Source organism: Pestalotiopsis fici (genome assembly GCF_000516985.1).
Source record: "Pestalotiopsis fici W106-1 unplaced genomic scaffold PFICI_Scf_3, whole genome shotgun sequence".
NCBI lineage: Eukaryota > Fungi > Ascomycota > Sordariomycetes > Amphisphaeriales > Sporocadaceae > Pestalotiopsis > Pestalotiopsis fici.
Genome location: NW_006917093.1, coordinates 1,629,985 through 1,690,932, shown reverse-complemented (window position 1 = coordinate 1,690,932; position 60,948 = coordinate 1,629,985). Strand labels below are relative to the sequence as shown.

Sequence of the window (60,948 nt, the reverse complement as noted above, 5' to 3'; positions counted from 1 at the left end):
AGTACATTGTGAATGACTACCGAGCTCTTGTGATGGTCTTGCATTTTGTGCTATCCATCAAACAGTGTCGCACACCTCCAATATTGGCCATGCACCGCGGGTACTGACTGCCTTGCTTTCGAGATTCCAATTCATAGTAAGCAAATAATATTCCTCCTCATGGAACTGGTGAGAGGTGAATGTCTTGTTTCGTTCACCCACAGTGTCAATCACTCAAAGAAGTATAAAGTCTTGAAAGTGTTTTACTCATTTGTTGTGTATTATGGTTTATCCCGCGAGCAAATTTCAGCTTCAAGCGGGTGGGACTGTCTGCATATATCCGTAGCCCCTTCGGAACTCGTCATCTCGTGGCCAGATTCATCATCAATGGCTATTTTTAACTCCTCGCAAGCAAACTCGCGCTTATGCAATACGAACCGCGTAAATGAAGTACCCATTTCACAAAAAAAACCCCTCGACTGTAACTCACTCCCCTTACCAGTCAATGGGGTTCTTGATCTCCTCACCACGATTCGTCTTGGGCACAGGTGCGGCCTTGGCAGCCAGCTTACCACCCTGGCCCTTCCTCTTCAAGTAGGCACGACCATCAACCCACGGAGTGCGGGCAGTGGCCTTCTGCTCGTAGTCAATGATCTTGTCCTCGAGCTGCATGGTCAGACCAATATCGTCCAGGCCGTTGACCAAGCAGTGCTTGCGGAACTCCTCAACATCAAACTGGCAGATGTCGTTGCCGTCAGCGTCACGGATGACCTGGTTGGGCAGGTCAACCTCAATCTCCCTGCCGGTGTCGGCCTCCTTGGCAATCTTGTCCATGTCATCCTTGTTGGGGATTATGACTGGCAGCATACCGTTCTTGAAGGTGTTGTTGAAGAAGATGTCGGCAAACGAGGGTGCAATGACACACTTGATGCCAAAGTCGAGAAGAGCCCAAGGGGCGTGCTCACGGGACGAGCCACAGCCAAAGTTGGGTCCAGTGCAGACCAGAGTCTTGGCTTGGGTGAAGGGCTCCTGGTTCAGGACGAAGCTGGGGTCGGGAGTGCCGTCCTCCAGGTATCTCCAGCCGTGGAAAGCAGCAGATCCAAGACCAGTACGCTTGATAGTCTTCAAGAACTGCTTGGGGATGATGGCGTCGGTGTCGACATTGGATCGGTGCAGGGGTGCTGCAATACCCTTGTGAACCAGGAACTTGGGGAGGCCTTGGCTACCCTTGGCCTCATCAACGACGTGGTTTGTGCTGGTGGTGTCCTCGGGCTGGTCACCAATCTTCTCCTTTGCAGTCTCGTCAATCTCAACGCTTTCGTCAACGTGAGGTTTCGACGAGGGCGAGTTGGGCTTGAAAGCCTCAATGTGCGGGCTGGTCTTGTACTCGGTCAGAGCGCGGACATCTGTAAGCTTGCCAACAATACCAGCGGCGGCTGCCATGACAGGAGACATCAAGTGCGTTCGGCCCTGAGCACCCTGGCGACCCTCAAAGTTTCGGTTGCTGGTACTGGCGCATCGCTCACGAGGCGACAGAATATCGGGGTTCATTCCCAGGCACATACTGCAACCCGCTTCTCTCCACTCGAAACCAGCGTCGGTGAAGATCTTGTCGAGACCCTCGGCCTCGGCCTGTTCCTTGACCAATCCAGATCCAGGGACAATCATGGCGGCCTTGACGTTGTCGGCCTTCTTCTTGCCCTTCACAACAGCAGCAGCAGCCCGGAGATCCTCAATTCGGGAGTTTGTGCATGAACCGATAAAGACCTTGTCAATGGGAATGTCCTGCATTCTTGTTCCGGCGGTGAGGCCCATGTACTCCAACATTCTTCGGCCAGTGTTCTTCTTGGCCTCAGTGTCAAAGGTCTCGGGGTCGGGCACAACACCAGTGATGGGAACAACGTCCTCGGGGCTGGTGCCCCAGGTCACGGTAGGGATAATGTCGACAGCATCGATCTGGACATCAATGTCGTACTTGGCATTTTCGTCGGACTGGAGACCCTTCCAGTAGGTAATGGCACGGTCCCACTCAGCAGAGGGGTATGCAGGGGCAAGAGGCTTGCCCTTGAGGTATTCAAAGGTGACCTCATCGGGTGCGACCAGACCAGCTCTGGCACCAGCCTCAATGGACATGTTGCAGATGGACATGCGAGCTTCCATACTCAAGCCGCGAATGACAGAACCGCAGAACTCAATGACACATCCAGTACCACCAGCAGTTCCGATCAATCCAATGGCGTGGAGGACAACATCCTTGGAGCTGACACCGGGGGCAAGCTCGCCATTAACCTCTATCCTCATGTTCTTGTTTCTCTTGGTAATGAGACATTGTGTAGCCAAGACGTGCTCGACCTCACTCGTTCCGATACCGTGGGCGAGACAGCCGAAAGCGCCGTGTGTCGACGTGTGAGAGTCACCGCAAACGAGGGTGGTGCCGGGCAGAGTGAAGCCCTGCTCGGGTCCAATAACGTGGACGATACCCTGACGCTTGTCGCCAAGGCCAAAGTATGTGATGCCAAAGTCTCTCACGTTCTCCTCAAGGGTCATGCACTGGAGACGAGAGTCCTCTTCCTCGACAAAAGTGGCAATATCCTTCATGCCCTTTCGGGACTTGGTGGGGACATTCTATACTCTGGTGTTAGATGCAAAGCCCATCAACAAGTACAAGTGAAAATCGGGCATGGTATAATACATACGTGATCGGTTGTGGCAAGAGTGCAGTCAGGTCTTCTGACTTGTCTGCCTGCGTTCTTCAGGCCTTCAAAAGCTTGCTGGAGTGGAATGTTAGCAAATCAGTCCGTTGACTACGTCATAGGTTGAATCCCCAACGGCGCAACCCCAAGCCATTTTTCCCACCGGGGCAAAACGAGCACGCGACCAAGAGGGAAATAGGCAACAGAAATGATATGCGATAGCAGAATGACTCGCAAGCAGAAAAATCATTTCACGAGTTCAATAACTGCCAGCACTATAATAGAAGAAGACAAAGGAGTGCTCCTTACAGGTGATGTGACTTCGTGGACAAGATGTCTGTCTGTAGAACAAGCGGGTCAGCAAAAGGTGGCATGGTAAAGTGAATAAAACCCCAAGCAAAGGTTTGACCTACCAATGTACAAAAGAATGGTGCCATCCAACTTCTCATCGACAATGTGATCAGCGAGGATCTTGTCGTAGAGAGTCTGAGGCCCTCCTGCGGTTGACGGCATGATGGGCAACTAATAGAAGTTGTTGTGCGACTTTGCAAGTATTTCTTGGCTCTCTCGGAACGGGACGGGGGGTGGGATTTGGTCCTCGGTTCCCTATCTGTCGGTTCCGATGTATTGGGATTTCTTTATTAACGCTTCTTTGGAGGGGTTCGCCAGATTGCCGCCAAGAGAAGGAAGAGAGGAAGGAGGGAAAAAGCAGTTGAGAGTTCACGACGGAACAGAGAGTCTAGAAATTGTGGAGATGGGAAAGAAAATAGGTGAAGTCAGAGACAGGACGACCTTCTTCTTTTGAATACACAGTCAAGCCACGAGAAGGCGAGAAAAAAAGCAACACACTGGCCGAAAGAGGAACCCAGGAGGCACCGAGATGGCCTCAACCATAGAGCGACGGGCTCCGACGTCGGCGCTAGCTTCCTAATGTACGCCTGCTCATTGGGCAATCGGGGACCCCTCCTACTTAGTTCACAAAGCTCGAGCCGTTGGTCCTAGTCCAATGCATTCCGGCCGGTTCTCACGTTCTGTGATCTGATCATCAATCCTGCCCGACGGATAGCCAAAAGCCCTGCTGCTGCAGCCTTTATCCTATAAATCCATCTTTTCCGGGGGCCGATCGCTGTGCCTCTTTCTCCCCCCCACCGAGGTTATCGCGAGAACCACCTCGGATGTATGTGTGTGTGTGAGTGAGATCTCAGAGCGGGAAATACTTTTGGGGAGAGCCGCAATCAGCGCCCAAAGCCAAGACAATCCCAGATCGTCTTGCTTGCAGGACAGACAGGGGTGGTGGGCATTGGAGGGGCTCGAGGGGGAGGATCAATAGGCAGATTTCAGGGCATGGGGAAAAGACCCCACCAACCAGCTCCGTATCGGCAGATGGCGACTAGTAGGAGGCCTTGCAATTGTAAGCCCCAAGAGACACATGTGCATGTTTTTGTGTTTCCTTTCTGGCATCTACTACGTATCAGGCCCATGCCGACGCTCTTGATGGCGATAGTACATGGACTGGCTAGGGATACATTCGTATACTTGTGGTAACTCGGGGGCAAAAAGTTCCCGAAGGAACGTTGCCAACCTGCAGGTTGATTGATTTTGCATACTACTACTTATTTCCCCAGGATTAACTGGTCTCAATCATGATAAGGCAGGAAGATCGCTTCCGAATAGCTCTCCCCTCCCCAGTTTCCCAAGACCTGAGACATCTAGGGGAAGGGAAACCGATCTTGCTCTTTCACCACCAGAGCGCTATAACGAGAGTCTTCCTCTTACAGGTTTCTCTCTTCATCTCCTTCCTACCACACCCCCTTTTTTCTTTTCCCCAATTGTCTTGATGACTGATGATGGAATTTTTCATGCGGATCTACTACGTACTCACATTCAGCAAACCCGTCCAGTGTCTTTCCCTCCTTTCAGCGGAGCGGCTACTTGTGGATAGTTGCGGGGCCGAAAATGAAAAAAAAAAAAAAAAAAAAAAAGAAGAGAGAGAAGCAGTCCAGCCCACACATTGACAATTTCACTTGATGATTTTTGCCTCTCTTCATCTCTCGGATTTCCCACGCGGCGCAATGTACTCTCTTGTACTTGACAGTCTGCAACTAAGTACTAGTAATAAAGCTTGGTATGGGACATGAAATAGTAGCCTTGCCTTCCTGTCGCCGACTATGCCTCTCATGACATGTACACGCGCGTGGAGACCACGACTGACTATATAACCTGCATACCATGACACGGACTGCTATTCAACATGGTGAAATGAATGATTTTGGCTACTCAAGTCGTCTTGCACTATTGGCGATCCTCGAGAATGCACATGATTCCTTTTTATCTTCTTCTTCTCTGGGGGTGGACGGCGAGCATGTCTCTCTTACAAGCGAAGAAAGACAATGGTGAGCACTTGAAATTGCTGGTTGTACTCTATTTTATGCTCCTATATCGGACATGACGTCAGGGTGCTGCTGCTCCTGCCGGAATGTTCACAACTCTGTGGTGGTTAGTAGACGAGACACCACAAAAAACATGTTTCATTTAATTAAACCAAGCGAAAAACAATGCATCCACCATTACGACCATGCGACACGCAGCAGACCACAAGAGAAACGAAAGAGAGAAGGAGCGGAAAAGATGATTGTCTCCAGTCCCCCTGCCGGTTGCCCTCCGACCCTATCTTTATGTGGGGACCCGGTTCAGCCGACGGAACCCACTCCGGTGAGGCCCCGGCTTCAATACGGTCTCCCAGGAACCGGTCCTCCCAAGTGCGCCGTTACCGGAGAGTGGAAATAAGGAAATGGTGAACCGAATCCCCCAAAAAAAATATCAATACATCATCATACAAGGAGCCACATTAACAATCTCAGGCCATACCAGACCATTACTGCGCCAGTAGCACAGAATAGCCCTGCAGACAAGAAGACCACCAAGTCGCCAAATGTGCTCACTTGCTTGTGTCTCCTTCTCCATAGACCGCTCTGCTGCTCAAATGCTGGGCGAGAAAAGTTCCACCATGCAAAGCCCGCCGCCAATAGATTATCCATGATCGCTAGACATAATTTATAAGGCATGGTGATCGCGTCCGTCTTACCATTATTGCTATTTGGGTGCAAAGACTTGGAATGAGCGTCGATGTCTGCGCTGACGGCGCTTGCGGATCTTGTCAGTGGGTGTTGTTGTTGTTGTGGTGGCGGTGTCTTTTTCGATACGCCCGTCTGAACCCATAGAGTCTTGAACGATGGTATGAGCAGGCTGGCATGTGGGCTTCGAGTTTGAGCTGATGCTGGCGGTGACTGCCCCCCTGTCGCTCCGGCCCGGGACTTCCACATTGCTGTGCGTGCTGCGGCCTGGACCGCGGCCTCCTGCAGGTTGCCGTTCGACGATTGGTACGGACCGGCTTTCTGGGCCCCTTTGGGGCTGTGACACCCCCGGGTTATCTTTGGTGAGCACTCTCGGAGATAGGACTTGCGTGGCGTCTTGTCTCGGCTTGACGCTATACCGATCTTTGGAGTCTCGAGATGCTGCTCGAGACTCTGCAAGCCTCTCGATGGTGTAGCTTGAGGGAAGGTCGCCGCCATCTGGTCTTGTACGGCGGCCTGCGCCATGCAACTTCGTCCGTGGGCATGCATCGACGTCATAACCTGCTGAGCGGCGCTGGCTCCCTCCGTCTGTTCCTCGGGACAATCGTGTGGGCTTTGCGCCGTCAGTCGACTCACAAGACTGTGATCGCAACCAGTAGTGGTGATGGTGGGTATGGAGACATACTTTACGTGTCTCATCAGGGGGCCGGTCTCTATTTTCTCTCCTGTTTCTCCTATGTCTTCGAGACCCGCTTCGATCTGGCGTATTTGTGACGGGGCCGTCGTCTGAGGGACTATTGTATCCTCCTCTGACGACCTTTCTGTGCTTTCTGATACTCCCATATGACTGCCCAGTTTCATCATCACTTGCTCTGTCCCCAAGCTCTCGGTCAACTCGGTATCCCACTGGCTTGGGCCCAACCTTGGGAGGTCGGAGGGCTGCTTCATGTGCTCTTTCGACTTCGACAGGGATGAGGTCGCTGTAGCTCCGCTTGTGCTGCGGGTAGAGGTCGCCAGGCTTTTGCTCAGATCTGATAGGTATGCAGATGTTGTGCTGCTTTGGCCCGAGGACTCGATTGATCCCATCGTCTCTGGGGTGTCCGGAGGTGGATACATCTCCAGTATCTCGCCATCTGGTGGAATCTTGGTCATGGTGTCCCCTTCTTCCCGAGGAATGATGTCCAGGTGACAATCTGGTATCTTGAGATCGATGAAGTGTCTCAGGTCGCTCAGAGTGCTGAGCGACTGTGATCTCGCCTGCTCCATTCCTTCCATGTTTGATAGATCCATCGTGTGACGGGTGGCGGTCAGACGTTCCAATACTTGGGACCGCCGCCAGCCTACCCATAAAAAAGGATTCTTGCTATCACGGTTTACCTCATGTTGATGTTTAAATCCGTCATCTGGAGATGTCACTACCGGACTGGCGAACGTGACATGGTTAGCTTCCCGTTCTGCTGGTGTATGAATAGTCGTATCTTCCGAGTAACTCCTGCCGCCCTCCTTTGTCGTGTCTTCCATCTTCAGTGGGCTACCTTTTCTAGAAATCCGGAGGCTTCTTGCACGTCCATAGAAGCTAGGTTCCTCAGCCGTCTCGTCTGTACCTATAGCAGTTCACTCGTGAGTAAATGGGCAGTCTATTTTCTGTGGCAGACTGTCCACTTACTACTAATCAACGACTGAGCGATAGGACTCAGAGTTGGTTCCATGGCAGAAGACCAATGCCTGCCGTGGCGAGTCCACTTGACCGTCCCGTCGTCCAGCTTGAGCTCGTTCTTCCTCCTCTCAATCTTGGCCAGCTTCGCTTGGGCTTTTTCCAACTTCATCTTCTCTCGCTCCGCTGACTCCCTGTCCTTGGCCCTGCTGTACGCCTTCTTGGCATTCTTGACGTTTTGTGCCAACTCGTTCAATTTTTCGTCGGCCGATGGCGACGTGGTGTCTGAGCTGAGCGTGTCGGTGGGCGTTAAGGCGTTCCAATCCCCAGTCTGGGGGTCGTATCCGGCTACGGGCAGGAAGTCGCCGCTGGCTTTGAGTTGGCGGCGCTGCTTTCGCGTCCTCTCTTTTGAATCCAGGAGGGCTTGTACCTGAGCAGCAGTCATACTCTCGACCTTCTGCTCTGGCTTTTCAGGCCTGTTCCTGTCTCCCCTGAGCTTCTTGAGTCTGAGGCTGCCAGTCCGGCGATGACCTTGCATCAAAAGCTCAGCACGTCGGTGGGGAGACAGATCTTCAGCAATGTTCCATTGCGTGAGCTCCTCGGGTTTGATGCCGAGATCAATGTAGGCAGATTCTCCACTGTCGTCTTCATCCCGATGGGTATTGCCCTGCTCAGGGCGATTGCTGGGCAGAAGCCGGGAAAAGAGCCCAACGAGTGAACCAGATCCTTTCCGAGTCATGTTGACCACTAAATACCGACGGAGAAGAGAAGAAATAATTGAAAAAAACGAACGGGTTTGCCGGGTGAAGGACGAAATTGAGCTGGAGTTTACCGGGCTAACATAATAATTATTAAAGTGCCTGCGACACCTCCAAGATCTTTGGGACTGACGAGGTCTCAGAGCTGCGTTGCAATGAAACACGCTTCATCATTTTAGCTTTGCCCTGCGGCTGGAAGGCGCCTCGGGCGCCATGTCTCATGACGCGGGATGCTCCTGGGCGACGACAATGTGCTGTATAAATAACCTTAGGGGTGAATCAATTCAAAGCCAGTCGTTCCTGCCGCAAAGCCACATCCACCCGTGTGGGTTGTGGTGGAGGTGCGGGAAAGTGAGAAAAGCAACATCCCATATGCATATTTGACGCCACTCACAATGGGCTCGGAAGGCATGAATCATGACAACAAAAGCTGTTGATAGCAGAGGGCCCCTCGACCTAGGTGGAACTTGTCATACTCCATCTTATCTGTTGCTGAAATGTTGTTGACGTTATAACTTGAGAGCTTGTGTACGATTTCGACGTGAATCACGAAATGTTTGGTGAGCATTTGCAGTATAAAGAATTTGATGGGCGTGATGGGAACTTGGAGAAGTCTGGTAAGGCAATAAAATTTGTATTCAGATACTGGAGAATATCAATCTCCCTTTGTGGTAGGTATAGCACAGCCCAGAGTACTCCCAAACGCCGGAAAATGCCATCAGGAACGACTTGTTGTACATGTTACAGCTCAGTAAAGACCAGCAATGATTCCGACACCAATTCATTTGCTCGACTTTTGAACAATTCACCGCCACATGGAAGGATATCTTTCCTTGGGCTGATCTCGGCCGCCCTTTAAGCCGGTCTGAAAGGATGGCGGGAGGTTACCTGTGCTTTTCCTGGCGCTCTTAAGAGGACTACTGTCCCTGCCCTGCAAAGCGCGGTATTGCTCCAGTCGTGCCATCTCATTGTTGTTACGTGGCGTCCGGTGTTGCAAGTCACCTAGACTTGGCGCCTTCTTCAACGGTGAGCTAGGATGAGAATACACTCCTAGGTATCCCCCAGTACCCTGAGATTGATTTTGCGTCTGTGTCATATTCGTCGACATGTTCACCATGGGTGAACCCGTGCGAGAAACTGAATTGGAGAACCCAGAAGTGCTTTGCCTCAAGGCCGACGGGCGAGCCACGCTCCCTGATGCCATGGCATCTGCATGTCTGGCAACCGGAGGAGTAAATAGTCCTGGACTGCCTGTACTTCTCGCGTTGGGTCGGAATAGTGCTGAACCGTCTGGGTCGATATGTTGCGCGTAATTCGGGTTTGGGTTTGGCCTGAAGCCACGACGTAGGACCGTGGTAGGGGTTCCAACAGCTACGTACTCTTGGTCGTTGCCATCATCATCTTGAGAAATTTGTGTCGAAGCATCCCTGACCATGGGATACAAGAGCGGGTGAACAAATTTGGTATCATACTCGTGCATGACCTCCTTCTGGATAACAGAGGTGTCCTTGTTCTGTTGGGAGAACTTTGATTGAAGCAAGTACATTTGGATCGAGATGATGGCCTGGAGTACAAGCCATTTGAAAGCCACGATGCTCGGCCAATCGGATTGAGTGACAGGTAGGAACATCAGGGAGACCAATATGTGCCCAGGACCGAACCAGCACAAGATGGATAACGACACAGGCAGTGGGTCCCACACAGGAAGTTCCCAAACGTCTCTTGTACGGTCTGGATGCGCCCTCGTCTCGGCGCTTTCGGAGCTCACGAGATCCGAAAAGAAACGCAAGGGCGAAGAGGCTGCGGGCGAGGACTGAACCCTTACGCGTTGCACCGACGAGGAGCCTTCGTACTTCTTTTCGACATCGGCCTCGAAAAATCTATACTTTCGTGTTCGGTTCATTGTATAGATGGCGTTCAAGGTAGAAAGGCCAGCAAGAATCCAGACAAAAGTACTGACCTAGTTGACGGGTATCAATACCAAAGTCTTCGCCAGGCATATCGGCAGGAAAGGCAGAAATACTCACAAGAAAAGTAAAGAACCCCGAGTCGTTGTCGTCGCCGAATACATCGTCCACAGTTGTCTTCCTCACAGAATTAGCGCGAGCAATCCCGAAGATGAGATTCATGGCGATGCCAATTTGTAGCCCGACGCTCCTCGAGTTCCAGTCGCGCGTCTCAATCTCCTCGGAAAGCCACAACAGGAAGTCCATGGGATTGAGCCAAGCCTGAAGGCGCTCGGCAAGCGGCTTGCGTCGCACGATTCGCGGCATCGCTGCGAGGTTGCCCGGTTTACGGCTGCGCAGATGTTCCAAATGGGTTGGCGATGTCGTTTGGTTGCGAAAACAGGGGACCGGGGGTTCGAGAACCGAACAAAGGTGCCTAGATCAAGCAATCAAGTGAATGATGTCTGATCTTTTTCTGATACGGGCTGTGTGTTTTTGGAAAGACCAGGAAGATGTGAACCTCTACCTCGACCTGCGCTTGCCCTTGCGCAACTGAGTCGCAAAGGGTGTGACTGGAAGGGTGACCGACAAAATATGTGATGGTTGTCCTCTTGGTTCGCTGCTTCCGGCAACGTGGAGACCTCGATTGTTTATTCTCTAGTAAAAATTGTCTGGTTGCGGTTGCTATCAGCAGCGAGCTTGGGGCAGGCAGTAAGGTACCTAGCTCCAAGAGCTCTTGCGGCCAATGAGGCACCGAGACTCGCCCAGCTTACCTCCCCAAAAGCCCAAGGGGACAGTGGGGTTTCTCTTATGATGGTGCTGAAATAGGTGGGGGAAGCCACTGTGCTTTTTTACCTTGGGCAGGCGGTCAGAGCTCTGTGCGACAAGCCCCAGCTGCCCAGAGGTCAAGCCCGCGCAGGTTGGTTGGGATTCCAGATGTCCCTAGAGTCGCCTGTGCAGTGACGTTTCCCAGTCCCCAAGCTCGCTGCCAATCGCTAGCATTAGGTACATACCTACCTGTTCAAACACCACTACATCAACGACCTGCCTACCCACACCACATCCCACCACGACGACAGGCCGCATAGTCCATCTCGTCTTCGGAACCGCTCGTTCAAAGTCCTCCCGACTGCTCTTGAACGGGCCATCCCCCTCGCCATGGCTTCGCAAGCAGACTACAAGGACAGGCAGTTCCTAGCCGTTATCGGTGACGAGGTAACGAATGCTCCATGAGCGTTGCCGCACGTTGCAAGCCCATCCTCTAACTACTGCTCGATAGGACTCGGTGACGGGACTGCTGCTAGCTGGCATAGGTGTATGTCCGATCCCAAGTCGAATTTTTCTTCGTTGGATAAACAAAAGGCTCACATATATGAAATAGCATGTGACGAACCCGCCCGACTCGCAGAAGAACTTCCTTGTCGTTGACAACAAGACCGAGACCTCGGCTATCGAGGCTGCCTTTGACTCCTTCACAAAAGAGCGCAAGGATATTGGCATAGTCCTGATCAACCAGCACGTGCGTAACGAGATGCCGTAGATGGACAAGACGGTCGTGACCCGTGGCGCTAACATAGGTGTAGATTGCGGACAAGATCAGGCACCGCATCGATACTTACACGGCCGCCTTTCCTACAGTCCTCGAAATCCCAAGCAAAGAGCATCCCTATGACCCAGAGAAGGACAGTGTGCTGCGGAGAGTCAGACGTTTGTTCGGAGAGTAGACACGATATATACTGGCATGATTGGGTCAATACAACCCCGGTCACAGACATGATCACCTGTACACAAAGCATAAAGATACCATGAGGTTTACTTGAGATGATTGATGCTGGACTCTTAAAAACACGTTTTGAGGAATAATTGTATTATGACGCAAGGCTCATGCTATTCCAAGGCGTGCCACCTTCCATGCATTACAGCACATTAATGACTCGGGAAAAATGCAACAGTAAAACAATCAAGACAAGGAAGTACAACACGGCTGGTAATCAGCTCAGCATCCCCATGACATTCTCGTCTAGTTTGTGACCACCAGATGGGTTCAAACACTCATGAATCTTGACTTCACCTACAGCTCCAGCTCAATATCCTTCTTGGAGCCACCGAAAGTGACTTGAGCCTCGAGGCAAGCGATGGGCTTGTCGTCGTAGTTGATAACCTCGGCGTGAACCGTGTACTTTCCTGGGGGAACCTCCTTGGGGATATCGACTGCCTTTTCAACGCTGAGGATACCCTTCTTGATGGGGCACTTGAGATCTGCCTTCTCAGTCTGCTCGCAGAGGTCGGCCTTGGTGTTGATCAGACGGATAAGGCCGTACTTGACGACAAGGTTGATGTATGCGCCCTCCTCGATATCCTCAAAGACGGTACCGGCAGCACGAATCTTCAACTCGGCACCACTGTAATTGTGTATTAGTATGAACGCTCTCAACTGATGGGAGGGCCATCCTTCGCTTCACCCCGCGCCTATCTCCACCCTACATGGGTCTGGCATCGTGTTGCTGAGAGGGAGAGGGAGTGGCAGCGACAGAGAAGAAAACAAAGGTAGGAAGTAACATACGCCTCTGGAGGGTTGGGCAGCAGATCAACGCTCGTGATCTTGACGATATCGTCCGGGTGGCTCGCAGCACAGTAGGTCAGAGGGTTCTTGCCAGGGACCTTCTTGTCATCGTCTAGCGTCACGATGTCCTGGGTGTTATCGAACCAGCCAGGCAGGGCCGAGGCGACGCCGACGATGGCAGCGGCGCAAGCAACGTTGAACCGCATGATGAGTGTTTCTGGTTTGTGGTGTTTGGTCCCGAGCTGTAAATGACAAAAGGCGGAATCAGTCCGACGCAAGTTTGTCGTTGAACGGTTTGTGTTTGTTGTGGTCGGTGGCGGTTATCGATGGGGGTGGTTGGTCTGGTCTTTGCGTGGATCAGTGATTGAGCTGGGTACAAGGTTACTACTACTGATGCGAATGCGGCGCCAGAAAAGAATGATATTTGAAGATCCCAGTGAGAGGTGTGTATGTATCGATGCCGATTGATCAAAGAAGAAGAAATTCAGGGTGCTACAATAATTTCGGCTTGTGTTTGTCCAGAAGCCTCGAGACTTGATCTCACAGTCGAGCCTTTCAATCAGTGCCAACTGGAATCTGTAGGCAGGAACCTGTTGAAGCTATGGGCTGGAGCTGTGCATGTGTATGGGGAAGTTGAAACCAGGGTCACTGACACTTCAGGCTTCCGCCCAAGCAAGGTTCACACGTAATTCGCTCACCTTGGTACTTTCTCTTTGCCCAGAGGTGCAAGGACTCTGAACGAGCAATTTTGATGATGATAATGATTCAACAAACAAGAGAAGTTGTAGTGGTCGCACAGGAATGAGCAGAGCAGAGCTGCAAGCAGGTATGTATCGTCAATCGTTTACTTGCTGGAGGCGAGGCGGTGCTAGCGTTCACCGATAACACTTTAGCGAAGGTGATGGCATCGTAGCTTGCGGAGCGAATCAGAGCCCGCTAAACAGTCCCATGACGTCCTCGCTAGCGCCATTATGTGACCCCCCCAGGCTCTACTCCGTAATCCCCAACTGCACCAAGGCCTCCAGCTGCTAGGCGAAACTCGAAAGGCAAAGGAGACGCGCAGCGCCCTGGGCTTGGTTGCAGAAGTTGCGCCACCTTTTCGTCTGTCTCAATTGGCTGAATCACTCATCGATCACCTGCTTGTTGTTCGCCAATCCACTGATCATCGTTTTTTATATCCTCGGAAAGACTAGGATTGAAGCATTTGAAGATGCATCCAAAGAGGCGACCAAGACGACGATGCATGTAAATGACTGATTGACAACGTGGCTTCTCCATAATACACCAAACGCTGCAATATACTTGATTGATATTGATTGAACGGAGGGGAAGAGCTGAATATAGTGTTAATTATCCACCGCGAGAATCGCTGTCCATATTTCTCTAGTGATATATGGTGCTCTTTAGTTACGATTAACTACTGGACATGTTTACATACACACTAGTATATATAGCAGGTTTATTTTCCATCGTAGAAGTCGTACGTGTTCAGGCTATGTCGGTAGTATAGGATTACAATATTAAGCTAACCGCCCCTTGCCTCCGGGTATCAATGTCCAATCAATCTACTCCAACCATTGCTGTTTCCAAACAGCGTCATTTCATAAGTTGTACTTTAAGAACTTTTCATCAAGTCTTGAATGGCATTCGCCTACGCATAACAGCGCAGCGCTTCTCCCCAATTATTGTTGTGACTTTGAGTTTCACAACTACTTTAGTAATAGACCTTTTCCTCCCACAATGGAGGTCGAGCACCCTCGGAATCCCATTCCAACTTGTTCTTGTCATTGAGAGTACAGCCTTCGTCTGTGATGGGGATGACCCGGCTAGTGTCCCGAACCTCCTGCTTGGAAATGCCAGCAGGGTCTTCAGGAATCCACAACAGTGGAGTAGGGCTGACCACGGAGGGAGGGTAGTATGCGTCCAGCTCGACCTCATCCGTGTAGAGATTGTCGTAATCGACTCGGTCCTCGGGAACAAGCTTCCTCATCGTGGCAAAGTCCTGGTGAACCCAAGGCTTCAAGAACTTGTTCACGATACTAGGTTTCTTCTCAGCCGCCACAGGGGTACCCTTTTCAGTTGTGCCATTGCCGTTCTTAAGATCACTGTTGACAGCACCAAGCTCCATTCGGAAAGACTTCTCCTCAACTTCGAGCGTACGCGGCAAATTGTACAAAAGTGGGTTGAGGGCACTGTTGATGGTTATGTGGAAAAGAACTGTGAAGATGAGGAAGATGATCATGATGACCATTGGACCGATGACGACGGAAGCAGCGAATAAACCGATCATGCAAATCTCTGCAATGTAGACTCCAACAAAGAGTTGCTTGAGGGCGCGGGGGTAGATCAATCCACGTGTGTCAATCCTGGTATCTGTGACAAACAGGACGTTGTAGCGCCAAGCCAAGTAGAATAGTCCAAGACTGATAGTGGCGAAGCCCAGAACCAAAGGAGCAATCGCCGCATAAGTGATCACTGTCATGGTTAGCTGATAGTTCAAGCTCGCTACAAGAAAGAATAACTCACTGATGACGGCAATGTTGGTGTAGACAGGCAAGACACTTCCCCATGAGATGGCACTGAGGTTGGCCCACTTCACAAACATTGCACGGGGAGTTCCGGTCAAGAACTTGTAGAGGAGAGTGAAGATGAAGAAACCCACAACCTGAGTCATGACTGACGTGCCGATGGTGAGACCTTGGACCAGGAAATAGTTGATGTAGAAATTGGAGGCCTTGGGCAGGTTCTCAGAGAGCAGGCTGGTGACTTTCGAGGGATCCTCGACAATCTTGACACCAACAGCAGAAGCCGCAGAGGTCATTGTCGTGATCAGGAAGACCTGGATAACCTGGAAGGCAAAGTATGCATTCTGTGTAAAGAGCTCGACGCGGGACAGCGAGGGCTCGCCCGAAAGCTTAGCACACACTGTATCATCAAGTCAGTCATCTTAAATTACTTTCCATAGACGAGTCAACAACTTACATCTCATAATAACCGGTACCAAAGACATGAGAATCGAGAGCGCCACGGATGGCAACAAACCGGTGATAACGCCCATGATTTGTTCTGGGATTGCATTGAGCCAATGGAGCCAGGTAAACTTTTCCATCAAGTAGTTTATGTTGGAGATGACACCAACAATGGCAACAGGAATGGCCCAGAAGATGATGAGTGCAGAGATGAAGCCCAGGACTGCAAAACGACGAACGACACGCTGCCACCAGGACACCTTCAAGGCCTTCCAGACGACCTCACCGGGCGTGATGCCAATGTACTTGGGCGACATTTGCAGGGCTTGGTGGTGAGCGAGCACTTGGTTGGCATCTTCGGCCTGAGACTGGAGGTGGAATTCAATGAAAACACCAGGTATCTTCTTGTAAGTGCCGGACTTGAAAGTCTTCTGAGCGCGGTCCACCTCAGGGATGAGTCTCTCCAGCTCAGTTCGGCACCAGTTGATGGTGTCAACCTTTTTGCCAACCAGACCCAGGAAGCCCAGACGGTGAGAGGGTCGCTTCTTTGCAGGAATCCATCGAGCCGCCAGGCTGCCTGACTCTGCATCAGCAGCGGCTGTCTCAGCACTCTCGTGGGATCCACCCTTCTTGATAGCCTTGAGGCGTTCACCATTTGCCGTCTTGATCAACTTGACTTCAGCCTTCTCGAGCTTCATGGCAATCTTGTTGCGTTCCTTAACAAGTTCATCAACTTCTTCCGTGTCGCCAGTGATCCAGATGTGCTTGACAGCATCTCCAAAAACCTTGCGCAAGATCGCTTCGTCCAGATAGGCCTCGGGAACAGAGGTGAAGAGTACGGTTCGGGAGGAGATACGATTGGCGTAGTAAGGCGACAGCAGGAATGCCTGGCGCAGGTTGATGTAGAAAATAGATTCTCTCAAGATCATGTACATGACGAAGCCATAGTACACCCAGGCACAGAAGGCGTGAGCATAGAAGCGATTCTTCTGGTCAGACGAGACGTTCGAGTATGACAGGATGTCCAGCTCTGACTGGCCGCCGCCGCCGGTTGCGTTGACCGGGAAGAGGATAGGCCAGAGAAAGCAGCAGCCGAAGAAGGCAATGACCGTGATGATGCGCAGGAAGCGCAAGAAAAGGTAAGAATCGAGGGACTGGTGTTGCAGAGCATATCGATCCGGTATTTTCCAAAATTCGCCTATCCAATTGAACCAGCCCGAGCTGAGGTGAGGAGTTCGCTCACTTCATAGTAATATTCATGTCAGTTCCTCGTGCCTACTTCATTTATCCGTGGTGCTTCATAGGGCAAAAGCGGACATACCTTTCACGCAAGCTTCCTATATAAGTACGCGGCGCATACCAACGTCGGTTGCTTCGACGCAAAATCAAGAAGATGACCAGGTAAACGGCAGCTAGAACCGCAGTCGGCACCAGAGTCGAAATCAAACCTAATATTTTGTAAGCAAGGACATGTATAATGATTTATATGAACGACCAAGCATTGTTGGAATTGGACATCATATTGCTTACTTGACAACGAGACTGGCGTCGTATCACGAGATGACCCCACGTTTGACATGTTTGCGTTTCTAGAGACCTGAGTTGCCCTCCTCGGCCCTGACTAGTAAAACACACCGGCGTGGGTGGTGATGTAAGGAAACGTGATATAGGGAGAAGTTTGCTGAATGGCTTCTGCAGGGCTAACGGCAAACTTATGAATCCAACTTAGGGACCTCCAAAGCTTGACTTTTGAGAGCCGCGTGCCCGACCAGGAATGTGGAGGTCGCTGAACAACAACTTTTTGCGCCGAGAAATCTGCGTTGGGTGGGTTGCAAAGAGGAATTATTTAAATGAGCTGGACGATGGCGCGTGGAGGTACGACTGCAATGGGATAGGCGCGCCACGTCGTGCCACTGATGCACTGTGCTTTGCTTTCCTTTTCCACCCCCCTTGAAATGGTCAATGTACCCTTTACCTGCAGAAAGTATCACAGCACAGGCACAATCAAGCTGAGTGCTCCGGCAAGTGGGCAAGCAAAAGCACAGGTGGGCTGCCTCTGGTGCGGTAACGGGCAACGGCGTCGATATTATACTTTTCGTCTGTTTGACCCAGAGTAAGGGGATGGGGGATAGAGGGGAGGGAAAAAAAAAAAGTGCTGCAGTTAAACCTTGTGATGAAAAAAAGCTTGGGGGGAAATGGAAACAGACGGTCTGCGCCCCCAATTGTCCAGGCCTCTCTGATTGCCGAGCGGCTGAGACCCAAGATCAAGGATCATAAACAGGATGCTCGATGAAGAAGAACGACCAAGAGCCTATGACGCCGATTTGCAGCGTCTCCCTCCCCTGGACAGACTGATTATGCAGTTGTCCCTCCTGGTTGCTCTCCCTCCCCCAGGATCAAGATCGGAAGGGCAGGTCACCCACTTCTAGCGCCCTGCTCCAGCTCAAAATGGCTTGAATGGTCCTTGTTGGCGAGCAGAAACTGCTGGTTGATTGGGAGCTTCACCGTTCTAGAATGAGCTAAGCAGGGATGTGGATCAGGGCCCGTCCACTATGTAATATTGCCAGGACCACTATTGATCGCCCGTTTGATCAAATAGATCGTAAACGCAGATGGACGGCGCAGTTTTCAAAGTACGTATTTAATTGTTTCGTTCAATTCGGTGTAGTATAAGTGAGGTCGTCGCCATGAGATGGCGCGAGGATATGATGCGCGCAACAGCTTCAATTGGTAGGGCAAGTGAGAGATCCGTCAGAATGAATGGCTGGGCAAGTGGATTCTTCCCAGATGATCGCATGTCACCTATGATATAGTCGTCTACCTCATACTAGTTGCAGCAGTGAGCTGCAACTCTCTGGGCCACACAGACCAGTGACATCAGTCCCTTATCTAACGTTGGATCTACCTACAGAATATCTTGCTTTTTTCACACTACTGAGCCAGACCGACAGAAGTCTTCTCAATGATCTTTAGCAGATGGTCGTCGCGCTCCATCACACAAGTTAACCGATCTTTAAAGTCTATTTTGCTGGCCTGTCTGCACCAAGCTGGGTAATTCGGCTTTGCAGGGTATTCGGCTTCACAGGCTCCCGTGATTGGATCTACCCCAGTCCATCGGGCCATAGACCACATAGCTGTGCTTTGGCTTGTCTCATTGGGAGGAAATTCGATGGTGTCACTTTAGCTGGCGATCTCCTTTTGATGGTGTTTCTGTGCCAACACCCATTTAGGATAAGACAAGACGGATATCCACGTAATGAGCAGCAAAGTCATTGCCATCATTGGGGAAACAGCTCAATGGCATTCCGTACTATTGTAAAAGAAATGCATCGGTCATCAATGATGTTGTTGTTGTTGTCCAGAATCCGATGTCTTCAATCTTGTCATGCGCTCATCGTTGTTTGTGCTCTTCAAAGCTCCCCGAGTTCGATGGAGAGGAAGCTCTCGATTCATGTGGTACGGCATTTCGCCAGGGCGGGTGACACGTTTTTCTGAAACTGTGAAACTCAATCAATGTGTAGCTGCGCCAATGCAGCAAACCACAGACCAACCAAGGCACATGCCGACTAATTAAAGGTAAAAAACGGGCAACAACTACCGCGCGTCCACTGTGCATACAGTGACGGCCCACTTGTAGTACTACCACCACCATCCATTGATGGGAGCTCATTGAAGCCAAGCGCATTAAACTGCAGGCCGTCTCGTTGAAATTCAAGTCAAGAAATCACCAAAATATTCCAAAATTCAAAGAGGGTGTGCTTTATGGCTTGCATATCAGCTGGTGTTGTATGATACAGCCGGATAGACTTGAGATTGATGAAATCGAACCACTACTGGTCACCAAAGACCTGGGATCGCGGCTTGACAGGCCTCCGTCAAGGTCTAGAACATCATTTCTAGGACTCTCCCTCATTCTCACATGCGGGGACTGGCGTTTTCCTGGGTCCATGTCCGCACCCCCCTTATCGTGCGCCGCGCGGAATAATCTATATAGTATTCCGTACACACCTATCAAGACCTTCGGCGTCACCGTTGAAAGGCCTCCGATTTCTTAGCTGCCGGCATGTCGCGTCGCACAAACTGCACACAGCCGAGAGGGAGATACGCTGCGTGAAGACAGCGCGTTTGCTTGCTCGAGATCACAAGGGCAAGATGACAGGATTTGCTCAATCAATTCCAATTTTGAGGCATGGAAATCGTTGGTCTTCTTTTGGCTAGGACAGTGGGCTGAGACAAGAGACAAAACAGCATGTGTGTCTGGAATGCCACAGCGCTTCCAATTGACGTATCCGGCGCCATGCTACAAAAATGGCCCGCTCGACATGACTCAGTTGGTGCAGGACTCATTGTGTGGGCATCACTTCAGCTTGCTAGGCTCAGTGCCCAGCTGTGTGTTTAAACAGGACGGCGATCTTGATTCAATGAAGTGGGATAATGATGGCATCAGTTGATGTCCGCTGCAAAGAAAAAAGACGCTCAGCATCACAGTCAACAGACTTGGGACCTCAGAAAGGAAACATGGGCTGAGATTTGGGTCAATATGCACATGGTGCTTTGTACGAACGCGGCTAGAATCTCATTCCAACAAAGATGAAGTATGCATGCTCTGGTTCTTTGTTGCGGGACGTGTCTCCCTTCCAAAAGTGAAGATGGAATGGATGAGAATCAGCTATTGCATTCCTGTCACAGGGAGAGACGTCTTTATCCCTTGTTCCGCTCCAGAGAACACACAAAGATGCTCGCCATCTTTCAAAAATTTTCCGCCACTTCCTCCAACGAAGCAGAAAACCTCCAATCCTTTAGCTCATCGATCGTGTGCGAAGTGATAACGAGAAACACCCGTCGAAATGGCAACGAATGACCAAAGCAAGGTAGTCGATCCGTACAAGACGAAGCTTGGCTATGTCGAGGCCACCGACTGGGCAATCCCCTACTGGGCGTCTTACTTGGAGGAGAACAAGCATGGCCACTATGAAATGTTTGCTCATGTCAACTGTGGCTACCTCTCAACTCCTGGGCGTCCGCCTACGCTCGAGGCACTCAAGAGGCATGCGCAGTCGCTTGCTCACCTCATTTCCACCATTGCTCCATCCTCTGGGCCTGGGGAGATCGACAATGTCAACTCGGGTGCATCAGGTGCAAGGGAATTCACCCAGCACGAAGCCTTTGATTGGCTCAACAACCTGGAAGAGGCCTATTCCTCCGATGACCCAGCACACCACCGTCCATTGAACAGTCTGTCCAATCAGGCCAGGGCCAACAGCGACATCAAGGGTGTCGAATTCCACTGCCCTCTGGATGTACCAGCAACACAAAAGTCCGTCAAGGCTGAGGATGCAGCCAAGGAAACTGCCTATCAGGCTGAGCGCAAGACCAGACCGTTTGCGCGGCACTGGAACCTTTTGAGACATGCCAATGACTGCCTGGAGATTCTCGACCATGAGTTCTCTGCAACCGGTGGACTGCTTTCAATTCTTCCCACTGAGCATGAAGTCGAGGCTGAGCAGCTTGATATGGCCAAGAATACCCTGATTGGCCAGTGGCTTACCTTTACCCAGGCGCTCACAAACCGTATGCACAACCTTGAGATCAACTACAGCAATTGCCTCGATGCACTCAAGGGAGAAGCGTTCATTCCGTCGCAGCACCTCAGCCACGAGGGTCCAGATGGACGTTCTGGAAGAGAGATTGTTTTCCCTCAAGACCGCTGGGTTCTTGCAAATGCTGGAGACGATGTACAGGAATGGGTTCACCAAATTTTGGACAAGATTCAGCAGGCCGAGGACCACACAATGGTGGCCAACCGCGCAGTTGGCATAGTTGGAGACGGAATATGGGATACTGCCACGGAGGCCGAGCGCGGTCTTGTGTCCACGGACCTCGTCACACGTTACTATCGCATTAGAGGCAGTGCCAGTGACCGCGGCCCCATCTTTGTTCTGCCTGGATTTGCCGACCGCCCTCATGTGAAATACACGCGCATGATGGAAGATCGACCGACTGTAGTAGGGCTTGTTGCACCGCAGGAGCCCAAAATTATCCCTTCAGCAAGCGCTCTTCATGACACCTACCTGGCCAAGATGGCCGATTTGGCGGCCAAAGACAAGGATGATTGCAAGGCTGTGAGGGATGAGAACGAAAAACTGAAGAATGATCTCAAGATCCAGCAAGAAAAGGTCTCTGAAGAGATGCAAAAGAACAGCTCATTGACTACCGCAACGACTGACGACCAGACCAAAGTCGCCGCGGAGCTTGAGAGTCTTAAGAAGCAGCTTGCCGACTCACAGAAGTTGGCGGAGGATAGAGAGACTCAACGGCAGGCGGCCCAGACCTTGTATGATGACCTGTTGTCGAATCGCTACTCGGGCTTACCCGGAACCACTGGGGGGGCTTTTGTGGTTCCACGCGACATTGACGGCCATCCTAAGGAGCAGGCACTGATAGCCTTGTTGAAGTCGCTCAAGAAGTCGTCCCGTGACAACGAGGTTCTGAGAGATACCATTGAAACTCTTCAAGGGGAAATTAGAAAGAACACTGCTGCTACAAAGACTACCGCTCCAACAAGCTAGAGCATCTGGTATTATCTAGGTGCTGATCGGAGTTGTTCATGTTTGTTGTGCTTGTGAGGAGGGAGAGGGTATGATATTGAAACATGAAGCCGGGATTTGTTATTTTGTCGCAGAGATAGCTAAGACTTGGGTACGTCTAGGTTGGAGTACGTTGCCGAGAAGTCTTTGATGCCAACAAGTGCGACTGGAATTTCGTCCCATATCCAAAGATAAAGATAACGAATTGCCTAACAAGGTACCTTCTGTGCATTGTATGTATTTTTGCAATTGTGCGAATAAATATCCATCGTCGGTGGCCCGCTTTATCATAAGTGAGGCTTCCAACACTGAACTGCCCACCTTGCTGGGGCTCATATAGTTATTGCCTTGGAACTTGTGTAAGCGACCTGCCAAGGATTCCAGGGTCGTTGGACTTACGCGTTCGGGGAATTTTATTGGCTGCAGACGTGCTAGACATGCTCACAGTTAGGTGGTTGGGACCCCTGTTTGCCTATTTCCAGTCCTACTCGGATCTTACCGAGCAGCCAGTTGCCGTGACAACACTCCCCACCCCACCTGTTCTTGTCTCCCCGACCTCCCAAGTTTGTGCACACATGATATGGTAAATCTGTCTGTCTGTCTCTCTGCCTTGGTTTGCTTCCTCTTGGTAAAAGTTCTTGCTGATCTTTTAGGTCTTGTCGACTTGCCTGTCAGTTCTGCTTTCTTGTTTGTCGAATGCAACCTCGAGAATAGCGCAGACATTTTCGTTATCAAACAGCTTCCAGCCATCTGCTTTTGTCGACCACAATTTGCGACCGTGTGTTCCGAGTAGATCCACCAGATCGGACGGGGCCCAGTCTCTTTTTTTACCATTTTCTTATTGCTACCCAGTCAGTCAGACGATCGATCGGCTATAGCCCATCTATCATCGTGTTCATTGTCCATCCTTTGCCCCGTGCGCTCAACGTTGCTAAGAGCAAGCCCCATATTGACATCCGCCAACTCAACCGTTCGCCCCGCCAAACATTGATTCGATCGATTAACCTGCGGCTCTAATGCAGACGAATTAATGGTATTGTTGCGGCCTAACTGATTCCTTGTTTGCTTCTTACAAGGTTTTCTTCTTGTCCTGTTATTCGTGGCCATTGTCTTCGTCGTCGCTGTCGTCGTCTCAACCTTTCACGTCAACACTGCGCGCGCGCTGCAGTGCATACGAGTCGGATCATGCTGGCGGGCTAAACACCAAATGCTCCTCTCCCTCGGGATGGCATCGCCTGTCGCTCGCCGCCTCTCGCGGTCGACCTCTTCATCGCTACCCGCTGCAAAACAACTCTTGTTCGGACTGGTTGCACTGTGGTCCTTGACACAGGTCGGCCTCGCGCAAAGTCTCCCATACGTCCCGACAACTATTCTACTGCCAAACACCAACAGCGTCCCTCTTCAGCAAAATGTCAGCTGCGACGTCGCCTATATCTTTTCGCCCACAGATGATTCCGTCTCACTGTTGGCTCTCAACATCTCAAGCACCATCAAGTCATCGGATCTGACATTCGATATATTATCCTCCGAGCTGCCATTCCTCGCCAGCGGCAATGCCTCTTTTACTCCCAGCATAGCAAATAATGGAACACTCATTGTATATGCCGGCAATTGCTCCTCGTCCAGCGATGCCGGTGTGTGGACAATGGACCCACCACTGGACGGTTCAAAGGGCAACTGGACACAGAGCGCACTGGGATCAAGTAACTCCGGTCCTGGTTATCTCGGCGCAGGGCTAAGTTTCTCAACAACGCTGGAGCCCGTCATGGGCCCCATGGACGTTTATATCTATGGTGGCATGTGCCCTGGCAATGTCACTGATGAGACACTCGCACAAAGCGAGGCAACATACTCTAATCAAATGCTGCGCCTCTCGCCCTCGGACTCGAATACTGCCGATTATGCAGTGCACTCCTTGACAAACAAAGGTGCACCAATAGCCGAAGCAGGATTCACCTTTACCGGACTGTCTCCGTCGATATCGAACAGATCCGGCACCGTGACGCAGCAAGCCAACTATGTTGTTCTGGGCGGCCACACGGAGTCTGCTTTTGTCAACATCAGTACCGCAGCTATCTGGAGCTTGCCGGAAGAAAGCTGGGGTTATGTGAGTATAGGCACGGCAAATTCATCAGGCTCCACAGAACTGGCCATTAAAAGCACTTCAACGACTATGGACCCACGATCTGGTCATACCGCCGTGCTGAACGAAGATGGAAGCGCCCTAGTAATCCTGGGCGGGTGGGTCGGGAATACCCAGACAGCTGCATCACCACAATTGGCTATTCTCGACCTCGGCCTTGGGTACGGAGGAAATGGAGATTGGCAATGGACAATCCCCGAGGACCAGCCATCTGGTTCGGGAATCTACGGCCATGGTGCAGCACTGCTGCCAGGAAACGTCATGATGGTCTATGGAGGCTACCAAATATCATCCTCCGGGAGCAACTCCAAAAGGCAAACGTCGACGACCCAGCCTTCCTTTTTGAATCTTACGAGTATGTCTTGGTCAGAAGATTATACGAACCCGACATATGCAGCCAGTGCAGGGGATGATACGTCCGATGACGATGACGAAGACGCTGCAAGGCAATTAGGTCTAGGTCTTGGTCTAGGCTTGGGCTTCGGTGCCATTATACTCGCGATCCTGGCATATTTTCTCTTCCGTTGGCGACATGTTCGCAAGTATTCTTCCCGGGAGGATATCATTCGATCGTTAGCCCAGGATACCAACCACTACCTTCAGGATGAACCCATGATGGAGCACGATGGTCAAGACACAAGCTGGTACCTCGGTGGCCATGATCCATACATGACTGGCGGCAGGTCACTAGGTTACCAAAGCCTACAAGGTGGTCGCGGAAGCATAGATGCAGCTGGTTTCTCCTACACTCCAGCGCCGATGTTGCGCAAGCCAGTGCCCCCTAGAACTTCGCGGGGGCACTACATGCCGGCTCCAGTCAGTGGCTATGACTCCCCTATGGGTCATCGTCCGACGCGATCTGGTGGGATACATCCCATATACGAAGCTGACGAGGAAACACAAACTGTGGAAGAGCCTATCACCCCTGCTAGGGACACAGCCAGGGACAGCGTGCACTCAGACCCATTCTTGACACCCGTAGCGGACAGACCTCTTTCCTTTCCTCAAGCAAGTCACGTATCACAAAGTCCAGGGAATGAAAGCCGACCGCAAACGGATCCTGATGTGCAGGACTGGATGTCGGACGTGGACGCAGCGGATGCACTATTAACAGGACGAATGACGACACACAGTGCTGGTGGCGCAGGTAGAACATCGCCAGTGCGACGAAACACGGTCAAGTCAATCATGTCGGTGCGCTCGGGATACAACGGGGACGAGGATGCGCGCACAAACAGCAACTTATCCGATTCCAGCCGTGGCGTGTCCCGATCTGGCTCTCAGCGTTCACATCTACGTCTCGGTTTCGGCGTTAGTCCTGCAACCGCAGCAGCAGAAGAGAGGAGTGGAACTAGCAGCTCTGATAGCAGTCAACCATCATACCACACTGCCAAGTCTATTCCGACCTTGCAAGCTGAAGGACCATCGTTGCTCCTAGGTAGACACGAATATGACGAGGACGACGCTCCAGGAAGTCCGAGCAAGAATAAGCCACGACTCAGTCGAGGATGGTTGGGCAGTCTCCGGCGCGTTTTCAGCGGCTCAACGCCGTCATCAGCATCTCCTGGAAGTTACCTTGACACTCCAATGCGTGACAGCATGGCTGGAGCCTCAGATTATGACCCACAGTCCGGGGGTCTCGGGACCATCGCCGCTGGCGGACTGTTCAGAAGAAAAGGAGGTCGTGGTGCATGGGAAGCTGGAGATGCAGGAAACGACGATGACCTTCCACTTGGTAGACGAGGCATGGGCGATGGAGATGACGAATGGGACATTGAAAAGGCTGTCGAAAAGCGACTCGTTCAGGTCATGTTCACGGTGCCTAGAGAGCCCCTGCGCATAGTCAATGGCGAGCCGGATATCGAGAGCGGCGAGAGTGTCGTTGTCATTGACCCAGACACCGATGAGAGGGTTGAGATGGACGAGAAGAGGAGGTACGAGCTCAGGGATGAGCCGAGAACGACGACAGAAATGGCTGAATCGAGCTACATATCAGAGAGACAGCCCCCTCATGGCGAAGAGGTCGAAGAGGAGGATGTGATTTTGGACAAGGGAAAACAGCGGGACAATGTAGATTCGGCTCTGGGCTCCGAGATTGGACCTCCGACTTATATACCAACACATCGAGACACTGTCGACTCGGGTCTGGGTACAGATTCTGACGTACCTCTGGAGCGGACAATGACCCGGGAGCTGGAGGGTCTCCTTCCCTCCTCAAAGGCGGAGGCGCGGCCCGACTCCTTCTCGTCCCTGGAGGATCCTTTCTTCAGCTCACCTAGCATCCGGCAACGCTCGCGTGATTCGCAGCATAGCGACGCGCCGATCCTTTCAGCACAGGCTGTACAACTAAAACGCCCTGAACGCGCCATGACACGCGTTCTGGCAATGGTGGAAAGCATCGAGAGCCGGAGCCGGAGTGCAAGTCCGGACCGACCGTGAAAACTTGGGATTATTGGCGTGTTGGAATGATGAGAGTGAGGTTATATATACCATGCTGAAGGGGTGTTTATTGGAATGCTATTTTTCTCGCACCATGGGTCAAAGCAAGGAGCAATTGTATATATATATAGGGTCACAAGGGGTTATTGGGTGGCGTTTACGGGGACGGTGGCCTATATCTGCTCCCGTTTTGCTAGGTAGAGCTGCAGTTTTTGTATTTTGCCAAAGGCTCGGAGTTTATGGGCTTGGGTATGCTTTGTATTGGAAATACGTATCTACAATGACCCCATTACCCTTTGTTTTTGTGGCCAATGAGGCTATTCTGGGTAGAGTTTGAATAGGAATGAAACCGAATTAGAATACACCAGGGACAGCAGCTGATTGTGAGGCCAAATCCGACTCTGAAGAGCCTCGAGGCTTCTAGTATATGATGAGCCTTTTAGAAAAATCTTTCCAATAGCCGATGGATCTTTTGAAATCGTGTATCGAAACGAGAACACTTCCTCAACATGTTCTCCACCACCATTCCATCGCGGACTCCGATATTTGAGATTCTGTCACGAACCACATTACATGTTGCTTTGCTTACTTTGGTTACAGTTGACTTTCATATTTCATACACAGTAAGTCCTTGCATTTCGGAAACTTTCCTTTTAATGGGGGGAGTAAACAAGAAAAATAGGGTCTCCTCGAGAGGATACCCTTTGAGCCACCCCCCACATGGCGCGCGGTCTCTCTTGTCCTTCTTTTTCTTCCCGGTGCCATGGAGCCAGAGAAAAGAGATCGACGTCAGGGAATGTGGTAGCGGCGAATGTTTGCCGATCACCAATTTCCCCCGTCGGTTACAGGTCTGACCGGAAGGGCCGTGACCAATGAATTCATTCTCTCTTTCTCTGTGCGTCTCTTTTTTCTAATTTTACCCACCAGGAAAGAAAGAAAAAAGGTCTTGTACTCCTGAGAGCAAAAAAAAAAGATTTGACAAGGCGAAAGGAAGGGTATCTTTTCATCTAGTTTGCAAGTGGGAAAACGGTGCCAGGGGGAAACAAACATTTGAAGGATTTAATTATGCACAGGGGTCTTTTTCAATTTTGTCTCGATTGGGACCACGAGGCGGAAGAAAAGATCCCATTTCACCCCAACTTGCCCACACACACACACACGTGTAATTGTTCCCGGGCATTATTTCGTCGTGCATATAGCATACCCAGCACAAATAAGATGATGGGAAGAGTCGGTAGGATTCAGCCAGCACAAGACATGGCCAATGGACATGCTGATTTTGGGACCAACCAGCCCAAGGCGCGTGCAATTTTGGGCCCGCGCCGCTCGCGTCCCAACGGTGGGCGCGTTCCTCTTCTCGCTCTTTAAGTCACTAGTCAGGGGTAAAAAGAGAGTACATAATAAAAATGGACTTTGGACAAGCACGGAATATTCCTAACCATCGAGATCCCTACGTCAGATCTTCTCCCTTGAATTTGGATTCGGCCTTTTATTTCTCCCATACTGTGTCGCGAGGGGGGAAGCAAAGTGTTATTATGACACGAATACGGAATAATTGCTGAAAGTATAGACGGGTGGTGACTACCGCATCAGGCACGTCGAAAAAAAAAACCGGCTGAAATACTCTTATCTACCGGCAGGCCAAGACGCGGTTCTTCTTCTTAGGGATCAATCCTAGCCTGCGTGATCTGGAGGAGGAGGAGGAGGAGGAGGAGAGAGAGAAAGAATTGAGATCCTTTCTTGTTCTTAGTAAGATCGAGAAAAATATTCCGAAGATCTGCACCCTGCCGATCGCTCAGGATGCCACGTTGCCCCGTAGCCTTGTCTATGCTTCATGCAATGAGATCTTGTTCACGGATTCGGGCCATTTCGCCAACGAGCACGCGGCAGTATGTGCTGTGGCTTTCGCAGAATTTTGTACACAGTAGTGATTATAAACTTGCAGGGCATCGATTGTCTAACAGTATAACAGGGGGTCGCCTTTACAAACTGACTGCCCGAGCAGACGCCGGCAGTTTTTCTGGAGTTGTTGTCGGCTGCAAATGTGACACGTCGAAGTGATTTTGCAGCGATTTACGCGGATAGGATAGCTGCAAATACTCCCACGTTGACATATTCAAGTTAAGCTTAACGAACCTACCATGAAGCAAGGGAAGAACTAATTTTGAGGGTTTGACGGTGTGCGCGGGGATCTGCTTGCAAGTCTCGAGTCAGGCGTGTATTGACTCTTGCAACGTTTCAGAATCAAACAGTGGATTCTTGCGGTTCACTGGCAGTCAAAGTCGTTTGGTATCCAACAGAATGTACCGATACTGGTACCAGGACTGGTGTGCTCCAATGGTAAAGTGCGGTTCTAACCAATAGTCAAATACCTGTCGGCCTTGAGCATGCACTTTGAGAGGAGTATAGCAACCATATCCTTGCCTTGGTTTTCTGATGCCAATGTGCCTATAAATCGGTCCGGTGCATAAATAAATAACAGACTTTTCGACTTTCACTGTCTGCCGGTTGCACGGCGTACGGCGAAATAAATGCCATGCCTGTTTGTTAGATCGGCCCTGATACTGTCTTGGCTCGGATAGGCAGTGTATCGCGAGCCGGGACACTGACTTTAACAGGAATGTGACTCGAGGAGGGATAAGCGAGCGTCATCGATTTTGCGACACGTCTAGTCAAATGCCACTTTGATCCTGGTGGTCCTCGATGAGAATGCTCCGTAAGATAAGCGCGATGATGCATCGCAGTACTCGCGATTTCAGGAACAAGTTTAGAAAAAGGTCCGAAGAGGTTGACGATGATGAGGAATTGGAGATTTAGCTTCACTCGCTTTGGCTGACGTGTAATATGCGGCACCTAAAATCTTCATGAGGATTCGCATTTCTCCAGATCAATCAGCGGCAGACCAGTCACTTAGTCGAGTTTGGGTGGGTTTGCGGGGGAGCTCTGTCTTGCTGACACTATGACAGGGCATGACGGATGCTCAATGCAAATTGCCGTGCGTAGTGGCACCGAAATGTGACAACTCGGTATACAATGTGTGGCGGTAACATCCTGCTGCTTTGAATGATTCTGTGCAACGCCGACTATTCGCCCGTGGCGTCGCTATGGCGAGAGCTGCACATTAGTCACGTAGCCGACTTCAAAGGACCGTTGCGGCAAGGATTGTCTCATGAAGAAATCCAATCCAGTGTGTTGTAGCCTGCTTTCTTAGACAGTGCTGTGGTGAGGATAATAGTGATACGAGCCAGAAGGATCCTATATCAAAGGAGTTGTACTACTTGCATCCAGATGTATCGCAATCCAAATCTGTGCAAGGGGACTCCGATGCAGTGCTCTGAAGAGTAGGAAGAAGTGTGGATGGTGGGAGGGCGCAAATCGATTGCTGTGTGATATTGCGTTGGCCAATATTCAAAGCCATGGACGTCCCTATAATCAATCTATCCTACAGCCAAGGCGTTGCTTACGGTACGCGCGGCGGGCGCGTGAAGCGTCCGCCTTGCTCTTTCATGAGCTAGGTATCCTGCACAGGATCAGCACCAAATAAGATCGTGACTAGGATTGATCCCACTGGTGTTCGCGGTACTGACCCCGTGCGTCCGTATTGTTTGGAGGGTGTGCTGGACCCTTGATGAAAGATACGAGCCATTGAGCAATCAGACCTTGGAGCCAGATCATGAGCAGTGCTCTCAAATGTATGGGAGTGTATCGGAAATGCAGCATGCCAGCTACGAACCACATCTTTTGTCCCTGATAATGAGCGGGGTGGCTTGGGAGGGTGTGATACTGTGGGGTCGCCGATGCGGTAGCTTGGAAATATATGAACAATATGGTACGCCCTCTCTTGAGCCAGAGACATGGCTGAGGACAAGGTGTTTCGTATGAGTGGTCATTTTAATCCTCAGTACTTCCCTCAGCAAAGATAAGCTCTTGTCCATAAGAAAACGGCAGTGTTTGTAGTACTGGTGGTCGTGACTCCGTGATTTGTATTGCGTACACCAACGGCAATCATCTCTTGATGGGCCAGTTGAGTTTCACAACGGAGCTGGTGTAGCTGCGCAACTTGGTCAAGACCGTCTGGAATGCCTGTAAATCGGGTCGCAGTTACCAATAACGAGCGTGTGAACAATCATCAGAACGTAAGAGTCGGGCATCACCCGCTGCGATGGTAAGCATTTGTTATACGCTCCGTAACTATCATTGAGAGGCGGGCGGATATGATTGGGTGTGAAGAGAGTATAGCAAGCAGCAATGAGCTCTGTCGTACAGTGCCTACGGTTGATCGTGACTTCACTGTCAACTGCCTAGGTGTTCAGTCGCTTGGTATAGTATGAAGAATGCATTCCTTTGCAACCCCCAAGCACGAGTTGTATGACTAAGCCAGGCCGGGAGCGATACATTCAAAGTATGGGCTTTCGGGGACTCGTGATACTCCGAGGGAGGCAGCAACCGAGATCCGACGGTGGGCGATGGGAGGACGGGGCGTGTTTGGTGTAGTAGCACATGTGTGATAGTTGATGCAAGCTGCTGGCTCCGTGACCTCCCGGAGGCGATGATTGCTGAGAGAAAACGAGAAAAAATCCCGAGGCAGTCTGTAACACAATTGCCCGCCCGCCTTGACACACTCCACGATGCATTTACACAGTACGTGACAGTTGGTATTGAGTGCTCTTATGCGCTTGGCAGAATTGAGGAGGTTGGGTTGGTGTGGACGGACGGGTAACAATCTCTGCGCCTTGTCGTCGACTAATAAGTGAACTAAAAGCGTGCATCTTGCTTAGCCTATACTGTGCGTGTGGTGGTCTTTTTCGACAGATCGAGCCGTAACAGGTGACACGGGAAGAATGTAATATTTATTTATATTTTCCTGAGCGGCGTAAATGTATCTTTTGTGCGAACCAGAAATTATTGTCTTTCACGAGCCTTTACGTGGCTGATTCTGATACTGTACTTACTTCTTTCCTCCTCCCTTCCAACGACACAGCAAGCAGTTGAGTGGCAGCAAACTGGCTCGGCAATAGCAAGCGCACGACGCTTACATGGTAACATCGCTGCTGCCTCTTCTGCCACCTCCTAACCAAAGGGTTTTTCTTCCTGCTATTAATTTATTTTTTCGCCGCTTCTAAAATGGGCTTCTTTTGGTGACGTTATCTTTCCGGTGACGGCCCCGCCTGCCCGCTGGAATAACACCCGCTAAATACGGAGGCTTAGGGCGCCGTGATACCCTGTCCCTTGTCACAACCCATGTTTGCCATGGGCAATGCGCACAGAATGGCCCGTCTCTTGCGAACCAAGAACAAGTCATCGGACGAGTCGTCACATCATCTCAAGCTCTGTTCCTTGTGAAATATGATGCAGGCATGTCGTGAAGTGTTAGTAAGCGGGGTATGGTCAGCAGTATATTTTGCCTACACTGTGTATACAGATTTCGGGCTGTCTTGGCCGTCTATTTGATCTATCGATCTTTTTTCCCCAGTAGTAGATGGATTTTGTCCGAGGAATTTGAGCGCAAACCTTATGAGTTTTACACGGCTGAAGCTAGGAATTGCAGTAGCTAGCGTATCTCAGACCGGCCAAGCCGGCCAAGAGCAGGTAGTACCTCTCTGAATACAGAAAACAACGAATCGATCTAGGTTTGCCAACGAGATCGTTGGCTTGGTCGTCCCGGTTTTTATTCAGTCGGCTCACCACCGCAGTGGTTCGTTACGAGCCGGCAACGCCTCTAAGCATGCGCTAGCAGCGACACAGCTTAGCGGGACTTGCTGGATAGTGCGGCAGTCTTTCGTTTCCAGCGCTGTGTTGGGTTATCCCTAAGGCAATTTGCAAGCCAGCGGCTCATCTCGGTCGATCGTGATTGGAGCCCACGAATCTTTGCCAAAAGGGGCAACGATCTTGCATATGCCCCTGGTCGATAGTCGTGGTCGGTTGTCCAAGATAGGTACGTGCCTAGGTGTACCAGAGTCAACGTACGGTATGCACACATCTCTGCACAAGTTATCCGTAAAAAGTGTGTCCTTCCATGTGCCCTGGCCAGCCAGAAGACGCGTTTTTTCCCCCTGGGCGGGCAAGCGGGCAAAGAAAAACTTGGTAATACACTACGTAGGTGGTGTTGCACATTATTCATCAGAGACCTGGTAGAACATGATGAAGAGAAGGGAAAAAGAGAAGAGAGAAATGAATGATGTTTGCTGATGCACTATTCCTTTGCTCCTTTTGGATGCCCGCTAATAACATTAAACATGCCTCAATGGTAGTGCCAAGCGCCTATTCTTTTCAGTTGGGCTCCGTCGAGGAAGAAGCGAGAAGAATTATCCCCATGTTCCGTCCATTCCATCAATTTGGTTTGCGCGTGTTATTTTTTCCCCTTCACTCTCTTTCCCTTCTCCTCGCCCTACCATCCCACCCACCCCCTTGTCTTGTCTCAACCCACACGCTCGCTCGTTGCCTTCTTTCCCTTCCCGGCGGGTGACTCCTGGTGAATGATTGATTGATCGTTGTTTTTTTTTTCGCGGTCTGCCGTCGTTGCAACACACTGCTACGGACAATCCAGAGACACCTTGTTCACCCAGCTTCATTCATTTCTACACACTCTCTCTTTCTGCAGTGTCTTCCACTCCCCGGTTGCCCCTAGCGTTCGTTCCCCTACACCTCATGTAGGTTTTGGGAGGCGTTTTCGGACATTGTCGTCGCCGTTGTCGTTCGACAGGAAAGAAGCTTTTCTGCTACTGCTACAGCCTACGTAGCAGCTACCTACTCTACTACCTACATACCACATTCGCTTGTCGCGCAAACGTTCTTGTCGTCTGATTCCTGGGTTCATATCCATATCCTTTACTTTACCACATTCGTTACTCCTTACCTCCGGTATCCTACAAGCCGCCTCAGGCTTCAGCAATTACCCCCACACACCACTGCAAGCTTCAACTCTCTTCTCGTGTTTGTGCTACTAGCTCACCTTCATTCTCTTGTCACCCTCCTTGGCCTACTCCACCCCATTGCAGGCGAGACACAGACAGACGGAGCAGTTTTGGGCAGACTACAGCAAGACAGACGGCCGTACGCGCACTTCGGCCAAGTACTCTCGACCTCCCCATCTACAAACCCCTCAAGAGAGGTCAATTGATTCCAGGGATATCGGCAATAGTAGTAGAAGATACCAAGCATCCCATTCTACCTACAATCATCGTCCCCCCGACCTTGCCAGCTTTTCGGCCCTTCGATCTGCCCGCCCTAGCACCCTGCTGGTTACCCCCAGACTCTCCAGTTCGGCTGCAACCCAAGTCACCCAACCAGCCAAGATCCGTACAGTGTACTTTAGCCCAGCGCTTTCGCTACTGTACCATTTTCTTGATACGATCCCGGCAAATTTAGGCGCCTTGTTACCCATATCGGGCCTCCACTCTTTCTTCCTTTCCTCTCTGTTTCTACTCTTCTCTTCTCAATCCTTCCTTGGCCTGTTGTTATTCGTCTATTCGTTTCGTTTGTCGACGACAACAACAACAACAACGACCTGGACCTCTGCTCCGACTGCCTTCTCGACCAATCCCCCCAAGGCATTCAAATTTAATCGCAGAGCCTGCAACTAGTTGTACCTGGTCGCAGCCAAGGACATTCGACGGAAAAAAAATAGGACACAGCACAGCAAACCTCGCACCGTCAGTTTCGTGCTCAATCTTTATCCTCTCCCAGTGTGTCATACAACGTGGAGACGAGTCAACAAACACACCAGAGTCAACTGTCGACCGCCGATCGACACCAGCTGACCTCTTGTTGATCTCGCACCCGAGGACTTTTTTCTTCTTGTAGCAGCAAGCCAAGCATCTGCTACTGACCGCTCGATTTGTGTCAATTCGACCGTGCCAACCAGGCTTGCTCGCGCTGGTCTTTTTTTATTATTATTTTGGTGCAGCCAGGACCATGAGCATTCTCTCCAAAACTTGGATGTAGAGTAATTTCGACGCATTTTGCATGGTCAATTGCATCTCAATTACCTGTTACGTCCGTGTCTTTGCGGCAATTTTACTTTCAAGAAGATCCAGTTGTAAGTATCTGCGAATATCTTCGATGCGTCTCCGGTATACCCGCACAGCACCGACTCTTTCCCTCCGCCTGCAAAATATCACCACGTAGTAGCAAACGGGTTTTGGTGAAGACACTATACAAGATATACAACATTTGACTGACACCAACGAGTAGTGATCGCACGAGAAAGTTGAAGTTGCAAACATGGCTTTACGACAATGTCGGCCTCTCATGGCCGCCCTCGGCTTTCTAAGTCTAGTATCTTTGGTATCAGCTGTGGACATGACATACTGTGCCAGCTTGAACACAGCGGATGGATCTGCCAGTATGTTTCCGGCTCGGTGAAGCAATTCTTATCGTACTCCGAAGCTGACCCGGACTCTGTAGACTCGAGTACCTATCAATCCGACGGTCTATGCACTGAGTTTTGCAGTGGATATGCCTTCGCCGTCTTGCAATATAAGGACTGCTGGTGCAGCAACTACGTCCCCGCTTCAAGCGATCAAGTCGACACGTCCGAATGCGACACTGATTGTCCAGGATATCCATCAGATACCTGTGGAGGTGATGGGCTCTATGGCTACATTGGACTGAGCAGCAATCCCTCTGGAACTAAAGGGGGTGATAGTACGACGGCTGCTGCAACGACTACACAGGTACGTTTTCCCAGTTTTACTCTTTCTCGGCACTGACGCCCCCTGATCTGGGTTGGCGTTGGTGAAATATTTTCTTCTTCAATTCGTGGTCAGCTGGCCGGCAAGTATCTTACTACTGTGAATACTTGATTTTTAACAGTCTCTGGAATCAGGGCACAATTGTGACTCAGACGGTACAAAATACTGTCACGGTCGATCCTACTACTTCTTCTACTACTCAAACATCTACAGATACTCATGTATGCCCAAAGTCTTTTTTTCAAGCTTTCCTTTTTTTTTTCATCTTATATATAATGGAGTGTCAGTTTTCATCGGTGTTGCGTCTCATTTTTCTCATTACACAATCTACCTCACTTCCGATTTTTTCTTTCTTTTTTTTCTTTTTTTCCTATGCCTACAGCCTGTACTTTTCCATACTGGTTGACTAACCAAACCAATGTACAGGCATCAACTGATAGCACAACAACCGAACCTACAACTACTGCAGCAGGAGAATCATCATCTACTTTGATTTCGACAATCACTCAAGGAGGTAGCGTGATGACTGTGACTGTCATGCCGACTGGAGGTGCCTCAGCAAGCTCGAGCACGGCCGAGGTTAGCACTAGTCAGAAGGGTCTATCGACTGGTGCAGCTGTGGGTACTGCTGTCGGCGTCTTAGGATTTGTCGGCATTATCTTGGCGGCCGGTTTCTTTTTCTGGTTCCGCCGAAAGAGACGTGAGCAAGAGGAGGGTTCCATGCTACAGCACCAGAACAGCTTCCGCGGCAGCTCTGCCGGCATCATGAGCACACCTAGAACCGAAATGGCCTCAGTTTGGAACGACGAAGCACAGTCTGTAGGACGAAGGAGCAGCCGCTTGATGCCTCACGATCCTCGGATGGACCCATACGCTGCCAATATCTATGGTCGTTTCGACAACAAGAGCCGAGAAAGTATCAACACTCTACGCGACGATCAAGATTACTCGAGGAGGGTGCTGAGAACTACCAATCCGGATCTGCCAGGCGACAACTGAACATAAGTTAGCGACTCCTGGTTTGGAGTTTGCGTATGTTTTTATTGGACCTGTTTGACGACTTAAACGAATCTTTTACATCGCATAGGCCTGGCATTGGTTGATTACACTTGCATTTCGGAGATACCAGAGCGGCGTTTTCCAGGAAGCTGGACCACAAACTAGAATGAACTCGACATTGCGATGCGGATGTAGGCTCTCAAGACGGCGATCTGGAGATGACGACTATCTCGATCACCTGGCCGTATATTAGGAGTGAGAGCCACCGATCTTTTGCAACACACAGGGAGTTGGATCGCCCAGAAGAATTGAGGGCATATTTGAGGGACGAACACTACGACCACAAGCGAGACGCGCCGTTCCCACGAACGGACAGCGGAAGCGAATTTTGTGTACATATAAGTGCTGACAGCGCACAATTCTAGAAACTGGGACTGTCGACCACTCAGTTGCGACTGAGAACTACACGGTAATATAACAGCAGTACATACAATCATAATAAAGGATTGAATACACGAAGAAACAAAATCCATGGTTCGTCGGTTGCAACGGCCGACCACGGGACGCTGACGTCTTGCATGTCCCATGTTTTATTTTTATTTCATCCTTTGTACTGTTCCGCAGCGTCAGTATTTTTCTGTGTTTATATTTGTGTGTTTTATTTTGCCTAGAGCATGTTTATTTGTATCTGCTACGTTTTAGTAATTTGCACGGTACTCGGAAACCAGGGGCCCGGGCAACTTGGATAAAGTTTAATGAAGATTTACGCTGGTTACATCATTCCGCATTCTTCAAGACGGCCGTCAAATGCTTGGCGAGAGAAAAGCGAGTTCCAGGGACCAATCGTTTCCCTACCTGAGTCAAGAAACGTGCCTCGGCTGCCTGACCATTTCCTAATCCAACCCCTGGACACGTTTTAGTTCTTTGTGATTTCTCGAAATCGTGTGACTGTTGAAAAAAAAAAAAAAAAAAGGCGCGATGCAACTGATTTGATTTGCAGATATTCGACAGACAGGTCATTACTCTCTGTAGCATCTAGTGAATCGGGAGTGCAATGTTGAGTGGCCGTTGGCTGGTTACTATCGAATCTAGACTTGGCGTTCGGCTCCCGTGATTAGTGCCAAAGCCATTTTCAAGATCCCCCTCCTGCCTGCCTACTGTGCACTTTCCTCTCCTTTGACTCCATTATAGCCAAGAGTACATACCGACTTCATGATTCTCTAGTCGCCCAATAACGCAGAGGTCATGTAGGTCCAGAACTTCCTTTGTATGTCGATGTGCCCCAACTCATCTTGGAGTTTCGAAGAGAAACATGGTTGCTCACCCTCAGCCGGAGACAAAATGAAATAAAAATAAAACCAGAGGAGCGGGAATCATTGTCTCGAGCCCCTATCGGAATTGAGTTCCCTTAGCCCGGTCCTTGTGCAGCTTACCATAATAAAAGTATAATATGATTTGTGTTTTAGAATTTTCGGAAAAATCATGTTTGGTCCTTTTTCATTTTCCCCTCTCTCACATTGACACGTGTGAAAAAAAAAAAAAAAAAAAAAAACGCACAAGTTCCGTTGACGGCACGATGTATTTTAGCTCAGCCTTATCAGTCGAGCTTTGTTTTCCCCCAAGCTAAAGCGTTAGGGATCTGGGACGGGAAGAAATTCTCTAAGAAATGGATTTATTTTATTCTCTTTTTGGTAGGGAGGGTTCTTTTTAGACTTTTGGATTTCCTCACACGTTGTGGCCGAGGAGCGAGAGGACGAATGTGTGAATCATCATCATTACTCTTGAACCTCTTCCTCCATTGACCTTATTTTCGGCAGCTCGAATGGGGGAAAATTGATAATGATGACAGGAGATCTGTTCCATATCAATGTATATATTCTGCAGTGGCATCAAGTTTAATTTGTGCATGTTCGGCAAAAGGAAAAATATTGGTTTGCGGCGAGTCGGTGTGCAAGGGATATCGTATGCGATGATGAACATTTTCCATTGCCAAGACTCCATGTCGAATGCGAGTTGATATTGCAGCTGGAAAACCATCGTCATATCACAAAAGAGAAACTTGAATCAAGACTTCATGCTTCTGTTATACATGGACGTGGGTATGATAAAGCGCCAAACAACGGTTTGGAGCTGTCGGGTTTGGGCGACTCGCTTTGACAAGATAATGTGATGCAATCAAGTATCACCCACCCAAGCTGTCAAACATATTTGGTATATTATGTCGGTTACTTGGCTGGATATCCCGTGAATCGGCAACTCTTTGCAACGATGGGTGATGCTATGTTGATATCTTGATCACTTACGTGTCAATAGGCATCGCTAGCTTCAAATAGATATATTTGCTCATATCGAACATTTAGAGACCGCTTCAGAGGCGGGGACCGGTATTATAATTGTCATGTTCAGCTCAGATTTGGGAAATATGAGGCAATCTGCGCGCGTATAATATTCAAGTATTTTAATTTTGGTATCTATGTCATGCTTTTGTCGGTGCAATGGTACAGCATATGGCGCCTCGAAGACCATGTCAATCATCACCGTCATGAGATCTCTTACCTTGACTCTTTTGCATGACATATTGACGTGGTCAAGTATCCCTCAAGGTCTCATGTGAAGCACAAGCCAGCAAAGTATTCCTTGTCATTCAACAGAAGCTTTATGAATATAGAGAACGAATCATAATCCGACGTGAAGCCATCCTATCGATTTCTTCAATCTCCACAAATCACTCACGTCCAATCGGGAGTAAACCATAAGATAACATGGAGGAAAACATCTCATAAGAGGTGGCTTCGTTTGGTAAGTTGGAATCCGTATTTGCTAGATTGTGTTACCAGCAGACTCGACAACCATACTGCATTTGGGCTATTTTCATTGATTATTGTCACTAATGCCATGAACATGCTCTATTTAGCTGCTTGAAGTACTGAGAATAAATTATAACACGAATATATTTATCTTTCAATTCTTTTCATGCTCATCGCAGTTGAAACACTATATATCGGTATCAATGCCATGAAATCCATTTGTACAAACCACGCCTCTGTTGGATACATCTCCCAAGGCGACGTCAACTTCTCTCTTCAGGATGATCAAGACCATGGGCACAGAGTCTTGGAATTTAAGACTCTCCATACTCTGGTTAGCAGACAGTTCTACAAAGATCATTTGCAATGTACTGGTGTACCTGGACCAATCCGAAAGATGCAGACTGATATTCCATACCACACGACCGTGCCCTGGATACGATTCCAGGCCGCCGTATAAAAGTCATCTAGGATTATATATAACTTGTGTAACTGATATCTAGTACATCCAACGCTGCGGTTAGCCCAAAAGACTGGAAAGAGATTAATTTGATCGAGGCTGAGGGCGTGACGCAAGCAACAGCACAGCTTATGGGTCCTGGCATCACCTGACAGTAAGCACCAACTAACTGCGCCAGCCACGATGAGAAGAGACGGCGTACATGCAAGTTTGATATACGACATGATTTGTGTACTGTGCCCGGCGAAAGTCAAGCGTTACATGCAGCCGACTATGCAAAAAGAGACTCGGTTTGCATTGTTTTATACGGGACTGCAAGGGGTGGCGCTGTCCATATTTTCATATATAACCGAGCAAGACCCAGAAGGGCTGTGGGTCGCTCATCAAACAAGACTTGCTGCTTCCCAGACACCTTCTAATAGTGATGTTCAAAACAGAGTTTGATATAGACCCAGGACGTGGGAACCGGTTGTGATGAGGATGTATTTGTTTTGTTTGTTAGCTGGCCCATGCATTCATCCAAAGAAGAAGAATGTTAGCCAAAGCGATTGAATTGTAATGTTTCAAATGAAGATATCAACCCAACCATTTACTGGCGTCTAAGCTTTTGCTCGGCAAATGCTTGGGATCCGCATAAACAAATTATGGAGTTCACAGCCGATCCATCCAAGACATTTGGCTTTCTTCAGCCTGGCTTGCCTGGCTATGCTATGCTGTGCTGAGCTGCTCTTTTTAGATATTGCACTACAAGGTGCGTACAGCAACGGAAACAGCAAAGCTGGGTAGTCCTTGGCTGGCTGTCGGTTAGGAGTCCATATTTTAAAGGCTTCAATGCTCCACAGCTGCAGCAATGCGCCACCGCCTACTAGTCAACTACTATTGACTTGTGTGTGTAAATACGCGATTTCGAATACGTGATATGGAGCAGCGCAAATATCTATCGTGGGACACATGGAAATATCCAAAAAGAAAAAGAAAAAAAGATGTAGAGCCTCGAACGAGAGGAAGTAACAGGTGGGAATTACGGAGCACATGTTGGACTTGCTCGGTGGACGTTTGTAAAAATCGAGGTATATGTTAGAGAAAATGACATGATACCGACGGGACCGAATGATGTTTTTATCGAGACCATTTGTAAATGTTTTCTTTCTTTCTTGTAGTTGAAGAGTCAATCATATTCGAGGATCTAACCCAGAGCGCGCAAAATTCCTCCTCCTTGGCAGAGAGCCCCCCCGGTAGAGATCTGCTGGTTTCCGAGTGGGCCAAACGGGTCCTGACATAATTTGACAGGCAATGTCTAGACCGAGCGTAGACGACAATAGAGAGGCTGAGGGGCATTGGACTGCTGCTCGGTGATGGTGAATTCTTTGGAAATGGGTAATTCTGGAGACGACCAACTTCCACAGGTCGTAAATCAAATAGGCAATTAGGATCCATACATTACACTAGGTTAGTGGTGTGTAATTCTCTCTTTGTTTCGTGGGTCTTGAGAGATGTGTCAAAAGTGTCAATCAATGCATCAAGTTAGCGTAATTGGTGCTATTGCTTCTTCTTCTTCTTCTTTCTTTCTTTCTATTTTCCTCTTTTCAATGTGACTACTTGGTATTATTGCCTGGAGACTGACCATCTTCTCTGCATACATGCAAACATCATAAACAGGTATTGGTGGTGGTGTATATTACAAGCACGCAGGTACCACAGACTACCTACGTACGGGAGGTAGCCCTGTCAAGATTTCTCAAAATCCACTCCACCATCGTTTCGTCACTGCTGCTCAGCCTCGGAGGGGGAGGGGGGCAAAGGACGAACCCCTGTCGGGTCCCCTAATGTTAAAAAGAGAGACAGAGAAAAGATGCATGTGGAGGGGGTTACTTGAGAAACTAGGCGCTAGGATTGGGCGTCTTATGTCCAAGTTCTAGTTGGATCGACCACCGAGGGAGGGGCGGCAATGGCTGAATCTAACGGTCATTGGGCGGCCATAGCGGGAACGATTAGGAGATCTGATTGTAATGCAGCCACTCAGGCTTGTCAAAGTCGTTACCTGCGTGATGACTCTCTCTCTCTCTGCTTCTGCACCTCAGACGGGCAGAAAGAAGCACGGGTCAGTTGCATGTGTGCACCAAGCAATGTATGTACGTTGTTTGTCAGTCAGTCAACCCTGTCCCCATGCTTTTCCATGCAAGTACATTCATTATCTAGAAGGAAAGCCTTGAGCAGCACAACGTTGCTGTATGTGCTGCTGCTGCTGCTGCCCCCCCCCTGGTTTTCGGTTAGTAACTACTTTACTCGTGGTGTAATGTATCTATCTAACCTACATTGTACCTACTTACATTTATATTACCCACGTAGCGACGGGTATGTAATAAAATTTCAGTACTGCTTTCCTCTAATGATATTGATTTTCAATTCACTTTATTAGCGATCCCGACTGCACAGCCTACCGGATTTTGCCATCGTACACGGAGATGCGACAGCATCACACAAGACGAGAGACAGGAAGAGAAAAGTACACACAGAGAGACACGACGAGAGAGATACTCTCGTCCATTCAGTCAATCAAGCAGTGCAGGCAAGTTTATTATTGGCATCCACTCGTTTTGAATCTCAAAGCCCAGCCAAAAAGAAGTAGCAACAGCTTTTTATGCCAAGCAAAGTCCAGTCCGCCTTTTTTTCCCTGGTGATCGACAAACCAACCCGCCGCCACTTCTTTCTTATTCCTGCTTTTCTCGCTCCCTCCCCTGGCCACAAGACTGAAAGAGAGAGGGAGAGTGACCTGACAACTCATCACCGACAATATACTCCATCTTTTCTCTTCTTCTTCTTCTTATTTTATCAGGTACAAGTTGCCAAAGAAAAAAAGAGAAAGAAATAGACTGCAAGATATAATAATAATAATAATAAAAGAAGAAGAAAAGTCCAAACTCGGGTCGATCCGGCAAAGCGAAACACGTCTTGTTCACTCTTTTTTTTTTCTCACATCATTATAATTGCTTGGCCTCTTCGCCGGCCCCCGGGCCCACGGCCCCTTAGCTCGCCTACCTTGTAGTCTCTCGCGCACCTCAGCTGACGCAGCTTCACTTGGCAACCCCGTTCAAATCCCATGCGACCGTTTGATTACCGCAAAAGTCGGCCCTTGTTTCGCATCTCCTCTGCCACCATCTTCGTCTCCCATCACTTCTACCACTGATAATCAATCTTTCCTTTCTTCACTTTTGTTCGCATACAACTCATGATTGCGCCGGGAGCACTTTCATTTCGACGAGAAGCGGTGTCGTACCAGACGCATAAGTCGTCGTCGCCCTTGAACAAACGTCACCCAGCTTCAGTTTCACCCTAGCCGCCGCCGCCGCCGCCGCCGCCGCCAGACTGACGATGACTACTGCTACTACTACTACTGCGACGACAACGACGACTGCGACGACCAATTCTTTCCGCCGGCATTGTTGCAAGAGTTTCGCGACAACACCCCCCCAACCAATAGTGACGTTTACTGGCCAACAATAACAAACCCGACTGCCACCCGCAAAGCACACGAGTACATCAAAGAAGAGACGACACGGCACACGAGACGGGCGAGAGCCATTGCCGTCATTCCTGCCCAACATGAATTTAACATGCAACTCCACGTTGGAGGAGATGCGAAGTACGTTGAAAATCTCAAAACAACCACAAGCGCTGGAGCCACCAAATCTCCAATCCCCTCCAATGCCCAGCTTCTGCCCCAGATCCTCCCGTCTTGTCGCTCGCTGGTACCTGCATGCCCAGAAACTTTTAGAGCCATGGCGCCAAGTATAAGCATTGTCAATCGTCAGTGATCGCTGACCGTAATCACAACCACAGTTGGGTCTGAGACCAAGATAGCCGGCCCCTTCACCTTTCATCAACTGGCCTTGATCATAGCCGGCGGGTGCGCCGCCATTGCCATCATCACCAGCTTCTACTTGATGTGGAGGCATGCGACCAACTACACCAAGCCTCGAGAACAAAAACACATCATCCGCATCTTGTTCATGGTTCCCATCTACTCGGCCTCCGCTTTCCTCTGCATATGGTACTACTGGCATGCCGTCTACTTTCAGGTTCTCAGCGACTGTTATGAAGCCTTTGCCATCTCGTCCTTCTTCGCCCTCATGTGCCACTACATGGCCCCCGACCTACACGAGCAGAAGGAGTATTTTAGAAACATGCACCCCGTGAAACCCTGGGTATGGCCCGTCACCTGGATGAACAAGTGCTGTGGCGGCGAGCGTGGGCCTTGGAGAACCCCCAAGAGCGGCCTGACGTGGTTCAACATTATTTGGATAGGCATTTACCACTACTGTTTCATCAGGGTAGCCATGACCATCACCGCCGTCGTTACCCAGTACTTTGACCGTTATTGCGAAAGCTCCAACAGTCCAGTCTTTGCGCACATCTGGGTGAGCAACACCATGGACCTCCATCAATAATAAATCTCGGAAACATGATGCTAATCAAGATACATACTAGGTCTTGGTGATTGAGTCCGTGGCGGTAACGATCGCCATGTTTTGCGTCATACAGTTTTATATCCAGCTCAAGGAGCCGCTTGCGGAACACAAACCCTTCTTGAAGGTCTTGGCCATCAAGCTGGTCATTTTCTTGTCATTCTGGCAGTCCAGCGCCATCTCGGTCGGTACATCCACTTTGCACATTGTCGAAGCAAACGACGTTTTGGCATATCCGGATTTGAAGGTTGGCATACCTTCGTTGCTTCTATGCGTCGAGATGGCCCTGTTTGCTATCCTCCATCTATGGGCTTTCCCATACTCGCCTTACGTTCCTGGTGCTAAACAGACCTTCTACCCTGTTACCGACCCTTCATCGGGTCTACCACCCCGTGAGAACGATCGCGGCGAACCACAAGGCGGACCAATGGGCATTAAGGCCTTCATCGATGCCATCAACCTCTGGGATGTAGTCAAGGCGTTTGGACGTGGTATCCGCTGGCTCTTTGTTGGCGTCAAGAAGCGCCACAACGACCCAAGTTACAAGAACGGCCACAACAGCCTCGACACCAGCTACCCCATGAAGCCTTTTGCCATGAGGCCTGCTGGGGCAAAGAGCACCGATCATTTGCCGATTGCTACACAATTTCGGCAAAGCACATTCTACGACAAACCTAGCCCCTTGGGGCCTACCCGGCGCAACGACGAAAGCGCCGGCTTGATCAACAATGCCCAGGATATCTCCATTTCTCCACCAAGGGAGCCGAGCCCCTATCTTGAGCAACCTCTGGAAAACCCCCGGCAAGACGGGCGCGCCTCAAGCCCCTACCACGACCCCCATCGAGAAGAATACTACCAAGGGCCGCCAACGCACGAGGAGCACCCGACAGAACATGGACCCTACCATGCCTATTCCGGGCCCGAAGACCTTGAGCATACGCAATATGCCACAGCATCTTCCAGCAACACAATGAGTGGCAACAATCAACAACAAAATAACAGAAGCTCGACACAAATCAAATTCGGCAATGCACTGTGGGGTGATCGTCCTCATCCTGCCGGGCAACCTGCCGGTCATTTCTAGACCGTCTTACGCGACATACGATCTATAACGAATCATTACGTTGTACTTTGATACCACCAAAATCTCTGCGTATAGTCAGAGACGCGTATGGCATGTACCATCTGGGATTGCATTTGGCGTTGGGCGTAACTGGTAGATATCATGCATGGTCTGTTTTTTTTCTTCTTCTCAAATCTTTACGATGATATCAAAAGAGGGGACCATCAATCCCTTGGAGCGGGTTGATCTGCGCCATGTGTATAATGATGAAACCAAGCCCTGAATAGGATATTTGGCGGCTTGTATATTATATCAAGAAGAAGATGCGTCATCCCCTTACGAGGAGCGTAATCGTCAATTGAGAATACCATTTGAGGATGCATAACTTTTGTCCACGCTGGCAAACATTTCTGACTTCCGGCGGTCTCTAATAGTGCGAACAACCCTTAGATTGACGCTGTTGCTCTTTTCCTGGTACCAGTCTTGTCGTATTCAAAAGATTAAAGTGGCATCACTTGTTGAACATTATGAAATTGCATCACACCTTTTGCGTCCAGGGTGCCTTTGGGTCACTTGCATGGCATCTATAATAACACAGTATGCTCTTTTCTTTCCGACCAAGAAACCAGCCATGTCCCCCTTACAAGCACGCACCCAAGTGCACATAACGATTATAAACAAAAGGCACAGAATCTAATAGTACTGACTGAGCAGGACATGGATTCTCCGTCATTCCCTCCTGATACCTATTATGTCTTGGAGGAAGAAGAATGCCGCCAATTCTTAGGTTCCCTTTATCGGACTTTCCATGTATGCGGGGTATCTCGTTGCGCCTTAAAAATGCTTTGATGAATAGGAAAACGAAAATGATTTTTCATGATTTGCTTTCTTTTGGAAACAATGTTTTCTTGACTTGACTGGAGTTGTTCTGATTTGTCTGTTCTGGTCGATTTCCATCCTCCCTGCCAAAAGATAGATGCCTTGGTTTGTCGTCGACCGTAAAACATGAACAAGTAGACCCCCTTTGAACGCCGAGCGATGCCTGTTTTGGCCGTCTATCGCTTTCAATGCCGAATTAGATATTTCCTCTTGCTTCTCATCCTTCGACCTCCTGTTTTCTGCTTCCGTTTTTCCTCTTTCCTTCAAAATACACACGTTGTTACAAGCCAAAGACCTTGGCCCCTAGAACTGAGGAGTCCACGCACGATTCTATCGATGGTGTCTCGGTCTCTTGTGGCCCTCTGACGGCGGTCCCGCATAGCCGCCCTCCTCGCTACGGCGCTTGCGACTACCTCGCCCCCCATCTTCGTTCCTCGGTTCCCTAAGGCGCTGCTCATCCCCTCGTGATGCTCCCATTGCTTGACCAGCGTTGTTGGCACCTGAGCCCCTTCCTCCACTTCCGCCTCGACCATGGTCCTCATGTCGGCCAGCGCCCCTGTTGTCGTTGTGACGTGATTCACGTATACCGTCTCCCCTGCCGCTTCCCGCAGCCTCTGCGCCGCGGTTATTAGCTCCGGTACCGGAGGCTTCTCTGCCAGAACGTCGAGATTCCCTCTCACCCTCTCGTTGCTGGTTGCCGGAAGCGGTAGTGCCCGGGTCACGCTCCCGAAACTCGCGATGCTCTTTGTTCCGATCGCGACCAGGACTACGCTCACGGCTTGTGTGACGCGACGAACGTGCCCGCTCTCCATGTTCATGATGTCGTCGACTGCTGCGCTCGCTACGACTTCCCCTTTCTTCTCCATTTGCGCCGCCTCTTCCGGATCCTGGGATCAAGTCTGGCTTCTCCTGTACTGGAGTGGACACAGGTGATGCTCCCGTAAGTACCTGGGCATCAGAGCCAGCTAAATTCGTGCGCGAGCTTCTCCCACGAAGGCTACCACTGCGACTGACCGATTCAGGGGCAGACCCCTGGGAACCCTGAAGCAAGTTGTTGATGCCCGCGATTTGCCGTCTACTTCCACCCCTCGAGCGATCATTAGGAGCTGAGGGGCCAGTCGGTGCTGATATGGGAGTTCCTCTATCGCTAGGTGTGGGTGGCAAGCTTCCAGAAGGCTGACGATTGCCTGGGCCAGTGGGGATTTGTGGCCTCTCGGGGGTCTGCAATGGAGGCAGTTGTGCATGTCTTTGTTGAGCAGGGCCCGAAGGGGGGTTGGCGTCAATGCGGCCAAGCCTATCAGGATGCACGGCAACCGAGTTAGCGCTCGGGGGAAAAGGCGCCTGAGATGAATTCGTGTTGGAGCCTGGGCCAGTGTTCAAGTGTCGAAGGCGGTCTGGGTGGATACCAGGTGCAGAAGAACCGACGGGAGTCGCATTGCTGGCCGAGGGATTATTCGGAGGGTGCATAGGATTGCGACGTCCTCTAGACGAAGCTGGTCCTGAAGGTGGCATGCCCCTGTCTGGCGACTGTCCCCTGCCGTGTTCGGCATTTGAATGCCTTTGATCCGAGCGCGCTGGAGGCTGACTCGATGACTGCGGACCGCGAGCCATGTTGCGACCTCGGCCACGAGGAGCATCCGGAGCGCTGGTTGTGTCCACCACTGACGGTACGGCGTTGAGACGACCATAATTGGGATCTTGCTGACTCGACTTGACATGTTCAGCATCGCCGCGCGAGCCTCCCGAGCCAGCAAATGGGTTGTGATCACGTCGGTCCGAACCCGACCGGTCAAGGTCACGTTCACCTCTGGGCCCAGATGGGACAGAAGGCTCGTTGCGATTTGTACGACTTTGATCGAAGCGGTGCCTGTCGCCACGTTCCTCACGGGTTGCGTCACTCGACCTAGACTCTTGCTTTTCTCTGCGTGAGGGCGAGGACGGACGGCCACCACGTTCGCGGCTGTCATCTCGGGACCGACCACTTGCTCGACTGTCGTTGATGATGGCTGCTCGAGCAGGGTTCATAATCTCTGAAGATGCATTGCTTGATCTTTTGCCGTCGTCGCTAGCGTTGATCAGGCGTGCACGTTCCGGGTTGACCGTCGGTCCCTGGCCGTCGGGCTGAGCAGGGGGTGGCATCGCGTGTGTGTCCGCTTGTGGATCTCGAGGAGGGCGGCTTGAATCACCAGTGCGCGCACCGGTAGCTGAGGATGCACGGTCTCTAGAGTGTCGAGTATCCCTTTCACCTGCCGAGGGGTCCCAGCGAGTTGACGATTCCGATCGCATGGATCGATCACGTTCGGAACGACTGGGCTCCTTCGAGGGCATCTCGCCGGAGCGCCGATCAGTGCCGTATGATTCTCTTCCACGCGATGATCTTGCAGCCTCTGTGGGGCGACTTTCTCTGCCCTCCCGGACTTCTCTCGACTCCCGCGGCTCCCTATGTGTTCGAGGTTCTCTTTGATCTCGAGCATCGCGTGCATGATTAAGCTCCGACATGCGAATATGACCGCGCTCATCTTGGTTGAAATGCCCCGGGATAGGTACATCTGGTCTGCTTGGTAATCCTGGTGGAGGTGGCAACGAAGCCAAGCCAGATAGCTTGGAAGCTTCACGGCGACCACCATTGGGGGCCGGGCTCGGGTTGCTTGATCGAACTGGTGGCGTCGACTGGCGGCTCGAGTTTTTCCCAAGCTCAGATCGAAGTGGAAGAGCACTCGGTCTCTGGACATTGGCTGGCGAATCGGTCTCGGAGTCCTTTCTGTTAGCACCTGCTGTAGCGGCAGACGCAGCAAGGCCTTTGCTGTCCTGGACCTCGCCGTCCTCATCATCAGCGGTGGTCTTGCCTCGAGTAGTGCTGCCTCCAGATTGCTGGGGTCTGAATTCTGCTGCACCTGGCCGAAGTTGAGACTGCTTTGAGTTCTTGACAGCCTCAGCCGCTTTGTCGTCGGTAGAGTCACCGGCCTTCAGATGGGTTAGTTTGATATGCCATTCAAATTCAAGGTTACCTGAAAAAGAACCTACCAGATTTGGGCGGAACGACTGCACTATCACCCATTTGGATTCAAATCTCTTCAGAGCGGATGCTGCAGTATTCGCCGTGACGGAGAGATCAACACGGTGATTCTGCCCGTCATCATCATTTTTCGTCGCAGCTTCGCGTTGAGCGATCTGCTGCAAAGTTTGAAGGAACTGCTTGCCATGGAATGTTACAGCCGGGAAGTAATCCAGAATTGCCTTGAGCACCGTAATTGCGTTACGAATGTGAAGCCACTCTGTCCCTTGAAGACAGGCTTTCAAAGTTGCGGCCAGGTTGCGATGCCACGACCAAAGTTGATCTTTGAAGTGACCATGGTCCATGGATGTTGGGGCATCTTTGCCATTCACAGAAGCAGCAGCGAATGCTGGATGTTTTCCGTGTCGGGTGGCTTCTTTCTCAAAGACATCTTTGCTCTTGTGCCATCGTGACAAGTCTCCAAGGGTGTGCTTGATCAAACGTCCTAGAAATTCGGCTTCTCGTACCGTACAGCCAAAGATCAGGGACCTTAATCTGTTGACAGTGAACAGGCGGTCATACAAAACCATGATGTTGAAGTTTGCAACCTGATTGTCGTGCATAAATTTGATCATTCTGAAAGAAAAGTCTGCATCACTGGGGCCGAGCATGACTCGCGGCATGATACAGTCTTCAATCAGGATATCCGCTGCTTCAGGCGACGTCGACATAGAAGCGGGCATCCAAGACGGAGCCGATTTCAGAAGCAACATCTTTGTCTTGCTAACCCTTTCTTGGCACTGGGTAGCCTCTGAGCCCAACTTTGATGCAAGCTGAGTGATTTCCGCCTTACGCTGTTCCGCCTTTGCACGACCGAGCCTGCTCATGTCGCTTCGGTCCTTCTTAATAAAATCCTGCTCCTTCTGTAGACGAAGTGACTCGGCATTATAACTGCTTGCCGGAATACCAAGGTCACTGGTTTGTAACGACCAGAAGAGGACATAGAAGTCAGGGCTGATGAGTTCCCAGATGGTGGGAGGTAGAAGTTCCTGGACTGCGCTGACAATAGGGCGAAGGACCTCAGAAAAATGATTAGGCCTACGTGCATTCATTGTAGCTTGTGGTCCCTCGGCAGAAGGAGTACCGTTAGATTCAGGTTCGTCGACCGCCATAGCATCGTCGGTGCCGGCGGTTGAAGCTGATGGCGGCGAGGTAGAATCTGCCTCTTTGCCATCCATGGTTACGTCGCCCTCAGCATCCGGGACAGCTTCGTTGGAGCCCATGAGCCTCATACCTTTGGCGGCAGTAGCGCCCGGGCCAGTTAGGTAGTACGCCAAACTGACACGGCCAATCAAGAAGGCGAGACTGGGATCCATGCCAAAATCTTTCAGCAAACGAGGAATGCTAGGAACAAGCTCATCAAACTGTTCAGGCGTCAGGTTGCTTCTGAGCAGTTCAACAAATTGCACAAGTGCTTGCTGAGAGTCGTCAATGACTGTTGCAAGATATTTGATGTGTGTCTCATCTTCCGGGAGGTTGTAGATGGCAGATTGCCTGTACTGTGCGATATTTGTCAAGAGGCGGGGCGCAAGCTTGGTGTGAACTAGAGCTTGCATAAGACGCGATGCACTTTTCCCAGACTCAAAGCGCTTATCGCCGAGGTTGATAAATGTTTGCTTCCGTAACTCCTCTCCTCCAGTCAGGGCAGCAAGTTGGGTATCTGTGAAGTCAACATCCGACACAATACCACCCATGGACGTGATGAACTCTCTGAGAATGATGAGGTCAGTTGAGTTGCCTCGGGCAAGTTGGTCATTGACATATTGGATGACGGGCGTAGGATCCATGTTGGAGTAACGACGAAAGACCTTGCCAGAGAACTTGGACAGAGCCTGCAGCCATCTGCTGGTAAGAAGAACAGATCCTTCTTGGGTTCTGCTTCGCTGCTTGCCACCCAGGGAGCTCATCAGCGACCAAACAAGCACGTCGTATCCCAGATCCGTGAAATAACGAGTACACTCGACGAATGCCTCGATGAGATTGCTATACGCCTCAATCTGGTCCAGAGCAACTTTGCAGACGACTCCAGGGGAGAATAGCGCCACCTTGGCCATGGACTTGGCAGACTTGGCAAGATTCTCTTTGGAGAGACGCTTCAGTACGGACAAGGTATCGAGCCGCGCATACTTGAAAGCTTTCGCCATTGCGGGGAGCCTGGAGATCGAACCTTCGTAGCACTCTGCGTACATGTTGTATCGTACGTCCACAGGGAAGTATCTAAGAAGACTCCACACGGAGTTGACCACATCAACGTTACTGGTAGTCAGGTTCAGTGCAGGGAATATGGTTCGCTTGAGCAGATCGCGCCATCTGTCAAGGTTCCGCGGTGATTTGTCCTCCCCAAGGCTCTTGGCACCAATTGCGGCCAACTTCTTGAGGAGAGTGTGAGACTTGCCAATCTGAACGCCAGAGACATTGAGAAGTGTACCACACAATGTGAAAACGTCGTCGACCGTTTGGCATATCGGCACATTGTCTGTCCATTCTTTCAAGTAGTGCTCGTAGCGAACATTCTTTGCACTTCCATCAGCAAATGGCCACTTCAAGGCTTTGGGCAGCGGTCGGTCGATCAGTTTCAGAGTGCCTTTGGGCATGGCGTGATCCGGAGCAAGGTCTTTCTTTGCCACATCGACAATAGTAGAATCCGCCGGCTTGGGGAGAGTCTCCCGGTATACTTTATCGATAGAGTACAGAAGAATCCTGTTGATGGGCGCAATGACTTCGTCGGGGTAGGCGTCAGTCAGCCAGTTGATGCGACCAAGAATGAAGAGAGCCTCTGGAATGGCGCCCACGAGTAGAAGGTGGTTTAACAAGTCAACCTTGAGAACTTCCTTGGGCTCTGGAAGAGTTTCGCTCGGTGTGTTATCATTGCCGGGTGTGTCTTTCTGATTGGCATCAGATTTGGTAGCAGTTGCCTCACGCGTGCGTGTTGTGGGAGCTGTCGTAGCAGTGTCGTCCGGTAATGCTCCCGCTTTCAGCAGCGCATTGGGCTCAGCACCTTGCCTGTCTTTCTTCTCCTTTTCCTCGAGTTCTTGGGCTCGCTTCTCTTTCACGTCGTCCATCTTGTCGTCGTCAGGCCAGATGTGTGCATACAAGTCCGGCAGAGAGATGAATCCAATCTTGATGAGGTATGCAGCCAGGAAAAAGAGATTGGCTGGTACGGTGTCTTCCTTGTCGCGAGCCTGGGAGATGAAGTATTGAAGTTTGAACCCATATAGCTGTGCAGCAACCCGATTTCCAGACGGCGGCAACGTCTTTGTGGTCTCAACCCACTCAACGGGGTCGATTGAGTAATCTTTGGATGTGGCAGACTTTGCGGAAACAGAAAATGCCTCGAGTTCCGTTTCACCGGCTCGCCGGCCTCCGAGCTCGAAGAATGCATCAAGATGAATTTCACGAGCTCTGTCCCAGAAGGCTACATCGCGCGTTTGTCGTTGTTCGTCCATGATGACCTGTTCCTCGGGACTGGGGAGAAACGCAGCTCCTGGCAAGGCCCATCTCGGCAGGCCCCCGGTCCGCACAGGATCATATCGGATACTCTGCTCTCGAGGCCACCAGGAACTGACTCTTAAAAACATGGTGAAATAGCGGTATGTTCTCATCATGGTTGAGGCGAAGACATCAAAGACAATGTCCAATACTCGTCCAACATCAAGGTCAAAGGTGCCAATGAGACCCTTGACACGTTCAAAACCAGCCTCTACCTGTTCCTTTGTGAGTTGTTCCTGATTCATGGCGTGAGCTGTCGAGTAAAGCTCTGTGATGAGTTTGGCAAAACCTTCCGACTCCTCACGTAGTAGATTGTAGTTGGACTGTCGATAGAGCGAGTTTGTGGCGTGGCGCGTTCGCATCTTGGAGAAGGTCCCCTTGGTCAGGCCCAGTTCTTCCACGACTTGGACGTCCAAGACTTGTCGTAGCAACTTGGCAGATATTCCAGTCGCAAACACAAAATCCCGGAAGTCTGCTGTAAGTAGGGGGTTGATGATACCTTTGTTACGATCATGCTCGCCACCAGTGTCGACGAAGACAGAGATACTATCTGCGAACAAGCTATGAGCATCAAACTCACAACTTGTTCGATCGTCTTCGTTTTCGGGGTCTGGGCCGAGGATCTCCTTCATGCAGGCACCGGCATCGACAGGGTCAAGGCGATGCTCAAGCACAGCTCGAGCGAATTCCTGAGATATCGTCGACACCTCCTCAATGTCTTCGTCATCTCTCGACGCAATACCATGCTGCACAACTTCCTGGCGTCCGGATTGTTGCCAAGTTTCGAGTCGTGCATCGGTCAGCACGGCGTAACTGTACTTGGTCGGTAGAGGCGCCAAACGTTGTTGAGGCAACTGGGCTACTGTGTTTGCTGCTATCGTTGGGGTAGGCTGACTGGGGGCCGGATGCGAAATCTGGGACGAGGAGCTGGGAGGCCGTGTTGAGGTTGGTGAGATGGGGCCACGATTGTTGGAGTTGTTGGAATTGTTGAAAGAAGATCGCCGTTCATTGTTTCGCCCTCTACCGTTGCGGCCACCAGCGCCAGATCGGCGGCGGTTATCTGAGTTGTCCCTTTCTTGCTGAGCCATGTTTGTGTCGGATGGGCGATGTGGGGATGGACGCCCAGCTCCTTCGCTCACGTCGTTCCTCTTGCGCTTGGGAGGCATCTTGGCCAGCTCCAGCGGGACTGTAAAGTGTTGGTCATCATGAATCCAGACATATTTCAAGGTCGAGCGACATACGAGTAGGGTACGGAGGATTTGTGCTCGTCGGTGGAATCGGGCAGCGTGGAAGCTTTTTGTCGTCGTTGCGGCTGGAGTTGATGGCTGGCCAGATTATCGGCAAAGAATGCAGCAGCAGAGCCCGAAGCTTCGCGACTGGGCTTTAGCAGGGTGCCGCTGGATGTCGCATTGGTGAAAAGGGCGCTGGCAATGATGCCGGGATCAATTGCGTGGTCGGCTGCCTAGGAGATTTCGAATCGTGATGCGATTTGAGGCGATGCGACGAAGTGACAAAGGAAATGCTCAATGGCTGCCACTGCAGAGGCAGGGAAATGGGCAGGGTTGAAACGGTTGAGGAAAGGAATGGCGGAAGCTTTGGGGTGGGCGGAGTTGAAAGAAAAGGCAGTGATTCAAGTGATGTGGCAGTCCATCAGTCGATTTCGAAAAATTCAATTCGCGCCCGAGTTGAAATCTGCCAAAAAGTCGTGGCCTGTTTGAAGCGTTTGCCGTCAGACAAAGAAGCTGGACGTGGGAATCGCGTCCAAGCTTTCGCGTAGACTTGGCTGGAGTTCTAAGGTTGCTGCTTGCGATTGTCAGTCAGCTCAGCCTTTCGTCAAGGAAAAGACACGCACGGCCTCCTCCAAGCACAGCAGGGAAGGCTACGGAAGTACATACGTCAATACAAGACCCGCTATGCTTACTTTCGTTTTGGGGCTAGCGGGGCTGCAGCGATAACGCTCAAAGTTGCATGTACTCGGCCGTGCCCAGGCGTTTGTCGTGTGAGCATAGTAGCTTTTACTTGTCGCTTGCCGCCCCCAAAAGCCGGGAAACAGCCGGCCGCTGCTCGGACTTAGGTAAGCCAAAAATCAGTTGGCGGCTTCCCATTAATACCATCCAAGAGTCATACAGAGGGGCAAGGATTAGTGACTACATTTGATAAAGATAAAAACTCTCGAGGCTTGGAACGTTTCTGCACCGAGTCAATCTTTTCTCTCTCTCTTTCTCCTGATCATTCCATCATTTTACAAGCCCGGATAATTACAAGTCCTGGCACAGTCTCCCTCACTAAACGCCGTTCAAAGATTCCCAAACCAGGCGTCGCAGCCCGCCACAGTCGCAAAATGGCTGCCGAAAACGGTGCTACTAGCAAACCCAGCTACGGTCAGTTCATGAGTCTGTCCATCCCTCGAAAAGTGAATGGTGACTGAATACCTGCAAGAAAGATCGCGGCAACAGCCCGAAAATCCGTTCGCAGCCTTGATTCCAGACCAGGAGATTGCCATTATCCCTTCTTTCACGTTGGAGTCGGGCGTCACTCTCCAAAATGTGCCACTTGCCTACACCACTCGGGGCAAACTGTCCCCAAATCGTGACAATGCCATGGTCATATGCCATGCCTTGACGGGAAGTGCCGATGTCAGTGATTGGTGGGGACCTCTCCTAGGTGGTCCTGGGCGAGCCTTTGATACCTCGAGGTTCTTCGTTATCTGCATGAACAGCTTGGGAAGCCCGTACGGCACTGCCAGTCCTGTGACTGCCAAGGACGGCAACCCTGACAATGAGAGATATGGTCCTGAGTTCCCATTGACCACGATTCGAGACGATGTCAAGTAAGGATCATGCCATCTCGCAGGATGCAAACTTCACACTAATTCCTGACAGTCTGCACAAACTGCTGCTTGATGATCTAGGTGTTCGTCAGGTCGCCGCCGTTATAGGTGGTTCTATGGGCGGAATGCTCGTTCTTGAGTGGGCATATTTCGGCAAGGACTATGTTCGTTGCATCGTGCCGATCGCAACGTCGAGTCGTCACAGTGCTTGGTGCATTAGTTGGGGCGAGGCCCAGCGTCAGAGCATTTACGCTGACCCCAAGTACGACGATGGCTACTATACCCTCGAAGATCAGCCAGTCACGGGTCTCGGCGCGGCTCGCATGTCCGCACTGCTCACCTACCGAAGCAGAAACTCCTTTGAGGCGCGTTTCGGCCGCAACATCCCCGACCCAGCAAAAAGGCAAACCATTACAGAAAACCCAAGGTCCACCACACCATCTGAGACTCACTTCCACATCCACAATGATGGGCACAAGGTGACTAGATCTTCTGTGTCGCGCTCTAGTAGCTTTGCAAGCCAAACGAAAGCAGAGGCAGCCAAGCCCGGCGAAGCACCTGTCGCAGTCGCATCAGCGGATCCGCAATTTTCGGGTCCCAAGGAGAGCTTGACGGGTGGCGATAGGCCCCCCACTACGACATACTTTTCTGCACAGTCATATCTGCGCTACCAAGGACAGAAATTCGTCAAGCGATTCGACAGCAACTGTTACATTGCCATCACGCGCAAGCTCGACACTCACGATGTCTCTCGTTACCGCGCGGACTCCGTCCCCGAGGCCCTGGCGCTCATTGAACAGCCCACGCTCGTTCTTGGTATCGAAAGTGATGGGCTGTTCACATTCGCGGAGCAGCAGGAGATTGCACAGCACGTCAAGAACTCCAGATTGAAGGAAATTGTTAGTCAGGAAGGCCACGATGCTTTCCTGCTGCAATTCGAGCAGGTGAACAAGTATATTCTGGATTTCCTCCAAGAGGTTCTCCCTGACATCATGGAGAAGGAAGGCGATGTTGTAGAAGCTGCTTCTGTGGGACAGATGACCAAGTCTAGTGTGTTCGGCGAAGCAGAGGTTGAAGACATTACAGCTTGGTAGATTTGAACCCGAGCCGGACCCCATTTTGCTTGGAGTTTCGCTCATATCGGCATCATGTTGCTCTTGTTCGATCAACTTGAAGAGAGAATGGAATTAAGAGATTTATAACAGAATCAGATGAAGCGGGGTTTGGGCGATGGGTATGACTACCTTTCAATTGTCAATGACTACATACGTGAATCAATGACACCATTCATTTCCATTCATTTCATATTGACCGCTTGCTCATTGCTTAAATTATGACATTCCATTATCATAATCCTCCTTCCGCCATTGGCAGCATTGCCACCATGCATCTACACCTAACCATATCCTAATTGACGCCCTTGATTTCTTGGCGAGTAAATGAGTGCCAAGGAAGAAAAATAGGAGATGATGATAATAAGGAGATCGCCGTGCCCTCTCCTGTTCATGCCATCCTTCTCTCTTTGCCAAAGAAGCTCTTTATGCAGGTTACGGCGACCCAACCAATCACAACGACCGTGACTGCAATGCGGGCCTCCCTTGCGACTCCGGTAGCTGTTGGGCCAATTTGGACCGTGTGTATATGGCTTATGGCCCCGGAATGTGTTGCTGCCAGTGCAAAGGATTCCATGTTTTCGGGCGTCTAGGACCAGGGAATACCCAGAATACGACTGCGAGGGAATCTGTCGGTGGAAGTGATGGAGCCTCTGAAAGACTGATTGAGGTCGAAAAATTTTGAACCAAGAAAAGTCGAGTGCTAAGACATGTAAGACTGTATAATGTTTTTGATAACGCTGATGTCAACCTTGAATGATGTGAAAATCTTAGCGTCAAGGACCCGAAAGTGCTTGATGGAGACACAGTGCCGTATACATCCAGATACTGTACAAGTAGACTATATGGAGTTGTGTGCAATACGTAGAGAGCAGTTCCCCTTCAGCAGACTTGTCGTTCAGAGGCATAACCAATCAATCAATGCTATGCTGTGTCAAACTAGATAACAATAGGCATCTGAATATACTGCGTCATGACTTGAGTAATTCTGATTTCGATTCGAAGTATGCCATTCATTTCAAGTAGTCTTTGGAATGATGTTGGTTTTTGGCAGAGGCAGAACGCCTACGAATATGAGGGTGCTAAAGGATTGCTATTTCAACTTTATATAATCGGCTTAAATAGGGTCATAAGGCCAAGTATACATGTTTTGAGATCATATCACTAGTTTCCGAAGGCAAACCTCACCCCTATGTATGCTTCTACCACTCCTCGAGTATGGAACCTTTGTGACGGAAAGGAAGTCTTCTGCTTCCTCATCCATCTCGTCGTATGTCCTGCTAGGATCAGGCTGAAAATCTGCGTTCAAACAAATGACACATTCAAGGCAATATTTCTGCAGAAACCGATTTTATTACTATAATTATTGATTCAGCTGTGAGCATACGCCACGCGTCCTGCATGCATTGCGGGCATGTCTGTGCAGTCCTAAAACTTGAAAAGAAAATGGTTGAGGATCCTATCTACTACATTTCGGAGATGAGAGAACAAAAAAGAGGCGTTGATGTAATATACTTGCTGCCTCAATGACCACATGATGAAAGCAGGGCAAAAGACAGCCCCGGTGAGCCAAGGATTACTGAAACACATGTCGGGCTGTCGTTGCAGTCGTGTCGAGTCCGATAGGACGGTCTCTCTTCTCGATTCGGCAGCGAATGGAACCTGAAGAGGCTTTCGGTAAACCAGTCGCTTTCTTCACTGACGTGTTGATCGAGCACGTTGTTGTATCCTGTGATCTGATTGGCTCGTTGGGGCTTGGGGGCTTTTTCGAGCCATATGTATGCCTGATGCTAGAAGAATCCGGGGCTGACGCCAACATAAACGGTAACAAAACAAATATGACAACGGCTGAAAATGCGCAGAAGTGGCATGATCAAGTACTTGTCTAAATTTATTTTCTTTTCCTTTTACCGAACTGTCTGCAAGATGTCAACGCAGCATCTTGTTCAGCAGCGTGGGGCTCTCCCAAGGTTGACTTATAACGCCGACTAGCAACAAAGAAGTTTAGCGTTGCCTGCTGAATATCAAGTCCATGTGTTTGACTGCAAGTCTGCGTAGCCGAGAATTACTCCATAATTAGGAGCTACTTATTATGATCGAGCTTGCATAGCTTGGAAGAAACCCACCACTGCAGGCGGTATATGGTCACTTCAAGGATCTCACGACAAGGGCTGGCATGCCAGACAGGGCCAAAAGGTCCTTCGGGTTGGTCGATATAGCCTCGAATCACAATAATGAATCCACACAGCCTTTGATCCAATATGTATACCTTGATGAAAATATGCCAGAAAGAAACCGTTAGAGGAATCCCCCGTCGAGTTAGCCGACAGCCTAGCCACCTGCCTGCCCACCGCAAATGGAAATAGTATTGGAAATAGTATTCATTTTGGCTCCAAGGGTCGCCAGGTACCAAGAAGCTAGTACAGCTAATAGACTCTGCTCCCACGTTTTTGGCGGATTGACGAGCTCGGTAAGCTTCCGATGGACACCGAGGACCCCCCCAAGAGCTGCAGGCGAGAGTTCGAGACCAATGTCCTGATCCCCAGCACACTCCACTGCTGCTCTTCTCTTTAACAATTGCCGTTGAGGCCAGCTTCTCTTGGTCTACCAGCCCGGGGACTGCCAGAGCCATGGAGAAATTGCGATTTTGAACCCTTTCTTCAAAGCCGATCGAGTCGGTCAAGTTGTCATATTGCCTTGGTTGAAAGTTAACACTTATCAGTAAAAATCAAGCCTTGCCCCAGATCGTGAGTATGCATCCGACCATCCCTCCCTCTCTCTTCCCCCAACCGGCACCTGGTCAGCTGCGCAATGAATCCCTGCCACCATAAAAGGGCGGCACGATCGTTGGCGTCCGATATTCGTTGCACGCTGCCCGGCACCGCTTTAGATTGGACAAGAAAGGGCCCTGTCAGCTTAGTTGTTGCCTTTACGATTGGGATGTGGCCGGTTTAAGGCTGTGGGCATAAAAGAGCCAGGGGTGCCTGGTGCTTCCTATTAATGCACATCATCTGCATTTTATGTTGTTGCTGGTTATTTTTCTTCTTTTACACTGCTGCACTACTGTACATACCCCCATGCCGATCTTCCTTCCTTGCTGACTTTCTCGTATTCTTGCAAAAGCCTGATTACTTGTTTATTCCGGGGAATCTGAACAACTACACCATTTCTCACGCGACCGTGGATATCTTCCAGCATTGATTAGTCTCAATTACTCGGTGTCCCGTTTTTCAATGTCTTGGGCGGTAATTTGAGATTCTGAGCCGGGCGGGCCGCTGTAGCCGTGTCCGTACGGGCACGTCTTATATTCGACCAAGTACAACCACGGGGTTTTCCCCCTTCCCGATCGGAGAACGAACAATATCACGATGGACATGCTTCCGGAGCCGGCAATGCCCGTTGCACATGTTCGGACTTACGGTGGCAATCGGGCATTTCATAACTTTTTCAACGACTTCAGCCACATCAAGGATCCGAATCTACGAAGGAGGCTGGCCCTCTCCGAGATTGACAAGATTCCTTTCGGGCTGTATCACGTCAGAGCCATTGCCGTCGCCGGGATTGGCTTCTTTCTCGACTCGTACGATATTTTCGCCATCAACCTCATCACCACTTTGCTCGGCGTTGTCTTTTGGCAGGGGTCGCCGGAGGATGCAAAGAATGGATACGGAGGCAACTATGGGACACTGCCTACGCCGGTCAGCACAACATTGAAGGCATCAACGAGCGCAGGGATAGTGGTTGGCCAGCTACTCTTTGGTTGGCTAGCAGATGTTTACGGTCGCCGGCGCATGTACGGAGTCGAGCTCGGCATCATTGTAGTAGCAACATTGGCATCGTGCCTCGTGGCACCAAGTCAAGCCGTGACTTTTACAGGTTCGATGACATTTTGGAGAGTCATAATGGGGTAAGGCTGTAGTGTCAGATGTATGGCTTTGGACTGGCTGACATTGTGTCTTAGCATTGGCATCGGAGGCGACTATCCCCTAAGTTCCGTCATTACATCCGAGTTTGCACCAACACGATGGCGAGGAGCAATGATGGCTGCCGTCTTCAGCATGCAGGGACTGGGTCAACTTCTTGCTGCAATTGTGGCGCTGATTGTAACGGTCGCTTTCAAGGACGCCTATCTCGCAGCTCCAAATGCAGCGTCTTGCAACAACGCCTGTCAGATCGCAGCAGACCGTGCATGGAGAATCATCGTCGGCGTTGGGGCAGTTCCAGCTTGTTTCGCACTCTATTACCGAATCACAATCCCCGAAACACCGCGATACACGTTTGAAGTAGCAA

At 50.4% G+C, this 60,948-nt stretch overlaps 13 protein-coding genes across 13 annotated transcripts in view; 7 read left to right on the top strand and 6 right to left on the bottom strand.

The window, feature by feature from the left end:
• Window positions 1-474: 474 nt before the first annotated feature.
• PFICI_04652 (3-isopropylmalate dehydratase) lies at window positions 475-3,185 on the bottom strand (the record flags this gene model as incomplete). The annotated part of the gene is made up of 4 exons (XM_007833233.1): window positions 475-2,604; window positions 2,676-2,750; window positions 2,982-3,013; window positions 3,086-3,185. 4 exons carry the CDS (start codon window positions 3,183-3,185, stop codon window positions 475-477), a joined length of 2,337 nt encoding a protein of 778 aa, XP_007831424.1.
• A 2,318-nt stretch (window positions 3,186-5,503) lies between these two features.
• Window positions 5,504-8,139, bottom strand: PFICI_04651 (uncharacterized protein; the record flags this gene model as incomplete). The annotated part of the gene is made up of 3 exons (XM_007833232.1): window positions 5,504-5,715; window positions 5,758-7,350; window positions 7,413-8,139. The coding sequence occupies 3 exons, from the start codon at window positions 8,137-8,139 to the stop codon at window positions 5,504-5,506; spliced, it is 2,532 nt and encodes an 843-aa protein (XP_007831423.1).
• An 824-nt stretch (window positions 8,140-8,963) lies between these two features.
• Window positions 8,964-10,431, bottom strand: PFICI_04650 (uncharacterized protein; the record flags this gene model as incomplete). Its single annotated transcript, XM_007833231.1, has 2 exons — window positions 8,964-10,118; window positions 10,186-10,431. The coding sequence occupies 2 exons, from the start codon at window positions 10,429-10,431 to the stop codon at window positions 8,964-8,966; spliced, it is 1,401 nt and encodes a 466-aa protein (XP_007831422.1).
• An 831-nt stretch (window positions 10,432-11,262) lies between these two features.
• PFICI_04649 (V-type proton ATPase subunit F) lies at window positions 11,263-11,828 on the top strand (the record flags this gene model as incomplete). The annotated part of the gene is made up of 4 exons (XM_007833230.1): window positions 11,263-11,319; window positions 11,384-11,419; window positions 11,486-11,623; window positions 11,688-11,828. The coding sequence occupies 4 exons, from the start codon at window positions 11,263-11,265 to the stop codon at window positions 11,826-11,828; spliced, it is 372 nt and encodes a 123-aa protein (XP_007831421.1).
• Window positions 11,829-12,175: 347 nt separating this feature from the next.
• PFICI_04648 (Phosphatidylglycerol/phosphatidylinositol transfer protein) lies at window positions 12,176-12,873 on the bottom strand (the record flags this gene model as incomplete). Its single annotated transcript, XM_007833229.1, has 2 exons — window positions 12,176-12,506; window positions 12,668-12,873. 2 exons carry the CDS (start codon window positions 12,871-12,873, stop codon window positions 12,176-12,178), a joined length of 537 nt encoding a protein of 178 aa, XP_007831420.1.
• Window positions 12,874-14,381: 1,508 nt separating this feature from the next.
• Window positions 14,382-17,215, bottom strand: PFICI_04647 (uncharacterized protein; the record flags this gene model as incomplete). Its single annotated transcript, XM_007833228.1, has 5 exons — window positions 14,382-15,142; window positions 15,194-15,592; window positions 15,650-16,878; window positions 16,958-17,084; window positions 17,167-17,215. The coding sequence occupies 5 exons, from the start codon at window positions 17,213-17,215 to the stop codon at window positions 14,382-14,384; spliced, it is 2,565 nt and encodes an 854-aa protein (XP_007831419.1).
• Window positions 17,216-20,483: 3,268 nt separating this feature from the next.
• PFICI_04646 (uncharacterized protein) lies at window positions 20,484-22,205 on the top strand (the record flags this gene model as incomplete). The annotated part of the gene is made up of 1 exon (XM_007833227.1): window positions 20,484-22,205. The coding sequence occupies one exon, from the start codon at window positions 20,484-20,486 to the stop codon at window positions 22,203-22,205; it is 1,722 nt and encodes a 573-aa protein (XP_007831418.1).
• Window positions 22,206-23,430: 1,225 nt separating this feature from the next.
• PFICI_04645 (uncharacterized protein) lies at window positions 23,431-26,805 on the top strand (the record flags this gene model as incomplete). The annotated part of the gene is made up of 1 exon (XM_007833226.1): window positions 23,431-26,805. The coding sequence occupies one exon, from the start codon at window positions 23,431-23,433 to the stop codon at window positions 26,803-26,805; it is 3,375 nt and encodes a 1,124-aa protein (XP_007831417.1).
• Window positions 26,806-35,028: 8,223 nt separating this feature from the next.
• Window positions 35,029-36,497, top strand: PFICI_04644 (uncharacterized protein; the record flags this gene model as incomplete). Its single annotated transcript, XM_007833225.1, has 3 exons — window positions 35,029-35,149; window positions 35,212-35,480; window positions 35,925-36,497. The coding sequence occupies 3 exons, from the start codon at window positions 35,029-35,031 to the stop codon at window positions 36,495-36,497; spliced, it is 963 nt and encodes a 320-aa protein (XP_007831416.1).
• A 6,496-nt stretch (window positions 36,498-42,993) lies between these two features.
• On the top strand, window positions 42,994-45,314 carry PFICI_04643 (uncharacterized protein; the record flags this gene model as incomplete). Its single annotated transcript, XM_007833224.1, has 4 exons — window positions 42,994-43,032; window positions 43,085-43,571; window positions 43,605-44,182; window positions 44,253-45,314. The coding sequence occupies 4 exons, from the start codon at window positions 42,994-42,996 to the stop codon at window positions 45,312-45,314; spliced, it is 2,166 nt and encodes a 721-aa protein (XP_007831415.1).
• Window positions 45,315-46,502: 1,188 nt separating this feature from the next.
• On the bottom strand, window positions 46,503-53,882 carry PFICI_04642 (uncharacterized protein; the record flags this gene model as incomplete). The annotated part of the gene is made up of 2 exons (XM_007833223.1): window positions 46,503-49,136; window positions 49,197-53,882. 2 exons carry the CDS (start codon window positions 53,880-53,882, stop codon window positions 46,503-46,505), a joined length of 7,320 nt encoding a protein of 2,439 aa, XP_007831414.1.
• A 1,175-nt stretch (window positions 53,883-55,057) lies between these two features.
• Window positions 55,058-56,640, top strand: PFICI_04641 (Homoserine O-acetyltransferase; the record flags this gene model as incomplete). The annotated part of the gene is made up of 3 exons (XM_007833222.1): window positions 55,058-55,097; window positions 55,156-55,546; window positions 55,599-56,640. The coding sequence occupies 3 exons, from the start codon at window positions 55,058-55,060 to the stop codon at window positions 56,638-56,640; spliced, it is 1,473 nt and encodes a 490-aa protein (XP_007831413.1).
• A 3,386-nt stretch (window positions 56,641-60,026) lies between these two features.
• Window positions 60,027-60,948, top strand: part of PFICI_04640 (uncharacterized protein) — a gene marked incomplete at both ends in the record, with an annotated part of 2,221 nt that continues 1,299 nt past the window's right edge. Inside the window, 2 exons of the mRNA XM_007833221.1 lie at window positions 60,027-60,565; window positions 60,620-60,948. The exon at window positions 60,620-60,948 is cut by the window's right edge and continues 212 nt beyond it. Coding sequence (XP_007831412.1) covers window positions 60,027-60,565; window positions 60,620-60,948 — 868 coding nt within the window. The remainder of the gene's footprint in view (window positions 60,566-60,619) is intronic.